Here is a 72,089-nt window from a genome sequence, read left to right on the forward strand (position 1 = left end):
ATTCAATAACAATTTATTAATTAATTTGTGGTTATTAGATATCATACAAATGCTAAACAATAAATGATTAGGATCAAAATGTCTTGAAAAAAGGAAGCTAAGAGGAAAATTGTTCAAAATTAAACATTTATTTTGCCATGATTGCAATTAACTTTGATATTCAGCAGATAGAAATGGCATTAGTGACTATCACAAAGGTAATAGGTAAGGTCACAGTGACTGGAGTAAAGAAAAATAGAAATCAGAGTCTCATGTACTTCATTGGATAGTTTTCCATTGTGGACTGAATGTTTATATCTATCCAAAATGTTGAATCCTTAATTCCATTGTGAGAGAATTAGGAGGTGAAGCCTTTGAGAAGTGATGAGGTCATGAAGGTGGGGCCCTCATGAATAGGATTAGTGTCCTTATAAGAAGAGGACACAGAGTTTTCCACTATATGAAAACATAGCAAGTAGACAACAATCTGTAAACAAGGAAGAGGGCCCTCACCAAGAACCTCACCCACCTGACCTGATCTTGGACTTTAAATTTTCAAAATGCTGAGAAAAAATGTTTAAGCCTCTCAGTTTAAGGTGCTTTTTTTAATAGAAGACTGAGCTAAGTCTCTCTTCTACTCTCTCTTTCTCTCTCTCTCTCTCTCTCTCTCTCTCTCTGTGTGTGTGTGTGTGTGTGTGTGTGTATGTGTGTGTGTCTGTCTCTTTTCCCCATTTTTTGTCCCGCTCCTACTCTGGCCTAGAACTAAGAGATGGTGGAATTTAAATATGTTACTTCTTAGTTATGCTTTCCAGAGCTTTCATACTGTTGTTGGCACTTCTTTCAAGAAAGCCATTCAGGCAAACTATGTATATATCACATTTGAATTAGATTTGGAAATCACCTAGAAAATCTTAACAAACCTCCATTGATTTGCTGCAATGACTTTTTTTCTATAAATATAATTTGTTTCTTTCTCCGTTTTCAAGGGGAAATGAGATTTACACAACAGTCACTCCACAATTATTTTTTGAGCACCTACTACGTGCTAGAAACTGTTCTAAACTCTGGGGATACAAGAGTGAACAAAACAGATAGGCCCCGGTGTGTGATAGGCCCCGGTGTGTGATGTTCCCCTTCCCGAGTCCAAGTGATCTCATTGTTCAGTTCCCACCTATGAGTGAGAACATGCGGTGTTTGGTTTTCTGTTCTTGTGATAGTTTGCTAAGAATGATGGTTTCCAGCTGCATCCATGTCCCTACAAAGGACACAAACTCATCCTTTTTTATGGCTGCATAGTATTCCATGGTGTATATGTGCCACATTTTCTTAACCCAGTCTGTCACTGATGGACATTTGGGTTGATTCCAAGTCTTTGCTATTGTGAATAGTGCTGCAATAAACATACGTGTGCATGTGTCTTTATAGCAGCATGATTTATAATCCTTTGGGTATATACCCAGTAATGGGATGGCTGGGTCATATGGTACATCTAGTTCTAGATCCTTGAGGAATCGCCATACTGTTTTCCATAATGGTTGAACTAGTTTACAATCCCACCAACAGTGTAAACGTGTTCCTATTTCTCCACATCCTCTCCAGCACCTGTTGTTTTCTGACTTTTTAATGATCACCATTCTAACTGGTGTGAGATGGTATGGGCCTATCATGGAGAGGGGGGAGGGGGGAGGGATTGCATTGGGAGTTATACCTGATGTAAATGACGAGTTGATGGGTGCTGACGAGTTGATGGGTGCAGCACAGCAACATGGCACAAGTATACATATGTAACAAACCTGCACGTTATGCACATGTACCCTAGAACTTAAAGTATAATAATAATAATAAATAAAATAAATAAATAAATAAATAAACAAACAAGAGTGAACAAAACAGATAAATAAAAAAACTCTCAGTCTTTTGGTGCTTGCATTCTAGTATGGTGAGATAGGACATAAAATAAATTAGTCAAACATATAGCATATATTTTGTGAGTAACATGAAGAAAAGAAAGCAGAGAAGTGCAATGGGAAATGTATATATATATATATATATATATTTTTTTTTTTTTTTTTTTTTTTTTGAGACGGAGTCTCGCTCTGTCGCCCAGGCTGGAGTGCAGTGGCTGGATCTCAGCTCACTGCAAGCTCCGCCTCCCAGGTTCACGCCATTCTCCCGCCTCAGCCTCCCGAGTAGCTGGGACCACAGGCGCCCGCCACCTTGCCCGGCTAATTTTTTTTTGTATTTTTTTAGTAGAGACGGGGTTTCACCGTGTTAGCCAGGATGGTCTCGATCTCCTGACCTCGTGATCCGCCCGTCTCGGCCTCCCAAAGTGCTGGGATTACAGGCTTGAGCCACCGCGCCCGGCCGGGAAATGTATATTTTTTTTAAAAAAATAAGGAGGCCAGGAAAGTCCTCATAAGTAAAGCAATATTTTAGCAAATACCTAAAGATGATGAGGAAGTCACCATACATATCAGAGGAAAGAGTGTTTTTGGCAGAGAAGACAGCAAGTATAAAGGCCCTAAGGCAAGAACATGCCTGGTATGTTCAAGGAACAAAAGGTAAGGCCAGTGTGACTAGAGTCACATGAGATGACCTCAGATGAATTCACACAAGAAACAAGGCTAGATGTTAAAGAATAAAGCTATACAGGGTATTTAACCTTAGCTTTTGCTTGATTGAGAAAGGAAGCTATTACAAGATTTTGAACAGACAAGTGATGTGACCCAAGTAATGTAATCTGACTGTTTTAAGGAGGAGATGGTGATAAGCTGTCTCGCATGACGATAGGTCAAGCATGTTGAGGAATGAGAGTTTACTAGAGACTGTGGCAACAGAAGGTCACAGGTGACCTTGATAAAAGCACTTTTGCTGGAGTGGAGAATGGGTGAAAATCAATAGAAGGTGTTAGAGAGAGAGAAGAAAACTAATTGTGGATAAAGAGAGAAAGTACTTTGTGTGTGTGCCTGTTTTTGCTGTAAAGGGTAGGGGTGGGAACTGGAGAAGGAAGAAACGAGGAAAGGTCAAGACAGGTTTGTCTGACCTTTTTTAAAGATGTAAAAACATCATTATGTTTTATGCTTATAGAAAAGGTGCAATAGAGGAAAATACACTTGTAATGCTAGAGAGATGGAAGAGAGTTTTTACAACTTCCTTGAGTCGATGAGCAGGAATGGACTTGCTAGTCCTCTCGAGAGGTGAGACTTGGCTGATAGCATGGGCAGCTCACCCACAGTAATGAGAAAGAAATCCAAGCAAAGGGGTTCCAATACAGGAAGTCAAAAGAATGTTTTGGTAGAAACAGGTTGAAGCTCTCTGATATAGTTGGGCTCTGTGTCCCCACCCAAATCTCACCTTGAATTGGAATAATCCTCACGTGTCAAGGGTGGAACCAGGTGGAGATAATTGAATCATGGGGATGGTTTTTCCTGTGCTCTTCTTGGGATAGTGAGTGAGTTGTCAGGAGATCTTGTGGTTTTACAAGGGGCTTTTCCCCTTTTTGCTCGGCACTTCTTCTTCCTGCCATCATGTGAAAGATGTGTTTGCTTCCCCTTCCACCATGATTGTAAGTTTTCCAAGGCCTCCCCAGCCACGCAGAACTGTGAGTCAATTAGACCTCTTTCTTTTACAAATTACCCAGTCTCAGGCAGTTCTTTATAGCAGGGGGAGAATGGACTAATTCATTCTCTCTGATAGTTTTTTCCTCTTAACTAAAATATGAAGCGAAGTCATCAGGGGCATATGACAACAGAGAAAGGTGTTGGAGATTCCACAAGAAAGGAGAGGGAGGTGTATGTGCCAGAAACATAAAGTTGCACTGTCTGGCAGGATGAAGAGCCCAGCTGGGGTTAGCAACCCTAATTGAAAGCAAGTCTGATCAGTAGGATTGTGTGCTTTCCTTCAGTTCCCAGAAGCTTCTGGGTTACAATAATTGGGCAGAGTGTTCAATTTCACCACAGTGTTACTGCAGTTCCACTATCAAAGAAACTAATAGAGCATTTAGGGAGTAAAGGGGCATGCACCAAGGTCTTTCTGACTGTCCTTGGAATTTAAGCCGTGGAAAGAGGGAGAAGGCTTGTGGGAAAGGCAGGCAAAGGAAAAGAAGGTTGTCAGATTGATAGGTTGCTGGTCCTATATAGTGAAAGGATTGTTAGAATCAAAAGATTGCCATGAAATATTAATTCATGCTAGAGTTTACCTCAATTTTAAGAATCTTTTTTTTGTTCCTGTTGTGGTTTCCTCTTCACTCTGTTTTTCATTAAATGTATTCCTATCCCTCTTTAATTAAAAACTAGTTACGATTTTATTACTATTGTCCTCTCTATGTAAAATAATATCTTAATATAAAATAATGTGTGGTCATTAAAAATTAGAAAATATAGAAAAGTTAAACAAAATTAGTATGATCTTCCCATTTACATGTGTTTACATGTACTGGCAATAATTTTGAATGCATGTGCTTCCTCACTTATCAGTGGGTTACATCCCAATGAGTCCACTGTAAATTCAAAAAATTTAGAGTTGAACCATTGTAAGTCGGGGACTTTCTTTGTCATTTCAGTCTTGTTTCTTTTCATCTGATTTTATAAAACATGATAGTAATTATTCTGTGTATTTTGTTTTGTACCATGTCTTAAGTTATGTCTTCTTACTATACTCTCCTAAGCATGTGTTATGCTGTTAAATACTTTCATCAAGATTATTTTTAATGACTGTGTAATATTCCAATGAAGGGATGTTTTATAATTAATTTTGTCTACATTACAGGATATTTATACGAATTTTTTGGGTATTAAAATTGAGTAGAGATTAACATCTTTATATATAGGTTTTTAAAAAAGTGTTATTTATATTCCCTAAGGAATCTTTATAAGTTAATTCTTCCTTTTTTTTCAAACAGACTAATTCAGGTTCCTCAAACTAATTCCTTAGACCTTGTTGTTATTTATATAAATTGTCACAGTTTCCACATAGTATTTTAATAATTCTTCCAGTGGATTTAACTATAATAGACTAATTTTCCATTTTTAGTATGTTTGACTCTTGTTTATTTTATTATTTTACCTTTTCAATATTATGCTACATTTTTTATGGTGCCTTATTATGACCAAAGCCATAAATTCACACAGCCTTATTATTGTTTTGGTGATTATAACAATACTGTAATTTTTAATTACTTAGTATGAGTTAGTAAATATAGTATTGGACCAATTTTTCTGCTGAAAGTATCCAATCCTGTTTAGAATGTTGTTGGTCATAAACACCTCATATTACTTATATTAGAAAACCTGGAAAGTGTCCCAGTTAGCAGGTCCCTTTCACCTCATAACAATCAAATATGATTTTAGATTACAGGAGGTTATGGAACGGTAACAGGAGGGAGTAAGGAAGAAAAACAACTTGTGCAGCCAAGAAGCTAGGCTTTACTGAACTGGAACTCTATTGGAAATGTAATAGTAGCTCTGTCCGTTAGGTGGTAATTCTGTAGTTATTCCTTCAGAAGAGCTACTCAAGGCTTTCTACAATAGGGTCCAAGGACATTCGCCATATGTGACTTTGTGTGTAGTCAAAACTGTAGTCATTGAGAACGTGGACTCTGGGGCAAGAATCTTGGGATTTTTCTCCTGTCTTCTTTACTTCCTACCGGGATGATGTTGGGTAAGTTAATTAATCTCTATGTATCTCAGTCTCCCCAGCTGCAAAATGTGGACAATACTGTTACCTATTGCACAGTATTACTGTGAGGGTTAGAGGAGATAACAGGTGCCATGCATTTAAAAGCCTGCCTGCACAGAACATGCCCAGTAATTGCTAACTATTATAAGTTTCTGAAGATTCAAGTTAATGTACATTGGACAGTCTTTTCCTTACTTTTGCTAGATTTCTTACGTTTTCAATTTCTTTATTTTCTCATATCTTATCTTATTAGTAATGATTTTAAAACATTAAAAGTAATTTATTTCACTTCGTTCTCTATTTTTATACTCCTCTCTTTATGAAAAAGCAGAAAATTTTCTTTTTCATATTTATAAATTAAAATCTGTTTAAATAAAATATTTGTTTGTTTGTTTGTTTTTTAAATAAACTTTGTAAGCGCCATCTCATTTTTAGCTTGGGTGTCCAACCCAATCCCAAGACTTTTCCTTATTTCTTGTTCTTTTCTATGATTACATGTCAATTTCATTCAGTTGATGCCTCCTTGGTTTAGGTAATTGTAATGCCAATTTTTGATATTTTTTGAATACTAGAAGATAGATTTTGCACGAATAAATATCTCAAATATTCTTTTAAAAGCTTCCAAAGGAAAAATGGCTGGGATGTTGATAGAATTTGAGAGAGCAATCTTTCTTATGAGTTCTTATGATAGCAAAGTGTAAGCCTCTGTTCAAATAACAAATAACAATTTTTGGAGGAATTCAGGCTTAGTTTTTCTAGCTCTTAGAGAGAACTGATACTATTTATTCTTCACAATCTTACCAGGAGATTGAAACGTAATGGCATGTGTTCTACCCTCACGATTAAAGGGGCAAAGTTCTCTGTGAATCATAATCAAAGAATCTTTGACCTGAAGTAAGTTCAAGTTGAGAATATTCTTGTCTCTAAGACTTGCTATAATAATGTTTAACTTGCATGCCTTTATTATAAAATCAATTATAATATACCTTTAAAGAAAATAAGAAATAATATGAAATATTATAAAAGACATTTCTTCCGGTTTCCTTTTGAATAACCTTTCCTTGGGAAATGTTACGTCATTTCTTTCAAATGTTTCACCAATATTGATAGAAAACAGTGCTCCTATGCAAAGAAAAATCTTTCTAGTTAAGAGAAAAGAATGTTGTTTAATCAGTGAAAATATTTCAGCAGACAAAAGGTAAACATTTCTATCATACAAGGAGCTGAATTATATTTTTCTCCCTCTGTGGATCATTCTGAACAGATATCCAAGAAATAGCATAAGTATAATTATACAGATATAAATGCAAGAAATTAATTAGATGGGTTGAAAGTTTATAACAATTCTTTACTGCTTGCTTCTATTTTTTAGTGAAGTAGTTAGCCAAGAGTGTATTTGGTAATGAGGAAGAAAAAAGGAGTTTTGCAAGTTTGAAATAAGAGTAGAAGAGATGAGAAAATTGTTTCAGAGAGTGGGAGGGTGAGTTAGGTACAAGCATATAAGATTTGGTGTAGTCTTTGTTGGGCACAGTTGAGATTGCTGCTCATGTTTAAATCCAACCCATTTCAGCAAAAGGTAATAAGTTGGATGTTGTTAATCTTGGGGTTTCTCAGATGAGTATGACTGAATAAAAGTGGTCTCGGGACACTGCTCGGGTGATGGGTGCACTAAAACCTCAGAATTCACCATTATATAATTCATCCATGTAAAAAAAAACCACTTGTACTTCAAAAGCTATTGAAACATTTTTTTTAAAGTGTGTTTGAGAGTTGAGAGCAAATGACTACAGTGTTGGAACTTAAAACCTAAACAGATGGAGGAAGCCAAGAAGGACCTAATGAAGTGAGGAATAATCCTTAAAAGTTAGAATCAGGGGTTAGGTGCGGTGGCTCATGACTGTAATCCCAGCACTTTGGGAGTCTGAGGTGGATGAATCACCTGTATTCAAGAGTTTGCTACCAGCCTGGCCAACATGGTGAAACCCCATCTCTACTAAAAATACAAAAATTAGCTGGTCGTGTTGGTGGACCCTGTAATCCTAGTTACTTGGGAAGCTGAGGCAGGAGAATTGCTTGAACCCGGGAGGCGGAGGCTGTAGTGAGCTGTGATCATGCCACTGCACTGCAGCCTGGGCAACAGAGTGAGACTCTCCCTCAAAAAATAAAAAAGCTAAAATCAGGTATTGAAGGACCCTGACTTGACTAACTCTTGGAATTAGGATATTACAGGGAAAGAGGCGAAAGCAAGAAAAATATGTTGTGGAGAATTTCTCCTTCTGATGAATGTTAAAGCATCTCATTGCATTAGATTCCATTTCTACAAAACAAATTACCATTTAAACCTAGAGATTTAAGGCAATAACCATCCATTAGTTCACAGTTCTGCAAGTCAGAAGTCTGGCACAATAAGGCTTGGCCCTCTGCTGAAGGTATCACAAGGCCAAAATCAAGGTGTCCAGTTGAACTGAATTCTCCTATGGAGGCTCTGAGGAAAAATCTGCTTCTAAGATTGTTTTTGTTAGTGGAAAGAATTAGTTTCTTGCAGCTGTAGGACTGAAGTCCCTGTTTTCTTGCCAACTACAGCCAGGGACCACTCTCAGCATTTAGAGGCTGCTCATATCTCTCAGTCTTCAGCCCAGCAATGGTTTGTCAAATTCTTCTCACGCTTTTAATCTCTGAATTCCTCTTCTGCAACGAGCTAGAGAAAATTCTGCTTTTAAAGGGCCTACTTGATTAAGTCGGGTACATCCACAAAAATTGCATTTTGCTGTATAATGCAACATAATCATGAATGAGGCATCTTATCATAACAGCAGACGCAACCCACATTCACAGGAGGGGATTGACATGGTTGAGAGTCACTGGGGGTGATCTTAGAAGTCAGGCTACCCCACTAGTCAAATTCAATTAAGTTATATTTAAATATTTAGTTTGAAAGATTGATAGCTTTCTAGAATAAGAACTTTTCTACAGTTTAATTTGTTTTTACATAAGATTTCCACATTTGTTTTTGTAAATATTGTGTATTATAGATATTGCTGCTATTGTTAATGAGGTTTTTTCATTACATTGTCTATTCTGTGAAAGGGCCATATATGAAAAGTGACTCCCGTGTTTCAAAGGAGCCCAGAAACCAAAGAATGAGGAAGACAAATTGAGGTTGTTAGTATTGGGTGTTTTACGGGGGGAACTTACAAACAGAAGCATGGCCTTGGGCGGTAGCAAGACAGGCAACTATTCGCACTGTTTCTTCCCAGGCCCAGGGCTTATCTACAGTAGGAAAAGGTATATAGGGTCCAACAAGACAATTAAAGGCAACCCTCCAGAATAGGCAAGAATGCGATGTGCATCGTATCCTGTAATTTGTGCAATAATATTAAGGTTGACTTGTTCTTACACTAAGAACAACAAATAGGAATCAGGAGGCACTCATGGGACTGGGGTTAATCAGAAGTCAACATGGTGGGTTAGCAGCCATGATGGAGTCACTTTTGTCTCCACATTATCAAATTGATGTATCACTAATTTTTATTATTTGTCTTTTATTTGACCTCCTAGACTTCTCATTAGTTCTAATAATCTGTCAGTTATTCTTTTGAATTGGTTAGGAGTATCATCATATAGTCTAGAAATACTAACTTTTCTCTCTTTTGAAATTTCTATGTTTTAATTTATTTTTATTGTTTCATTGCATTGGTTATGAACCCTTTGGTTACTCTGAAGCAAATTAACAGTAATATGGAATCTCATTATATTGTGCCTTTTAAAATGCAAATGTTTTTAGTATTTTATCATTAATTATGATATAAGAGAAAGGTTTATAGTAAATACTCTTTACCAGATAAAAATTTTCATCAATTTCTAGGTTGTTGGCATATTTTTATGATATTCAATATGGAATTTTAGCAAATGATTTTTTAGAATGCATTGAGATAATCATAGTTTTTACATATTAAATTAATACAATGATTATATGAATATATTATCAAATGCTTAAGCAGTCATTTGTTCCTGGGAAACCTATCTTTGTAAGATGTGTTATTCATTTAATACACTTATATGTTTTATTTGTTAATATTTTATGTACAATATTTAATCTAATATTCAGTGGAATTTCACTATAATACTACAATATTTTATACTGTAACTGTCCTTTCTATCATATAATGCTTGTTACAAAGATTCCATTTTTCTTTGTAATAGGTATTATTTATATAATGAAAGATTTTTATCACTAAAAGTTTTGTCAGAACCTGGTATGGAATCAAATTGTCCAGGTCATTTTTAGAACATAGTTTTAGCTGGCATTCCTATTTCTTTCACGTTTATTTGTACATTGAGAATTTTTACTTTGTAAGTAAATGTTAATTATACACACACACACACACCACCACATACATACTTAGAAAAATTTGTAGTATAGTCATTCAAATTTATTAGCTTAAAGTCACATTTATGCTTTTTCAAAATCATTTATTGTTCTTAGAATCTGTAGTTACATTCCTTCTTTGATTTTGTTTTAATTTCCTTTTTTTCTACACATATTTCATAAACATTTGCCAATATATATTTGCCTTCTTAATGAATCATACTTTGGAATTATTATTATTATTGTTATTTGAGATGCAGTCTCATCCTGTCATCCAGGTTGGAGTGCAGTGGTGAAATCTCACCTCACTGCAACCTCTGCTTCCCGGATTCAAGTGATTTTTCTGTCTCAGCCTCCTGAGTAACTGGGATTACAGACACGCACCACCACACCCGGCTATTTTTTTTTTATTTTTAGTAGAGATGGGGTTTCACCATGTTGACCTGGCTGGTCTCAAATTCCTGACCTCAAGTGATCAGGAATCACTGATCAGGAATCAGTGGGAGTACCTTGTTCTCCCAAAGTGCTGAGATTACAGGCGTGGCCACTGTGCCTGGCCACACTTTGGAATTATTGATCAATTAAACTGCTAGTTTTATGTACAGTATTTCAGTTTGGCTATTTATATGCTTTGCTAATTTAAGCCTATACATTTTTTTTTCTTTTCCCTTTTTTTTTTTTTTTTTTTTTAAATGGAGTCTTGCTTTGTCACTAGGCTGAAGTGCCAGGGTGCAATCTCAGCTCACTGCAACCTCCTTTTCCTGGTTTCAAGTGATTCTACTGCCTCAGCCTCCCGAGTAGCTGGGACAACAGGCACGTGCCACCATGCCCAGCCAATTTTTGTATTTGGGGTTTCACCATGTTGGCCAGGATGGTCTCAATCTCTTGACCTCGTGAACTGCCCACCTCGGCCTCCCAAAGTGCTGGGATTACAGGCGTGAGCCCCTACGCCTGGCAATGCCTATACATTTTTGAACATACTTTCTTTCATTATCTGAAGTGAATAAGTATATTCTCTCCTGAACAAGGCAATACTTTTACTTTTTAATTTAAAAATTTAGCAGAATTTTGATCAAGATGATCAACTTCAGGATTTGACACTATTTTCTCTCTCCTAAAAGTATCAATAAACAGCTCATATTAAAATAGAAAAAAATATCTGGGCCCCAAAGCAAAGTTGACGATTCGTAGAGCAGAATTGGAGTAGAAATACAGTGTGATAAGGTGGTTGAAACCACAGACCTACCATACTTTGTGTGTGAAAGCAAGAGTGGCAGCTGAATTTTGGCTTAAGTAATTAGATTTAGTCTTAAAAGATCTTTGTTTGAGACAGAAGACCAGAATCTTATTTGTTGGTTGAAACCACTGGTTGATGTCAGTTACCCTTAACCCCCAAATCATGGAAGCCCTTTGAAAACAAAACAAAACAAAACAAAACAAAAAACTCCTGCTGGCTTCCGTGTGGGGGCTTCAGATATTAACAAGAAGCAGCCTAGGAAATTGAAAATACTCAGAAACAGCCTCCAATCAGGAACTGAACTAACTGTTCACCAGGCTTTTTGCATGGATCTGCAATATATCTAATACCATCATGGGACAGAAGCAATACCATTTAGTGAAGCCAAGTGGAGGCAACCGAAATCCACTAGACAGAGAGAAGAGAGCACAGAATTGAGGAGAGAAACCCAACAGACAAAATACCTTCTAATTAACATGACCTTGGAAACCAAAAATCTGAAACATTCGAATAGAATGCTGAGTAAAATATCTAGCATAGCCATAATCAAAATGAATTAATTATGTAAAATAATCTGAAAAAAATCAGATTTTAAATGATGGAATTTTTCTTTTTTCTGTAAGATAGCAAGACCTTATGCAAAGGACAAAAGGAAAAGAAAAAGCACTAATCAGAAAATTTAGAATTGACAAATGCAGTCATAGTAATGGAAACCTAATATATGGAAAAAGAAAACCTCAACAAATTGGACATTAGCACTGATTTATTTGTTGAGAACACACCACGAAGCAAAAGAAGATAAAAGTTCATAAAAGTCAATAAATATGAAGAAAGGAGTATTCATTTCATCAGAGTTCCAGAAAAAAAAAAATTCAGAGAAACTAGGATCGAAAAAATAGTTGAATATTTTTCAGTATTGAAGAAAGGTATGGGTTCTCAGCATGATAAAAAAGGTAAATCTGGGCTGGGCACCGTGGCTCAGGCCTGTAATCCCAACACTTTGGGAGGCTGAGGCGGGCGGATCATGTGAGGTTGGGAGTTCAAGACCAGCCTGACCAACATGGAGAAATCCTGTCTCTACTGAAAATACAAAGTTTGCTGGGCGTGGTGGCGCATGCCTGTAATTTCAGCTACTCAGGAAGGCTGAGGCAGAAGAATCACTTGAACCTGGGAGATGGAGGTTGCGGTGAGCCGAGATCGCGCCACTGCACTCCAGCCTGGGCAACAAGAGCGAAACTCCATCTCAAACAAACAAACAAACAAACAAAAGGTAAATCTGCATAGGTGTACTGCAAAGTGAAACTAAAGACTATCGAGAATATAGAGAAGTTCTTTAAAATTTAACAGAAAGATTAAAAAAAATTGCCTACAAAAGAACACTAACCAGACTGTGGAAGATGTCTCATCAGCCTAACCCATGCCAAAAGAAAATGAAAAAATGTCTCAAAATGTTGAAGGTATACAACTATAAATCTTGTGAATTCAGGACAAAAGCATAGATCATAAGAATAATTATGATCACAGAATTGTATAAAATGTAGGCGTAAATTGAATCAATTATTCTCTGGGGGTGTGTGTGTGTGTGTGTGTGTGTGAAATAAGATTAACATTCTGGGCAACAATAATAGTGTGCAATCTTTCAATAAGCAGAGATTTTAATGATCATTTTTGTTTGAGTATTAGTAAGAAATATAAAATAAATTTATACATTCTTATGAATATTTATAAGTAAGTAGGTAAACTGAGATCTTAAAACTTACCACAAAATGTATAGAGTTTAGAAACCTGGAATTGGGAACAAGAGGAGCTACTGAACATTTTATTCATCTAATAGAAGGGGGAGATAAATAAAAGCAAAAAAGTAAACACAAAATAAGGTAATGGAGAGAAATTTAAAAATGATGTTTTTAAATGATGTTAAAGGGATGGAACTCAACTATTTAAAGGTGAAGACTTCCAGTCAGTGTGAATTGTTTAAAAAAGTCCAGCAATTCGGGGCTGGACAACCAGTCAAATGGTTGAAATAAGATGGGAAAAGATATGTCAGGTAAATACTTTATTTCGTTGGATTTAAGACTTCCCCCATCTTAAGATGCATTATTATTTTATATAATACCAAAAAAGCCAGCTAAACTCCAAAATTAATTGCATATGCATCACAATTTCAGAGACATTAAACTGTGAAAAACATGTGTGTTAAAATGGTAAAGCACAATAATCAAAATAAAGTTGGTATAGCAATATTAATATCACATAAAATATAAATTAGAACAAAAAAGCACTAATAGGGATAAAGAGAAACACCAGAGAAAAATAAAGAAAAAATCCTAAGAAAATATAACCTTCACATACTTACTTGGATTAACAGCAAAGCCCTGAACTATTTCAGATAGAAAGCACAAACTGACTGAATTACAAGAGACTGAGACAATTTCAAAATCATGGTGCGAAATTTTATCACATCTTCAACAGAAACTTAAAAATTAAACAGGTATAAAATAATTATAAGAATAGTGTATTTGAACAGCATAGTTTAAAAAGTTGATACAATTAGATACAAAGAGACAGAAATTTCATGCCTAATGCTATAATTTATTAGTTAATTTCAAACATTCTGTGCTTGTGTATTTCCAGTTTTTTGACTTTTTATTTTAAACTAATTATAGAGTCCCAGGAATTTGCAAAGATAGTACAAAATCCTATATACCTTTCACCTAGTTCCCCTAAGTGACCATCTTACATAACTGTAGCACAATATCAAAACCAGGAAATTGACACTGGTACAAGGTATGCATGTATAGTTCTTTGACATTTTATCATATGTGTAGATTTGTATAATTACCAGTGCTATTAAGATACAAAACCAGTTCATCACTACAAAGATCTCCCTTATGGTACCCCTTTATAGTTACATCCACTCCTCTTGCCTTCACCATCCCTATTCTCTGGCAACCACTAACCTGCTCGTCATTGCTATAATTTTATCATTTAGAGTATGTCCTGTAAATGAAATTATACCTTATGCGACTAGCTTGTTTCACACAGCATGATGCCTCAGATGTATCTAAGTTGTTGCATGTGTTAATAGTTTCTTTCATTTTATTGTTGAGTAATATTTCATGGTATGGATGTAACACAGTTCTTTAAATCATTTACTCACTGAAGGACATTTTGGTTGTTTCCAGTTTGGGGCTATAAAATACAAAGCTGCTATAAACACTTGTGCGAATACATTTCTAGGAAAATAAATTTTCATTTCTCTGGGATAAACATCCAGGGTGATTGCTGGGCATATGGGAAGTTTATGTTGAATTTTTAAAAGACATTGCATAAGGCTAATCTTTTAAATTAACTATTATTTTATCCCTATTTTCAAAGAACCGAGAAACATGATGATTAGTAATCCAGGCTTTGAAAACAATAGACTTGATCAATTCAATAGGGGTTGAATCTGGCACTGCCGTCATCAACAGTGAGACTTGACAGATTAATTAACCCTGCTACAGTTCTATGCCATTTTATCTCACATATAGACTTCTCTATCTTTTCTTTTTACCAGCTTTATTGAAGTATAATTGATGAAGACTGTATATATTTAAGATGTGCAACATGTTTTATGTATACATTATAAAATGAAATTAAATTATAATCTGACCATAAAACAATAGTCTATTCAGAAACCTAAAAATATACTCTATTAATAAGTTTTGAGAGAACACTTGTTGTACTTAATAATTTTTTTTTACAGTTTACAAATCACTATAAGTTTTGAGACAATGTTTGTTGTACTTAATACTTTTTTTACAGTTTACAAATCACTATCATCTTTAACATCTGGCTTGATTTCCACACCTGCCCTATGAGATGGGCACCACAGCATGAACGGCGGCTCAAGAGGTGGAATAATACCCAAAGATATGGAAGAGGTCAGTTGTAGTGTCCACTTCTAACACTGATCTCTGATTTTCAGTGTTGTCTTTTCTTTGCAGCCTACAATGGAAAGATTTTTATTAGTGTTCCAGCTGAATATTTGCTATATTCCAAATAGTTCTAAGGAATTGATTTAAGGCTACTCCAGCTTCACCGTCAGCAAACATATTAACATTAGGTTTTATCATTGGGGCCAAGAGTCATGTTAAAATGCTATTTCTTCATCCAAGTGAAGGATAAGAAGGAGAAATAGAAGAAAAGCCTGCTTTTAAGATTAAACACGTTGACAGTCTTCTGGTGAGAGGATGAAATGTTACCTAAAATATTTCTTGGTTATTTACCAGTGCCAGAGCTGCAAAACCCCCTAATATATGAATATACAAATATACATGCATAGTTCTATGAACATATATGCATGTATGCAATTATATGAAAATGCTGATTTTGCAATACATTTGAAAATATATCAAGAGTTATATATATTAGATGCAGATATCTTTGAAAATAACCTATAATAAGTGTTTTTTATGTTCTATTGCTAGATCAATTTTTTAAATCTGCCTTTGCCTGTCATTTTTTAAAGTTGATGATCCGTGAAATAGAACAGAAAAACCAGAACATTGATTAAATATATGTATGTATTTTGTACATATTCACACACATTTATTTTATGATATTGGTGGTAACAGATTTCTTTTAATGGTTGTTGGAATAATGGGTAGTTTGGAAAATAGTGCTTTCAATTTTGCATCATATACCAAAATAAAACATTGCCGGGTTAGAGTTCATCAAAAAAAGTTAAAGCCATAAGGAATCAAAGCCAATATAAGTTAATGTTCATTTTATCTCAGGGTAGATGATATCTTTCTAACCATAAGTATAGAAACAGAGGCCAAGTCAGAAAAGAGTTATAGATTTGTCAACATAAAATTAGAATATGACATAAAATATCATAAATAAAATAGAAGAACTGAGAAGATACTGGGAGATGATATTTGCAATATGTGATATTCAATATATAAGGGTTGATATATTTAGTATTAGAACATTTTTCAAGTTTATCAACAGAAAACTGGGAAAATGGTAGTATAGGATTTTCCAAAAGAAATACAAAATAATGAATATATATTTTTTAAATTTAAGGATGTAAATTGTTCTTGAAAGGCAAAGAGTATTTAAATGAATGTTGATACCATGAATAGTCATATACAAATGTGAACATTATTTCACATTCAGAGATACCCACACAGTACCTACTTTTACTATATGCTTTACATTTCCCTTTTTAATAATATTTTATGTGAATAGGGAAATGCCATTTGAAATTATACACACGAAACAAAACATCAATAGCAGATTTTGGGGGTAAGAATTGTATTTTACTCTCATACTTTTCTTTATTTAAAAACTCTGTAAGCTGTATATGTTTGTATACCCACACAAGGCATTATACCATATAAAATATTTTATATCTTGCTTTTGCACATACCATCATATCTGCAATTTCCCAAATAGTTATAATTTTATAACATTGATTTTGCTGGGGCCATGAAATTTAGTTAACCATTTTAAAATTTCTTTCTCCTACTTGAATTCAAACAGTAGATTCATTGTATTTGATCCTAGAAGTCTTAAAATGAACTTCTCACATTCCTTCCCCTGAAATATTTAAGTTTTCCCCGATGTTGACAGGGGAAAGCTTCCCAACACGATTCTTACAGATGAACTGTCATCTTATTCACTGACAAATTCTGTCTGGTTCTCTTTTATCTTTATACACATATTGCATTATCATTTAATTTTAATAATTATACCAATATTTATTCAGAACTTATTCTAGAATTATGCTAAGTGCTGGGGTCTAAAGAGGATTGAGAAAATCTCTGTGATTCAGGCAACCTCAGATCATCAGGAAGTCACAAGTAAGTGCTAAATGTTGTCTGTTCATCCAACTAACCATCCATGAACTTACCTACTTCTTTGAAAGCATACACCCAAATCAATTTTTATAAATCAAATCTGAATCTATATATGCAAAGGCAGGCAGTTATCCATGTTATGAACATACTCATGTGATGCAACTGCTCCTCAAAAGACAGGAGAGTTCCTTTAGTCTCACTTTCAGAGCTAGTTTCCCCATCACATCCAAGAGCATCAACCTCAGTGACCCCAGTCAGTACTAAAACAGGTTAATGGCACCATAATTTAAATGAATTTATTACATTTTAGTGAGTTGGGCCTATTGGTGAGTTGGGCCAAGATGGTTTGTGGCTAGGACCCAAGATCAGATTGTCCATTAGCACAATGGGTTTGAAGCAGATAATGCTAGGCAAACACACAATTTTATGAGTGGCTGAGCTCACACTCTATTTGCAATGCACTTTTTGCAGAAGCTACAGACAGAACAAGGACTTATGCCAAAGGCAACCTTTACATCACCTTACTATCCAGAAGTGTCTCTATCTAGATCTTACAATTCAAAGGGAAAGAAAAGACAAAGATACTGACCCCGACAATCACACTAAGGGAGGAAGAATTTGTCCCTAAAACCTAGAACAAAACTAGTCTTTCCTATAATCACAGGGTTATACTAGAAAGGGCCATGCCACAAGAAAGAGAGCTATAAATTTTTCCTTTATCATAGTGAAATCGTATGTCTAGCACAGTGTCCTGAGACATGTTTGTGCCGGGCTAAGGATGGGCATCTTCAGCTGCCATATGTTTTATTATGTTTAATAATATACTTTTATGAAACAAAACAAAATATGTGTATTGTCACCTCATACTTATGATTTGGTGGCTCTCAATTTATCTCCCAGGAGTTTTTTATAAAAATAAATGAAGCCTGGGATCCATCTCGGACTTTTGGGATGATTTCTGGGCATCTGTATTTTTAAAAATAGCTCTGAAATTGATTTTGATGCAGAGGAAGGGTTGAGAACCCCAATTTTATACTAAACTGGTTAGGGAAAATGATAAGGAGATAGAAAGCAAGAACAGGACAAAACTCCTAAACAGCAGTCCAGGAAGACCCCAACCTGGCACCAGGTGGTGCTGTGGGGACAACTCTGAGCCTTTTTCCAGTCTCCCCAGCTGATCACAAGGAACCCACTAGCTTCCCCAGAGCGGCACAGGCGCTCGGCAAGGAGGCAGGCTCCCGACCTTAAGTATTCCACCTGCATTAAATAAAGCGGGGGATGGAGGAGAAAGGAGAGGAAGAGCTCCTTCTTAGAGAGGTTCACTGTCACTTCAGGCGGTTAAGTGACGGGGTTCAACTTTTAGGTCGATCGAAAGAATTAAAAATGACAGTGATGGGCAGTTCTGCCTATTCTATTCCGAATGGTTTCTTCTGTATTTTATTTTGTATTTTATTCTGTTTCCACTACAATTTAACACCTGAAAGTAGAATAACGAAACATTTCAATAAACATGAAATTAAAGTCGTTCCTACATAGCTCAACTATATATGTTTGTGTATATCTATGTATATATATTTATATATTTTATTTTCTTCCTCATGATGGTTTAAAATACTTTAAAAATCCATACAGATAGAAAAGAGATTTACATTGAATATTTTACATTCTTTATGTTGGACTATGTACTTATATACTAACACGTTCCTGTAACTGTGGTAACCAGTCATCCTGGTTTGCTCTGGACTGAGAGGTTTCAATTTTAAAACAGGGCAGTCCTGGGCAAACCCAGATCAATGGCGGTTCACCCTACTTGTAACCCGTATGTTCATTTGGGCTGCCGTGTTTTCCTTTTATTGCTGCTGTTAAGTTGGACTCAACACCTCTTATTTTTCACTCTAAGTGTTTCCTGAATCAGTGAGTAACATAGATTTTTTCTGAAGATCGTGTGGGAGAACTGATGCTAGGGTTGACAATGCATACCTCTCAGTACTTCCCTCAGAATATCCTCATTAGTTATGCCTTTTTATTTCGTATTTCCCTTTTGGACTGCAATCACTTGTCCCCATCCTCAGTCTCAGTTGGTTTCCTTTCTTATCCAGGGCAGTTTTCCTCTCTCTCAGTTTTTTCCTTCAGACTTCTTATAACTTACATCACTGCTTGATACTGTGTTGAAATAAATGAAATTTTGAAGATGTAATTGTCTCTGGGAGGCCGAGACGGGCAGATCACCTGAGGTCGGGAGGTCGAGACCAGCTTGGCCAGTATAGTGAAACCCCATCTCTACTAAAAACACAAAAATTAGCTGGGCGTGGTGGTGGGCACCTGTAATCCCAGCTACACGGGAGGCTGAGGCAGAAGAATTGCTTGAACCTGGAGGTTGCAGTGAGCTGAGATCACACCACTGCACTCCAACCTGGGCGACAGAGCCAGACTCCGTCTCAAAAAAAGATATAATTGTCTCTAAGAAAGAAAATGATCGACCAGTTGTAGTGGATCACGCCTGTAATCCCAGCACCTTGGGAGGCCGAGGCAGGCAGATCACAAGGTCAGGAGATCGAGACCATCCTGGCTAACATGGTGAAACCCCGTCTCTACTAAAAATACAAAAAATTAGCCAGATGTGGTGGTGGGTGCCTGTAGTCCCAGCTTCTCGGGAGGCTGAGGCAGGAGAATGGTGTGAACCCGGGAGGTGGAGCTTGCAGTGAGCCGAGATAGCCTGACTCCCGCCTGGGTGACAGAGCAAGACTCCACCTCAAAAAAAAGAAAAGAAAAGAAAAGCATCTTCCAGTTTTTAGTAGTCAGAAAGCAGTGGAGCATTAATAATAACAAAAATATTTTTGTTCAGCTGAATCACATATATGTATGTATCAATATCCATCTTTCTCTATTAGCTCTCTATATTTCTGAATAGATAGATGCACACATGTATGCACATTAGCATTCTTCAAGTCAGTGCTTTGACAAAGAGTTCATACTGTTGCACACCGTTCTGTTTACAAAAATAACAAATAGAAACGCTGTGATTCCCTGAAACATTAAAAACTAGATGTAATAAATTGTTGAGAATTTAAGGGAAATTCCTGCTTTAAGAATTGGATGGTGTGGTGTAATGAGTCTCTCTTTAATCTTGCCCGTTCTACCAAATTTTATTCATAGGCTCTTTCTCACAGCAAATGTTGGTGCGTAAACATTCTGTTTTCACTTAACAGTGACCAAAGATTCATGTTTACTCTCTTTCAAGTAGGTAGCCTTGTCACATGATATTCAAATGATTCACATTGGTGTTTGAAGTTCAAACCAAGGAAAACTGTGGGTATACACAAAATGTCAGAGTCTTTTTCTCTTGGCAAAGAATGCTGGGAATCTTACAATTAATTCCATACAGTAACAACTGAGCAAGTGTTGGCTAAAAATACTTGATTTTACTGTAAAAGTACTAATACAAATCTAATTTTAAATGATACAGTAATTTTTACATTACCCCTTCAGAGAGGTGAAAAGTATTGTCAAGTTTAATAATTAAGCTAAAATGACAAACTTTCACAGTGTTTATTCTGTTCCCTCTTTTCCAATATTCTTTACATATCTTTGTCAGTAACAACTCATTACATTGGCTAAGATCAACGGAATTGGCACAGAAGTGAAAAACAGAGAAGAATTATCATTTTAAGCAGCAACTGATGTTCACTGGGGATTTATGTTATTTAATTTAATATTTGCAGCAATTTTTTAAAAAAGCTTTATTGAGATATATTTCATGTATCATTGTAACCACTTTTTGAAGACAGTATTTTATCCTCATTTTGTAGATTAGAAAATGGTGCTAAGACCAGTGAATTCATTTCTAAGCATTGGTCTGAAGTTATATCTGTCTATTTTCAAAGACAGCGTTCTTTCTATTGCACTCCAGTGCCTCTGTTGTGATGAGTCCAGTCACTCTTTTGGCAGGAATCATCGCACTGGTAAAATTTTCTATGAAGAATGAAGAATAGGATACAGGGTCTCAAGACATAACTTGTAAGCTATTAGAGATTGAAGTATCAAGCCATCTGATTGAGAGGAGAAGATTCTGGAATGGGCCCAGTTGGCAAAGTTATTTCTATATGCACTGGAATAATCAGGAGGGAGAGACCAGAGGAAAAGCAAGGGGTCCTCTTGTGCCACTTTTTATACAGTATTTCCTTTGATCCTTATGAACAGTATGTGGTGTTATCATATATTAATAGTAATACTAACTATTATGTATTGTAGTTTAGTCTTTTACAGATGACAAGTAGGGTTCCAGAAATGTTTAGTAACTTTTCCAAGTTTATACTAGAAGGACTGTAACCAGAGAATTCTAACTCCAAAGCCTATATTGTTTCTACTTTACAAAAATGCATTTACATATAAGAAAGGAAAGACATTCCTGGTTGATGACAACCAGTGAGGTCTCCTGATTTACCGTCAAGTGTTCCAGGAAGCAGTGGAGCTTTGCAGAGAAAACAAAACAGAATTTGGCTCAGTTCGCTAGAAAAGGCCATGCACGTGAGGACCCTACATTTACAGCTTTATTAGCCACACTATAAACCCCTGTCTTGTCCATCCCTTCTGAATTGGGGTTTGACCTTTATATCTTTTGAAAAATACAACCCAGAAAACATCTTTTGCATTGAAAGGTACAGGAAAGAAAAATGACTACAGGTCAATAATTACACAAAGTCATATCCAACTACTCTTGCAATAATTAAACTTGTCCAATCCCAGGGACAAGATTTGTAGTTAATTTATTCCTTAGCATTTGCTTGAAACATCTATTGCTTAAAGTTAAACTTGAGAGACGTATCACTGGGAATATTTTATGGCAACAGTGGGGATTAGGTAAGAGAAGTCATTAAATGTTTTTCACAGTGAAAGTACTACAGCTTTGCTCTATGTCCTTGAAAGTTGGAAATGTATACTCTTGTGTGGGAGCAGTAATAAAACTGTTTCTGAGGAAAACTGCAGTCCATATCATGGCACAGCATGCAGAGGTAGAATGATCTCAGGCTACATTTTAGCTACTCATCTCAATTTTCATCTCAAATTTACTCATCTCAATTTTTACAAGAGAATGTGACTCCCATCTTTAACTTAGCGAATTGTTTGGGTCTTCAAGAGAAAAAGCTGCTCTGGATCTTAGGCCTAGAATGTCTCAGTCAACTCTGGCTTGAAAAGTGGAAAGGGAAACTCTGTTGAGAGGAACCAAGTATAGTGGACTTTACTGGACTAGGTGCTGTCCTTTCGGGATTGTAACCTGACGTGTGTGCTTGTCTTAGAATACGGAGGCAGATAGCTGCCTGTCTGGGCCCACTCTTCTCCACCTGGCTTGACAGAATTGCCTTTGGGTGAGATGACATCACACACATTAAGAATGAGTTCCATGAAAGAGATTTACTGTTGAACATACTGTAAAAGGCGGGGCTGAGGATGTTGTCCCCAGTAGTTACATGCTCCTCTTCACCCCTCTTTATTCCGGGTATTGCTGGTGCTGCTGCTAAGTGGCTTCTTTTGTATCCTACGATCACTGTGAAGCTTGTAACTAATCATGTTTGCCTTATTTTGGTCACTTTCAGAAACTGGAGAGCCAAATGTGTGGGCTGTTGCTAGTAGGTATACTGGAATTTACAGCATGATGTTTGTGAAGCTGCTTTTATTTGAAGTTGTCCTACCAACTCCCTGCAAATGTCACCCTTATTTATTCACTTATTTTGTTTAAAAAAATTTTTTTTTTTTACTGAAGAATAATATACACTTACTCATTGTTTAAACTCATTGTGTTATTTGACTGTAAATTTCTCAAAATATTTTTAAGACAAGGGCATGTGTGTTGTGGCTATGTGCGTGCACACACAGGTGTAAAATGAACATACTGTAGGGAATTCAAATAAAAAAGACAAATATCTATCAACTTCTCTGCAGCTTGCCTTCATTGTCTGTAAAATGAGCATTCTTCATCCAAAATAATGCTTTTCTCCTTTCTTCATGGCCCCTTGTAATTTTAGTCATTTCTCTGGGTCTGAAGAGTAAAGGTTGCCAACTCTGTGAACCAGGACCAGCTGCATAATTTGCAGCACCAGTGAAAAATGAAAATATGGGGCCTCTTGTTCAAAACATATTAGGTAGTTCAAGATGGCAGTGGCAGAGCATTACACCAAGCATGGGGCCTATCCGAGAGTGGGGCTCTGTCTTACTATACAGGTCATATGCCCATGATGCAGGTCCTGCTGTGAACTTAGAGATCTTCTGGGACCAATATTGAGGCTTGATGCTACTCTCCAGCAACAGGCCCAGGGTATAGTCTCAAATTTCACTTCTCCCAGAAGAGAAGGTTTAACCCATAGGTAGAAAGCATTGTGTAGAGTTAAAAAATGTGTTTGCTGGTATCTAGTATCCTTAAGTTCAAAGATTGGCTTTGCTACTTAGTGGCTTTATAATCTTGGGCATATAATGTCCCTAAGCCTTTATTTCCCTACCTTTAAAATGAGGATAATGGAGGCCGGGCATAGTGGTTCATGCCTGTAATCCTAGCACTTTGGGAGGCCGAGGCGGGCAGATTGCCTGAGCTCAGGCATTGGAGATCAGTCTGGGCAACATGGTGAAACCCCATCTCTACTAAAATACAAAAAATTAGCTGGGCATAGTGGCATGCACCTGTAGTCCCAGTTACTTGGGAGGCTGAGGTAGGATAATTGCTTGAACCCGGGAGGTGGAGGTTGCAGTGAGCTGAGATCACACCACTGCACTCCAGCCTGGGTGACAGAGTGAGACTCCATCTCCATTGAAAACATAATAATAATAAATTTTTAAAAAATAAGGATGATGGTAGAGCCAACTTTCTAGAGTTGTTGCAAGTAAACAAGAAAAGCCATGCATGATACCAGAAGTGTGGCAAGCTCCAAATAAATAATAAATAATAGTTCTTCGGATTATATTTTATTTATTTATTTATTTTTTACAGGCCCAAGATATTCCTTTTGTGTATCTGTTCAGAGAGTCCTTTATACCTTCTCTTCCAGACCTAGGTTTCTGGGAATGTTCCTTGACTACATCACTAAGCTACACATCAAACAGTTTCTGACCTACTGTTTTTATATCCCTGATTTATTCTCACTAATATGATGTTATGCTGCGAAATTATTATGATTTTCCTGAACTTCAGTTCTGCCAGTGTTGGAAGGATAATAAGGTATCAAGAAGTGATAGACATCTTGACCTGGTGATATTAACAAGATGACGTATTGATGAAATATTTTGAGTTCCCAGGGTTGGAGGTATCATAGAAATTATGGATTTATAATACTGCTTAATGCACTGGGGGGGCCTGCTCCCTTTCCTGGAGAGTCTTCTGAAACCCTTTGCCTTGGGGAAAAGTAATGGCTGACATTTGCCGTGTCAGGTCTTTTAAATATTTGGTTAGAATAATCAGATGCAACACTCAAAGTATTTAATAACTGGGAGAAAGTGTGCTTGTGTATGTGTGTATATTATTAAAAATTACCAATCAGAGAGTGCCACTAGTCCATCAGAAGTTGCCCTAGGGCAAGATCCAGTAAGGCCACTCACAGCATGGTAATGTCCAATAAAATCATACCAGGTGAGTATCATCAGCTGATTATGATCCCTTTGTGGGCCTTTTTTTAAAAAAATAAAACACTGGTTGCATTTATAAGTAATACAATGTTACTTGGGCAGGTTTGGCATTTGAGGGGTGAAGGAAAAGTCTACTAGTCCAACAGTTGCTCTCCTGACATTTTAGTATTTTCAGTCACCTATAAGAGTTATAGCCTACAAGGACATGTTTTTATTATCACATAGATCAAGAGTTAAATACAGTACAAATTCATGGAAATCATCGGGGTTTCAGGTATTCAAGGACTAATTGGAAAATACTCTGATCCTGCCACCTGGCTAACACTAGCAATTTTCACTATGTAATTACTACCATAAACAATTCAAAGGGCACATTTTAAAGAAATAATTCTTTTAAGTGGTATTGTTTTCTTGGTTACTTATTCCAAACGCTGCATTGCTCCCCACCCCTTACCCTCACAAAAATGTCTCCTGACATTTTGTTTGCTAAGTTGTACATTTGGTAAATGTTTCTAGTTGCTTAGGGCCTAGTTTAAATAGTAAAATAAATAAGGGCAAAACTTTGTTGGCTTTTCAAGGAAAAAAGTAATGGATCATGCAAAATCAGCATAAGTGTTTTTAAGAGGCGTATTGAAAAACCATGTCCCAAATTAAATGAATACTAGAGTATTCTATTCTCATTTACTCATTCCAACAAAGACTGACTCATGTTTCTCTAGACAAAGTAAAAAAAAAAAAAAAAAAAAAAAATCCCGTTTTGGGCAGCAGTTGTCATTGAGTATGGGATTTAAATGGAAGAAAACATAGGGAAATGCTAAATGTGGCTAGTGTGATTTGCACCTGTGTAAACAAGCAATGCCACCGGCCAGGCAGATCTTTGTCCTTCCAGCCAAGGACTTTTTTTTTTCCCCCCTATACCACCTCTCCTTGGATTCATGGCAAAAAAATTTAGATTTAGTATAGTACTGTGAGGGATGTGTTGTGCAGAGAAAGATCGTGAGATGGAGAGGATTTGTTGGGGGATAGTGAGAGTGGCTAGGGAAACCATTTGGCTAGGGAAGGAGCTTTTAAGAATGGCTTTCAGAATGTGGTTCTCAGCAAGTGCCCCCTGGAACCGAACCACAGCATCAGCATCATTTGACAGCTTTGTTAGAAATAAAATTCTTGTGCACAATCCCAGACCTCCTGGATTAGAAACACTGGGGTGGTTCCAGAGGGTTGTTTGATTAAGCCTTCCAAGTGATCCTGGTGCCACTGAGATTTGGAACAACTACCTTGAAGGACAGTGAAGACCTGCTTGAGTGACTGGAGAATAGGGATAATCCACAAAGAATCTCAGCTAATGACCACTTGGTGCCTTTGTTTCTGAGAGGTTATGAGCCTTCAAGGTCATAGCTGCATAAGGCATCATTCCTGGTTTTTATGTGGTTGAGGACTTCTACCTACATTCCATTTGGTTATAACTATTTTTCATATCAACGGTTATGTACCTCAAAGGAATCCTCAGTACATATTGCTCATTTTGCTCTTTCCTCATAAAAAATAAAAGAGTTTAGGTAGTTTACTAAGTTGATTTTTTAAAAATATATTTTATCTTTTCGGAAATATTTTTCCATTTAAACATTTGTTCCTCATTTTAATTTAGTTTGTTGCATTTTGCTGAGGAACTTGAGCTCAGCTTTTCTACCTCAAAGTTTTGGCTACTTATACTGTGCTAAAAACTTTTAATTTTGGACATTATATTTGGTAAAATCAACCACAGCATTTGGAAGGTTTGCCAGGAAATTTGAGGTTTCAGTGCAATTTGAATATTGCATAATTCAACATTTTACCCATTTTTTCGATGTAGTTTCCCTAATCAGGGAAAAAATTGTTATTGCAACATTGGATTGTTTTAAGCATGCCACCTTATGAGACAATTTTTGGATTTATTTAATTATCATGCTTGGAAACACATGATTCCCTCCTTTTCCTTTTCTTTTTCTTTTATTCATTTTCCCGCTTTTCCATCTTGTTTTAATTTTTTCTTTCGTTTTTATAGATCAGAAAAGGCTTTTGGTTTCTTTAAAAAATAAAATAAACTACTTGAAAGGAAAAAAAAGTCAAGAACTAGAAAGAAGAGTATAACAAAAAAGGAGGGGTCACAGGTGAAGGAGATGTGGTCAACACACACAAAGGAGAACAAAAAATAAGGTTTAAAGTAGCTGGGCTGGGCATGGTGGCTCATGCCTGTAATCCCAGCACTTTGGGAGGCTGAGGTGGGCAAATCACCTGAGGTCAGGAGTTTGAGACCAGCCTGGCCAACATGGCAAAACTCTGTCTCTACTAAAAATACAAACATTAGCCAGGACTGGTGGTAGGTGCCTGTAATCCCAGCTACTCTGGAGGCTCAGGCACGAGAATCCCTTGAACCCAGGAAGTAGAGTTTACAGTGAGCCGAGATCGCACCACTGCACTGCAGCCTGGGCAATGTAGCGAGACTTTATCTCTAAATAAATAAATAATGATAATTAAAAAAATAACTGGAAATGTGAACTGGAAGGTGGGACAGTCTCAGAAGTTACATTGGGAACCTTGAGTCTGACATAGGATATGCGGTGTCCTAAGTTATGGGCTGCATGCAGTAGTTATAACATGAACAAGTAACTTCTGGTCAGTGGCTCACTTGCTATTTGACCTTGTGGTTTAGTTACATTCTATTGCTGAGATTCTGAAAGTCATATCTATAACAGCTATTTTTCAGTGTTGTCATGGGATGAAGAGAAATTATATAGGTAAAGAAGACTGAGTCCCAGACATGAGATATTGACTACTAGTATGTGTTCATACTTTCAGATGTGATTCATCTGTTTCAATAGTTGTATGATACTTCATTGAGTTAGTATGCCACAATTTATTTATCCACTTATATGGCAAAGGATATTCTGGGGAATATCCTAGGGATTTCAGGGTTTTTTGATAATATAATGAATATTCATGTATATCTCTTTGATGCATATCTGCAGAGTTTTCACTGAAATAAATAACTGGGATTGGAATTGTTGGGTACTAGGCTGTAAGCATATTTCCTAGACAATGTCAGATTAAGTTCCAAGTGATTGCACATATTGACACTTCCACGATGAATATATAGGCTTTCCCTTTGTTGCACTTATTTGTCAATAATTGGTGTGGCTAGACTAAAATGTTTGCAAATTTCGTAGGTTAAAATTGTGTTTCTTAGGGTTTCATTTTGCATTTTCCTAATTACCAATGAGATTGATCATATTTCCATATATCTAGGGATCATTTGTGTTTCCATTTTTTGAGAAATGTTCATTCACAGAATTTTTTCAAAAATTTCTATGGTGCTGTTTTATTTTGTTTATTGATTTGTGGGAATCTTTGATATTTTGGAATCCCATTATTTTTCCTTTTTCAGTCATGTGCAATGAAAATAAATTGTCCCAGTTTTGGCTTGTGTTTTTACTGATGTCCTTTGATATATAGGATGTCTTATTCTAATGTGTGGTTTTATTTTTTAGGATTTGCATATTGCATAAGTGTGTGTGCCTTGTTTAAGAAATTCTCTCCTTCCCAGAAAACATAAAGACAACCTCTAGACTACCTTTCAAATTTTGAAGGCTTTTTTTCACTTTTAGATTTTTTAATCCTTTGGCATTTATTTCTGTGCACCGGATGAGATAGTAATCAATGTAATTTTTTTTAAGGATACACAACCAATGGCAACATCACTGTTTAATGAATAATCCACCATTTCCACACCACTCTGTATGGCCACCTGTGTCATGTATCAATCCTTCATATAAGGGTGGGTCTGGTTCTGAGATCTCTATTCTATGTCCTTCATCTATTCATGTTCCACTTCCATGTTGTCTTACTTAGAGCCTATTTATAATAAATGCTGATATCTGATAGGTAGTGCATATTACTTCTGTTGTGCTTTTCTTCTGGATTATCTTGAGTATTAGCTCCTTGTTTTTCTATATAAATATTAAAATAGTTTAAGAAGTTATTGTTGCTGTATGTGTTGTTAAACACAACATGCTTCAAAACAATATGCTGTATGCAATAAATACATACAGTTTTATCCATTAAGACATAAATAAAATTGTAACTATTAAAAAATAAGTAACAAATACACATACACATCACATGCAATCTTTCATGGAACTGCATTGAATGTATACAAGGATTTAGGGGAAAATTTTTAGTTTGTGATATTTAGTCCTCCAGTCACCAAACAGGAAATGTTTATTTACTGAGTTTTTGACTTACTATTTTTGTTGTTGTTGCTGTTGTTGTTGTCCTTGGGAGTCTCATTAATTGCTTTTATATGGGATCAGTAATACATTTCCAGATTGGGTTATTGGTATTAATCTGGAATTTGAGCATTTTTTAGTGGAGTGCTAATATGTATTTTAATATATCTAGTCAAGTATCCTACCAGGAGTAGAAGATTTATATAGAGGATTTTCACATGCAGTTCTTTATAGAAATATGTATGATGTCTTTGAGTTTATTTTCTCTGCCAGCATGTATATGTATGCTTACAAAAAATACATATCTATTTACTCTGTAGGTGGAAAAATGCTAATCACTGAAAGAAAACATTTTTTGTCAGAAGAATTGCACAAAGTAAGTCTGAAGCAAATTCGGTTGACATGGAAGCTGGAAAACTCTCAAAAAGTTGCAATATTACAGGTATGGGAATTTATTACTGTTGTGCTTTGTCCATGTAAGTACATGAAATTCATCACCAATAACTGTTGAAGGTCTACCTCTGAAAATGCTCTGGAAGATGGAAAGAATTATAAAATCTTGTTTTTGTCATAGAAATAGTTAAAAAGGTGTGCAAAATAAAATAGTGCAACCAACAGATTATGATAAATATTATAAAAAGGAAAAATGTTGTTAATAAATGAGTGTTATATGCAATAACTATAATGAATTTGGGGACAAAAAGGCTCTCTCAAGGTTGGTCGACCTAGGAAATCTTCATGGAGCATCAAAAAATTAACCTGATACTCAGAAGAAAAGTAAGTTTTAAGAGAGTTAGGGGATACTGTATTAAAGAAAAGTGTGAATGTAAGAGAAATGCCATCTTTATTTTTCAAAATCCATCTTCTAATTTTTAGCATATAACACTTAAAAACATTTCATTCAAGACAATGGTTCTATGTATATTAAACAAAAGAAATTCTGACATTTAGCTTGAATTTTTTCAGTAAAACTTCTGAAAATTTGGGTAGCTATTCTGCCTGTCTCTAAAAGCAGCACTAGCTTCACAAAGTCTGCAGAGTCTTTATAATTATTTACTAGGAAATGAACAAGTATAAGTTGCTCTACACACAAAAAGAATGGCTTCAATGTTGTGAGCTATCTAGAAATTCTTGTAATAGAAGTGTAAATATTTTAATGTTACAAATTCTTAAGACACTTACTTTCCAAAGTAATAATGCTTCAATTTCTAGTGATAAAATTATTATTTGCCATTGCAATCTTGAGTGCAACGAATTCCTTTGATCGATAAAACCAGTGGTGGTCTAAATTTTCAATGTTCATTTTATTAATTCTTTTTCCTGAAAAATGTTCATTAACATTTTTCAATAGAAAGTTATCATAGAATTATCTAATAAATTAATGACTTTCTAATTTAGTGTATTGTTTTAAATATTATTTTAAATGTTAACAGATGTATTTGATATTTTCTACATATTGAATATTATCTGAAAAGGAAAACATTAAATTAATATTCTGAATGTAATGAGACCAACAATCCAATGTTTAGAAAAATGTGGATAATTGAATAACTGATTTATTCTGTTTGACCAGAAATGTGCGTTTGTGAACATGATACATAAAATAATAAAGCACAAACACATGCTAGTTTGAGTCATGTTCAAGAAAATGTGCTAAATATATTATTATATCCTATTAAATATTTATTTGTTTAGTTTATAAATCATGATTTCTTAAAATAACATTACACATGTTCAAAAAATAACCTGGTAGAAAAAATATTCTTTTCTCATTACATACAAATCTGACCAAATTTAACATTGAGTTTGTGTTAGCTCGTAGCCTAGACATCAGAAAGAAAAATGAAAAGTAAGTCCTGAATTGTTAAGCTATGGGAAAAATTAATCTTGATTATAACTCAGAATGCCACCTTATCTTTGTTTTGCTTTGTCTTTCCTTAAATAAAAAGAATGCCAGGATCCAGACTTGCTTCACAATTGGCCGGATGCTTTCACCCTTCATGGTAATAATGCTTCCAAAGTTACAAATCCATTCTGGAATCAACTGTCTGCTTCTAACCCATTTTTGGATGACATAACTCAGCTAAGAAATAATAGGAAGAGAAATAATATTTCCATCTTAAAGGAAGATCCTTTTCTTTTCTTTAGAGAAATAGAAAATGGGAATTCTTTTGATTCCTCCGGTGATGAACTTGATGTGCCTCAGTTACTTAGGCAGTCTTCCTCAAGAAAATCTGGAAGATCGAAAAGCGTTTCAGAACTTCTGGACATTTTAGATGACACAGTACATTCCCATCACAGTATACATAACTCTGATCAGATTCTACTACAAGACTTAGAATGGCTTAAAAATGACCGAGAGGCTTATAAAATGGCTTGGTTAAGTCAACGCCAGCTGGCCCGCTCCTGCCTTGATTTGAATACAATTAGTCAGAGCCCTGGATGGGCCCAGACACAACTTGCGGAGGTCACCATAACTTGCAAAGTAAACCATCAAGGAGGATCAGTACAATTACCTGAATCAGACATCACTGTTCATGTGCCCCAAGGTCATGTGGCTGTGGGGGAATTCCAAGAGGTGTCTCTAAGGGCTTTCCTTGATCCGCCACCCATGCTTAACCATGATCTTTCATGCACTGTGAGCCCATTGTTGGAAATCATGTTAGGCAACCTCAATACAATGGAAGCCCTTTTGCTGGAGATGAAAATTGGGGCTGAAGTGAGAAAGGATCCTTTCAGCCAAGTCATGACAGAAATGGTGTGTTTACACAGCTTGGGTAAAGAAGGCCCTTTTAAAGTTTTAAGTAACTGCTACATTTATAAAGACACCATCCAAGTCAAGCTAATCGACTTGAGTCAGGTAATGTATCTAGTGGTTGCTGCACAAGCTAAAGCTCTTCAGTCACCAGTTGCCACCATTTGGGATTATATCCACAAAACCACCTCAATTGGAATTTATGGACCCAAATATATCCATCCCAGTTTTACTGTTGTTTTAACAGTTTGTGGACACAATTATATGCCAGGACAGCTTACAATTTCTGATATTAAGAAGGGTGAAAAAAACGTATCTCCAGTCGTGTTTCAGCTCTGGGGAAAGCAGTCATTTTTACTTGACAAGCCACAAGATTTAAGTGTTTCTGTTGTTTCCTGTGATCCTGATTTTGAAGTAAAGACAGAAGGAGAAAGGAAAGAAATTAAACAAAACCAGTTGGAAGCAGGTGAAGTAGTTCATCAACAATTTTTATTTTCTTTAGTTGAGCACAGAGAGATGCACTTGTTTGATTTTTGTGTTCAAGTGGAACCTCCCAATGGTGAACCAGTTGCACAGTTCTCTGTCACTACTCCTGATCCAACTCCAAACCTAAAAAGGCTCTCAAATCTGCCAGCCTATTTGCAGAAGAAGGAGGAAATCAAGTCTGCTCCTTTATCACCAAAAATGCTTGTTAAATATCCCACATTTCAAGATAAAACATTGAACTTTACCAACTATGGGGTAACCCTGAAGGCAGTGCTAAGACAAAGCAAGATTGATTACTTCCTTGAATATTTCAAAGGGGACACAATAGCTCTCCTCGGGGAAGGTAAGGTAAAAGCTATTGGGCAGTCCAAAGTGAAAGAATGGTATATAGGAGTCCTCAGAGGTAAGATTGGACTTGTACACTGCAAAAATGTCAAGGTGATTTCAAAGGAGCAAGTAATGTTTATGTCAGATAGTGTCCTAACAACCAGAAATCTTCTTGAACAAATTGCCCTGCCTTTAAAAAAGTTGACTTATATCTACTCAGTTGTATTAACCTTGGTGTCAGAAAAAGTTTATGATTGGAAAATTTTAGCTGATGTCCTGGGTTACTCACATCTGTCCCTGGAAGATTTTCATCAACTTCAAGCAGACAAAGAATCAGAAAAAGTTTCTCATGTTATAAAGAAGTTAAAGGAAGATTGCCACACAGATAGAAATACAAGGAAGTTTCTGTATGAACTTATTGTGGTGAGTATTGCTTGATCACAGTAATGAATTGCCATAAAGAATTATATTAACTTGACAATATTTATAACCAAACATGTGAGAGGAGAAATGTTTAAAAATTCAACAGTCTTAAATACATTAAAGATACTTTATAGCAAATATAGTTTTTCCTACATAATCATAAAACTGGTTTCTTAAACTTGAGATTCAGTTGTGATTTCCCCCCAAAACTGGATCATCTTTTAAAAGAAAATTAAAAGTTCTGTTTGTGCTGGGCTTAACAGTTCAGATACGACTTATCTTCCTGTCTCAAATATTTAGACAGCTCTTAAGATACCAGAGAGGCTCCATAACATGAAAGCCAAGCTAAAGAAAACTAACTTGGCCATTGTTAGAGATCACTTTTCAGTGTGTGTGGGATTTTTTCTTTTCTTTTCTTTTCTTTTTTTTTCTTTTTTTCTTTTTTCTTTTTTTGAGACAAAGTCTGGGTCTGTCACACAGGCTGGAGTGCAGTGGCATGATCACAACTCACTGCAGTTTCAGCCTCCAGGGATCAGCTGCCCAAGTAACTCAGACTACAGGCAGGTGCCACCATGCCTGTGTATTTTTCATTTTTTTTCTTTTAGGATTGGGGGTCTCATTATGTTGCCCAAGATGCTCTTGAGCTGCTGGCCTCAAGCAATCTTCCCACCTTGGCCTCCCAAAGTGCTGAAATTACAGCCATGAGCCACCACACCTGGCTATTTCTTTTTTTAAAATGTATTACCAATATCCTTTAGCAATTTAATATTCTTATGTATGCAACGCATTACAGCCCAAACAATGATATTAGTATTCTCATCTTAATCCTCATGTTTAAATAGGATTCTTAGGGTCAAATTCTTTAATGTAGTATCCAACCCAGTGGAAGGCTCAGTGGAGAATTACAAAGTACTTTTTACTTTTAAAGTAGAAATTCAATATTTTATACAAATAAAAAATATCAAGAGCATATTTCTAAAAATGGTTAAAACATGAGTGCAAAAATAATGATTGTTAATACTTCTCTAGTGCTCATTTAGCCATTAACAACTCTGTGGGGTTAAGTATAGCTAGTATCTTCATCTTACAGATGGAAGAAACCAAGTCTTAGAAAGTTAGGCAATTTGCCTAAGTCCTATAGCTGCCTATTCTTATAGATGGGATTTAAATATTTTTTGGTTTCATGCTTAAAGCCACTATGCCTTCATGAAACAAAGTAATGTGTGTGTGTATAAAAATGTTTGTATAAATACTATATATGTGTAGGTATGTGTATTAAATATCATTATAATTGTGAAAGGCTGGTGCTCTGTAGAAGGTAAATAAAATTATATAGGCAGGTTCATGCAAATGGGCAAAGTTTTAATCAAGATGCAAAAGAAGTAGAAAATATTTGGAGGACAAATTTAATCTGTGACATTAACAATGATTCATATAATAAATAAATATATATAACATTATCTGTCTTTCAATATTTTTGATGATTCTACAGTGATACTTAGAGGAGCTGAAATTCAAAAGTTCCAATATCCAGTTGCTAAGTTGATAGATTTTTTATGGTGTGCTGCATTCTTACCTCCCCTGGGACATTCAGAACTATTGGAGACTGAATGTTCGAAGCTGTCCTACCTGGTGGAAGCTGCATGTGCATTTTGTAATAGCTCATTAACTCTCATAGCTCATATTCAATATTCACCTGCAAAGGTTTGAATTGGAAAAATAATTTCTTTTGTTCTTTTAGTGGCCTAAAAATATTGTAATGGCCAAAGGTCATTAATGATGGTCTGAAAGTTCAAGCCTGATCATACCTGTACTTTTTGGGGTATGATAATTATCCGAGTGCCTCAAGTGTCCAGCTAGAAAATCTAGTAGAGAGTCCATTCAAGTGTGGAGTTTCCAAGCCTTAGTGGAGGTTTCAGGATTTCTGTTTGAAGAGGCCTGGTTCTCTGACTGGCAGGTGATGGAGCCTGGGGTATAGAGTTGTCTCTTGAAAATTTCTTTGCATAGTAAATATACATTTTCCTAGGATTGCATATTAATTTGGGGTGGCAGGAAGAGACCTGATAAGCTGAAAAAGATTGTGGGATCCAAACCCTTCAGTCATCTCTCAACATTGAGACTGGCTGTCCTTACATGCTTGACACTCTCTAAAGCACTTCAGCATCCAATTTGATTTTCACAATGATTATGGAGGTTTAGACAAAGTAGAATTAACACTATATCAATTTTTAAAATCATTAAATAGAGATATTGTGTGATGCATCTGAAGTCTTATACTATGTGGGGCTGGATTTTAAACTCATGTTTTGTGACTCCAAGTACAGATCTTTTCTCTAAAACAAGAAACTGGAATATAAAATAGTAACCCCACTCCACAGATTACTAAAAGCACCACCAGGGACCCGCTGGCTCAGTATTGTTTCTCACTGAGGCTGTAACTCTTCAGTATAAAGGTTTGGATCCATTTATGTATCAAAACCACAGGTAGTCCTTCTAAGTGCATACTTCCAGGGGAATGAACATGCTATCAACTTTCATAGTTGCCTTACTTGCTCATTCATTTTTACTTATTGTTTCATATTGGTAGATAAACCCCCAAAGTGCCATCAAATAATGAGGGGCTACAAAGCATGTTTACAGTAGTTCCCCTTATCCACAGTTTCACTTTCTGTGGTTTTGGTTACCTACCATCAACCATGATTGACAAATAGGTGAGTGGAGTACAATAAGGTATTTTGAAAGAGAGAGGTCACATTCATATCACTTTTATTAGAGTATATTGTTATGATTTTTATATTTTATTACTATTGTTGCTAATCTCTTACTGTTCCTATTTTATAAATTAAACTTTTCCATAGGTGTGTATGTATAGGAAAAAACATAGTGTGTATAAAATTTGGTACCATCTGCAGTTTCAGGTATCCACTGGGTGGCCTAGAAACGTGTCTCCTGGATAAGGGGGAGCTACTCTATTTTCTCATTTGAACAAAGAAGAAGTATGGATAGATGTAATCCCATATTTTAAAAATAGTACTCAAGGCAAAACACAAACTTGTAGACTTGTTTGAAACATGCATGGTTAGGTAAGAGTCTGATGGTTTTCTATTTTGCATTGTAGAAGACTAGGGGTGTGTGTGTGTGTGTGTGTGTGTGTGTTTTGTTTTTTTTTTTTTTGAAGGAGTCTTGCTGTGTCACCCAGGCTGGAGTGCAGCGGGGCGATCTCGGCTCACTGCAAGCTCCGCTTCCCGGGTTCACGCCATTCTCCTGCCTCAGCCTCTGGAGTAGCTGGGACTACAGGTGTCTGCCACCATACCCAGCTAATTTTTTGTATTTTTAGTAGAGTCAGGGTTTCACCATGTTAGCCAGGATGGTCTCGATCTCCTGACCTCGTGATCCACCCACCTCGGCCTCCCAAAGTGCTGGGATTACAGGCGTGAGCCGCTGCGCCCGGCCGGCGTTTTGTCTTTAATACCTTGTAGTTTATGTTTAATACCATTCTACTGGTGATGAGGGAGAGTATTTTAATAAACATATATATATATTAAACTTATAAACATCAATAGCTTTGTTCAAAGTTGAAGGAATGTCTCTTTTTTTCCCACAACAGATATGATTCTGGGACGTTTTAAGTCATATTTTGGTGAAAATAGAATAATATTTACCATCACCAGTTCACATACACTTTAGAGAAATTCTTATAGCCAGTCCTCTCATAGAGCAAGGCTTTATTTCTCATGAGTAAATAACCAATCCTAGACTGATAAATTAGACTGCTGGAACTTCAGAGTACCATTGGAAGTGTGTACTTTAACTTCCTTTTTTCACAATTAAAGATACAAAGACACATATTAGTTAAGTGGTTTATCCAAGGTCCTATAATTAGCCACTGAATTAGTTCTAAATCTCCCCTAACTCTGACTTAGTTATGTCTACTGTAGTTTGCTGATAGAATTTGCTTAAATGTGAATCAACTTCTTGAGCTTTAGAAAACTCAATTATATATGTTGTGAAAAAAGGACTCCCATTTGTAGAATATGTAATAAAAATGCCAATTTATAGAGAAAAAAGCCCAAGTTAGTTGCTTTTAATTGTGACATGTAATTGTTGCTGCAGGCTCTTCTGAAAATGGATTGCCAATGGTTAGTTGCACGTCTCATCCAAGAAGCTGCTATTCTGACTTCAGCTGTCAAGCTTGGAAAAGGCTGGAGGGAACTAGCTGAAAAGTTAGTACGACTCACAAAGCAACAAATGGAGGCATATGAAATTCCTCATCGAGGAAACACTGGAGATGTTGCTGTTGAGGTAAGACTTGTTTGTGTAATTCAATAGTGAAAAGCTGCAGACCAAGTAACACTAATGTAATCAAACCCGTACCACATTCACGGATTCACTGGGGGAGTGTCCAAGATGATCCACTAACTGAATCACTGCACTAGTAACTCCTCAGTACAATCTGAAATATACACACACTCTCTTAAAAGGCATTGAGAGCCTTTAAAATATTGATATTTCTTCTTTTGGATTTCATATTCTCATGGCCTTTGATCAATGAATTAATTGATCAAATTGGGCCAGTAAGTGGGGATGGCTATAAGAACTTGAGTCATAAAACAGGTAAATTTTGAAGGTGGGAGACAGTATCAAGTCAGGACAATAGAGGAAAGTATAATAATATGTATTTGTCGGCCTCAGGCATAGACTTAGTCACTTGTGATAACTAATGCTCAGTGACAAGAAGCATTAAGAAAGTGGATATAGAGCCACTAGTGATGAGAAATAGATACCTAAGAGCTTCATTATCTCCTTCACAATGTTGCCTACAATAACTACAGGCATCAATTGCAGAATGATAGCACTTAGTACAAAGTAAATATTTAGCATGAAAATATTGTTTTTTATCAAAACAAATGTATGCTGTTAGGCACAAGTTAGATAAATATTTTTCTCCAGATTACCATAAAGAACTGTGAGTCAATTTTTATTGAATTAAATAAATAAAAATATTCCAGTGAAGGGCACATGTAAAATATTCTGTATCTCTCTCTCTAAATGAACAAGCATTTTGAAGATATTTATGTTTAAGGAAATCTCTCTCTTATTAGAGATGACTTGTTGAGGGCAGAAGAGGTATTCTTCACTTTGTTTTTGGCATAGAGCTGGGAATTCATTTTTGGAGAAAATTTTCTTACTTTGATGCAACCATTCCAGTTGGGTGAACAGGACAAAGCCACCTTTGCATGAAAAGTAGAGACGAATCAAGTCAGCTGAATTCCAGCAGCTGCAGTGGAAGTGTCAGCAGGCTGGTGTCTGAGTTCCTGCAGCCTGGCTCTCCAGCCAGGACTTCTCCAAAATAAGACTCTTTAGCCAGGAGCAGCCAAGGACTGAAGATGTCTTTCCCCTCAGAGACTACATTTATCTCCATAAACTTAAAAGGGCATTACAGCCTGTAAATAAGCATAATGGAGCATTTGGTGCAGTACACAAAATGGACTCAAGTGTTTACAGAATGAGATGAAAGATGGGAAGCCTGTGAGAAGGAAAAACAAATATTATGAGGGATACGCTCTTCTGATTCGGACATTTCAGTTAACTGATTAAAAAGTTGTCTAATTGAAAGCAGGACCTTTTTTTCTTCATAAGGTTCTGTTTTGAAAGAGTTTTGTTGCGAGTTATTTATCAGAGTTATTTATTCTGTCAGCCTCCTTAAGCATCTGGCTTCTTTCTAATTGTGGTTGTTTATAGTTTGTCTTCCCCTAAATCTTCATGGAGGCCAGCAAACCACCTACTTTTCCATTATTTACTTTTGCAGAGCCCAAATCATAAATGACTAAGTCTTTGCCTGAGGCTGATAAACACTCAGAAGGAGAAAGGAAAGCCCCTAGGTGACTTTCAATGATAGTTCAACTTATTGTGATTAATAGTAATAGTCATCACTCAGATTCATGTTATTCAATACTTAGAAAAATCCACAGTATATTGGCCTAAGGTCATTCCAAATAATCTACAGAAATCTTACCTATGAGGTCACTTAACTAATGGGTAAATATATGCTAATTTCCAACCTCCTAAAAAAATAGCTGTATAATTTTTCTCTTTGGGAGGAGATTCTTAAATATGATCAATTTACAAGTCAAGTAGTTGATTTCAAAGCACACTGATATTAGTTCTGGGTAGGGGGTGCAGAGGGGGGGAAGTGCACTGGGGCAGGGAGATAAGCAGGTCTAGCAGTTACTGGGCTGCTTTTTTTCCTGTATCTCATTTCCTCAGAGGGCACACTGCAAAAATTGCCTTCTATGTGTGCCAATGCCTACAGTTGGGCTCTTTCACTTACTTTCTCTCCTTTAACTTCTTTCTCTTCCCTTTGTTCTATTTTTATTGTATCTTAGGGAGAGTTATCTGGCACTGACTCCGTGACAGGCACTGTTCTGGAAATATTACAAAAATTAACTAATGTAATCCTTTCAATAAAAACTTATGGGGCGGACACTAATATCTAAGATAGAGAGAGGATCAGTAACTTGCTTAAACATACACAGCTAGAAAGTCCTGGAACCACGTTTAGAGCACAGACGTTTGACTTCAGAGTCCATGACTTTAACCATTGCACTCTGTCCATCACTGTTTAATATGGTGACTAATTTGCAGAGTCAGAAGGTGCGGCCAGGGTTAAGCAACTCATTTCATTTTATATTTGTCCTCTTTTCAGGCCATGTAAAATAGCCATAATAGTATCAAAATTTGCCTCAAAATTAAATCTTTACCAAGCCTCAAGCTGATTAAAGAATTAAGTATATTAATAATACATTTGTCAGATTTTCTGAATACCTTAACCATTTCTTAATTTTTTCTAAGGTGAAGAAAAAGCCTCTCTTTGGACTTTTGAGAATGTCACTTTTTAAATTAACCACCTCCTCAAGTTAAATTTTAAGAAATGTTACTCAGTTTTTCTAGTGACATGATAATACTACCAGAAAACAAAACTGTAAAGCTTGAATCTGATAATAAACAAAGTGTATTTTTCAGAGCATTTCTTTCAGGAAAAAATGCACTTATGCTATACAAAGATGTCATTATTGCCAAGGTTCTTCCGTGAAAGTTAGTGAAAATTTATTGGAGTTTTCTGAATATATTTAGAGTTTTAATTTTTTAAAAAAGGAATCAATAGAATATTAGAAAAATAGCTCACTTTTTAAATGTTGAATTTTACAAGGGGACATGCTGGGGATTCAGAGATAAGAAATTCACTGGCCAAAATTGGGTGCTCTTCACTGAGCCTTCTAAGGATGATTACCACAAATGACAACAATTGTTCTACAACTCCCTCATTGGCCCCCTTGCTTAACAATATAGATTATGCTATTTTTATCTCGTTTAATAAGGACGCATATTCACTAAGGACATTAAAGTTTCACTTCCTTTCTTTTTTTTTTTTTTTTTTCTTTGAGAAGGAGTCTGGCTCTGTTGCCCAGACTGGAGTGCAGTGGCACAATCTCGGCTCTCTGTAATCTCTGCCTCCCAGGTTCAAGAAATTCTCATGCCTTAACCTCCCGAGTAGCTGGGATTACAGGTGCATGCCACCATACCTGTATGATTTTTGTATTTTTAGTAGAGGTGGGTGTTTCACCAGGTTGGTCAGGCTGGTCTCGAACTCCTGACTTCAAGTGATCCACTCACCTCGGCCTCCCAAAGGGCTGGCATTACAGGTGTGAACCACCGCTCTGGCCTCACTTCCTTTCTTAAATTACCTTTGCCCACTGGGCTCCACCTCAACCACAGGCACCAATAGTCCTGTCGAGAATGGTTTCTTATCCGACCTGCCAGAATGGGCTACTCTCCCAGTGGAAACCAGCGAAGTCTATGTTCCTCATGGTAATTTTTTTATCTCAGAAACTACTCACCTGTAGAGATTCATAACTGGGAAGATGTATTTTAAGTCTTTTTGAAGTCACCATTTAATCAATGCAGATCTAATTTTCCTTTGTATCTTCTATTCACAACCTGTTCCTCATTTTCTGACTGGCTGCTAGAGAGTTCAAAGTACTTTATTCCAAGTCTAGATTAAAGGTGGGAAAGTTGTTGATTTTCAAGCAGTTTTATTCATTTTCTATAAGTGAATAAAAGATTCCACATGGAATTCTTTCCACTTGTTTCGTATCTTATATCTGTGTCCTAGCCTTCCGTATTTAATTCATCCATACACTTAACGATTATTCTGGGTCTATCAGTTCTGAACATTGGTTTTGGAGCCATAAAAAACACAAAACATGATTATTTTCTCCTTAAAAACCAGGTTTTATTTTGGCCTGGGAATTGGGATAAACTGTTAATATTTGAATTGTTACAATATTTCTTAAAGGTATATGATTAGATGACAATGGTAATAGTTGTAATTTACCAAGTGTTCATTGTCAGCTAGTCATTATGAGCATTTTCTTTACAATATCTCTATTATTTCAATATACTTTGTAAGGAAAACATTATGGCCATCTGCTCTTTACATATATGTAAACTGAGGGTGAATGTATTTGTGTAATTTATCCAGTTACATGGCTATTAAGTGCAAGTGCTTAGATCCGAATTCACTTTGTCTTATATAAAGTCCTAACTGCTGTATTATACTAATGGTAAGTCCTTTCAAATTTAACTTATTTAAAAAATATCAAAGTGGTGAGGAGCAATTAGAAGACACATCCTAGCTTTGAAGGATGGGTGGCCTTTGAGTAATTGGAGAGGGACAGAAGTAGACTTCAGTGCTTCTAAATATCAGTGAGCTTTAGAGACCACAGAGAAGATATGGCCAGGAGGGGAGAGTTCATTTTAATAATTACTGGGGGATGTGGTCAGGTACATATGTTGGTATCAATGGAGGGGAGTCTTCAATGACTACCAGAGCATAGAGGTTAAGATTCTTGGCTGGACTTCTGTTCCACCTCTATTATCTATTACCCCTCAAGCCTTGGGCAAATTACTTTACTTTCCTGGGAATCTATTTTGTGTGTCTGTGAAGTAAGGAAAATAATACTATCTTACTCATTGGATGTTTAGAAGATCAAATGAGATAACAAATGTGTAATATTTGGGACAATTTTTTGCATATTGCTTTCACTAAATACATATTATTTATTATTTTAACAAAGAGGAAGAGGAAAAGGTGAATTTGACAACTATATAACATTGAGTAGTTTTTGGAAAATATAATAAAATACACTTTTTTTTAGTAATATGACTGAGAGTGCCTATAGGAAGAATGTAAGGAAGAAGTTAGCAATTATTTCAAGGTTTCTCATCTGAGAAACTGGCAGAATAGCAATGCATGGAAAAAAAATGAGATAAAGGCTTGGCTGATCAACTTATTTCTTAAGGACTTAACAACATTTAATTTTCCTTGGAAATTATCTCTCGCAAAAGTTAAGAGAAATATCCTTGGGCTATATGGTTTTCTGGCTTACATGGCAACTTCTGGATTCTGCTTACAGGGATGTTGAATTATCAAGTTCTGATCGGGGCCTGGTTCAGTTCTAGCCTTGGTACTTAATTCTTTTGTTGGCTGTTCTTTTGAAATGAGAAATATATTTATAATTTCTTAGAGAAGGGAAAAGTATTATATGGAAATTCACATACCAGTTGTAAAATGTGTAGAATGATATCTCAAATATTCATTGTTTGAACTAGAGATGTGGCACAGTGATGTTATTTAGATTACCATCGTCTACTCTGTACAATTCTATACTTGTTACAACCTTTAATTTCAAAAAGATACTCCATTTTGGGAGGAATGAGGTAAGAAAGCAAACAAAGCACAGTGAAATTTCTGGGGTAACACATTATATTCCTATGATTTTTGACTTAATTCTATATTATACACTGAAAATCAAATAGAAATAACAAGCATATTAAGTTAAACATTATTAAGAAAATGTAAAATGGATTTAAAGACATTAATTTTGATTTTAGGTTTTCTTTTTCAAGCTTTAGTACTAGGGAACATAAATAATAAGAAATTTCAGAAAACCAAAATCCAGCTATATGTAAGACCAAAATCAGAATTTGTTAGAACTGCTTAATAATGAAATAAAGTTGTGGCAATACTTTAATAAAATGGCCCTAGATTTATAGCAAGGTTACCTGGGTTCTTTTCCTAGATAGTTGACTGTGATTTTGTTACTTAACTTTAAACTCAACTATAATTAGCATTAATTGAGCACTTAGTGTGTGCCGAAAACATTTACATCCATTCCTTTGTACACTTAGCAATTCTTTTATAGCATTGGGTACACCTTTTTTTTTTTTCTCATTTGCCAGAAGGGGAAAGCAAGGGTGTAAAGAAGGTTGATAGCTTACCTAAGATCCTGGAGCTACTAAATTAAGAGTCTAGATTTAAACCAAGATGTGTGCCTCTAAATCCAGAGCTCTTGACACTATATTTTTTCATTTGTTTTAATGTTTACATTGAAAACTTAAATTGGAGAAGCCCAGTTTCTTTAAACACTGATGTCAGTTGTCTCTATGAATATATGTTTTTGGCAGGGGCATGGGTGGCAGTGATGATGAGGAGGCAATGAGGAATCGTCCCAACTAGGAATTAGTAAGAATGGCTTAACAAGCAGGTTTTCCTACAATGTTTGACTATTTAAGCAGATGCACTAGCAAGGACTAGGTCCTCTGTCTTCCTCTAGCTCATGCTTAACCCCTGAAGTTCCAAGTGGTTATTCTTACCCAAATTTAGCTGGTTGTCCCCAATTATACTTTTTCAACAGAATATTGTGTCAAGTTTTAACCAAGCAGCATCTCCTTGGTAAGGACATAGGGGCCCCCAGATATGTTAGCCTCCCTTCTCTTCTGAAGACAACAGCAATCTTACCTTCAACAATATTTATGTACTTACTAATTATAGGTAATGTTAAAGCTTACCTGAATATTGTAAATGATGTACTGAGGATAGAACATATGTAATAATCATTAAGAAGGCAACCTTGCCTTAATACTTCTTCAGCTAATGGTACTGAAAATGAAACGTTGTTCCTATAAGTTTCTGAGAAAAGTAGGTGGATTACTAATCCTTTAATGTGACAAAATGTAATTATCCAAAAGTAGTTAAAACCAATTGCATTCTTTTTGCTATTCATATTTTATAAGCTAAAAAAGACACAGAATGCTACGCTCAAATCTGAATTTCTTTTACTCATGTTGCATTTCATTTTCTAGTGCATTATCTAATGAGTCTTACTGGCTTCTGGAAATGAGCACTCTAAATTTGGAAAACTATATATATTTTTTGCCTTTATTCCTATTTAATTTCTTTCGGCATCCCCACTTATTACTTTTTATTGCTCCATTACTTTTTACTTTGTCCTCTAACACTGACAAGATAACCTAAAACACACTTCTTCCACACAAAAGCTGGAACTTTGGAAAACTGCTGAACTTCCTATGTTAAATACTTACTCATGCTGCTGCCCTTTTTTTTTAATAAGGAGAAAAGCACATAGATGAAAAGTTAACAACTATGTGCCTTTATCAGCCTCACGCTTCCTGTTTAAGAATGAAACTGCAACATCATGAAGTTACCATTAAAAATCTAAGAATAGGGTGCTGATGAGTTGATGGGTGCAGCACACCAAAATGGCACAGGTATACCTGCATGTTGTGCACATGTACCCTAGAACTTAAAGTATAATAATAACAAAAAAAAATCTAAGAATAGAGGGGTAAGAATGCAGCCTATGTATTAAATATTTGTGATAGAAATGAGAAGGCTGAGAGTATTTTTGTGGTTAAGAATAATTTAACAACTAAAAAACAAACCCTCAGGAGCATGCTTTCCTTTTGATTTTTCGAAACACAAGTGCAGAGTTTCTGCATATCTTTTCTGAATCATAACATTGAGCAAGAGAGGAAGAACTATTTTTAAAACGCAGAATAGATACAGGACGACATAAATCTGGAAGAGATCTTGGCGGTCTGCAACTCCTTTCTAGCCTTCGGAGGATTAAATGTTAGTCAGTCCAGAAAGAAAATTATTTATTCTACCCATTTTATTCCTTCAAACATTTCCAGAAAAGATGACTTCATTTTCTTTGCAACTTGTTACAAAATCTAGAATTTTTTGTGACCTAACTGGGTAGGTATTTTAGGGCTTAATTTCATAGAGTCTATTGTTAATTAATGTACACAAATTACCTCTTATGTCTCTGTCTTGGATAATATGTATTTACTTTTTAAGAAGACTAGAACGAAACGAGTTAATAAAAAATGCAGAAAAAATAAAAGTATCTTTAGAACTTGTGTCCAAATGTTCATATATCTATTCCATCTATTCCACAAAGGACAATCAAACAACTGATTAGCCTATTTATTGTATTGATGAGACCTGGACTATTAATCAGATTTTGTTAAGGCAAAGCTCAAATAGAGATTTTTTTTTTTTTTTTTTTTTGAGACCCAGGCTGGAGGGCAGTGGTGTGATCTTGGCTCATTGCAACCTCCGCCTCTGCCCATTGGTTCAAGCGATTCTCCTGCCTCAGTCTTCCGAGTGGCTGGGACTACAGGCACGCACCATCATGCCTCACTAATTTTTGTATTTTTAATAGATATAGGGCTCATCATAATGGCTAGGCTGGTCTCAAACTCCTGACCTCATGATCCACCCACCTTGGCCTCCCAAAGTGCTGGGATTACTTGCGTGAGCCACCACCCCCGGCCTAGAGATTTACTTATTAAGGGAAAACATAATTCCCCAAATTTAATATTTTCTATCAGTGTATTAAGTACATAACTCTTGACATATGCTTTTGTTCCCATTCCTTCTCAATTTCTCATGATACTTGCCGCTCTAATTTTGTGCCCTAACTCCATAATGATTTTAACATCTTTTTGTATTTACGTTTCTGCCAAAGGAAGTTAACCTTTCTTCTTGGGTGCTTCATATATACTACCTCTTTAAGACTCATTAACCTTAAATTCTCCATATGGCAAAGCTAAGATTCAAACCCAAATCCCCTTGCCATCATAGAATATTACTTAAACTTTTTTCTTTTAAAAATACCTCTATTTTCTACTGCTGCTTGCTAATTTCCAAAATCCTGGATTTGCCAAGTTTTTCTTTATATTCCCACGTTGTTGATGTTACAGGTAGCAGTGGAGGTAACAGAAAAGGGAAGTCCTGAGTGTTACACTGGCATATGTTTAACATCCAGCCCTGCAAAGGGAAAAACCCTAAACTTAAAGCTTTTGTTAATTTTCTTAGTGTAAATATTCCAATCGGACATCATTTTAACCTACCATTGTGGTGTCACTGAACTGGAGTTGGGAGGATATCCAGGGAGCTTGTGTGAGCTGGCTCCAGCAAGCCAATGCATGTCCTTTTTCGGATGTTATTATACTTCTTGGCTTTTGCAAGATGAAGCATGTGATTCACTTTCTTTCCCTTTGACTCCAGCTTCTCCCCATCCTTTTATTGCTTCTATTTCTCTCTTGTAGCCACTAATCATTGACTTAGTTGAGAATTAAATTTTGTATCCCTTTATTCTTTTCCTTGGCATTTTCTTCTACTCTCATGTGTTTTGCCGTCCCTGTAGCACAAGTGGTGCCAAACCCTTGTCTGTCCTCTCAAGGTCGTCTCCCCGTTCCAATCATAATTTTTTATCAGATACCCTCCCTTTTGCTTGATGCTCAGTAGGGCTGAAAATAACTCCTTAGCTTGCCCCTACCAAAAAAAAAAAAATAAGTAACTTCTTCCCTATCTTTTGAAAAGTATAAATGCAAACTATATGCCAGATACTTGCTGAGGTATTTTGAACACAAAATTTGGGAATGATTATCCATATTTTATAGATTAAAAAAATTCCAACCTGAGATAACTTGATTAGTTTATCAAACTGACCTATCAAATAGGCAATGGAACTCAGATGTAAACACAGGACTCTGACACCCAAACCTATCTTTCTTTCCATTATGGCATCATGCCTCTCAGTGAATGGAACAATCATTTTTTTCTCACACTGATTTAAAATATGCAAGTAATTTTTGAGTCTTTCTGTTATTATCACATCCTATTATATCCATTGTGCCAGTGTTTGTGCAAGTATCTATCTCCTTCCTATGCTATAAGCTTCTAAAAGCAAGAGTCATGCAATATTCATCATTTTATTTCTTACTATAACAAAATTTATTGTAGTGGAAGGTACTCAATAAACCTTGATTTAATAAGTGAAATAGTTAATGAACCATGATAATGTTGAATATTTTCATTGTATTTATGCTATCAAAGCATTTCTCTATCATCTTTATTGAGAGCTACCAATGATTTTTGTATATGGAAGATGAAATTTTGCACCAAAGGAATATTCAGGTTTAATTTGCTGCAATGAGGAGGAAAACTGGAATGCAGAATATGCTCATATTTTAGTGTAAATCATAAAGTTTATCAACGCCCTGTTGTTTTCAGCCCAGTGCTCTTTTACCCATTTCTAGCCAGATTATGGTTTACACTCCAGGGAATCTCAAATTGGTTTAGGGCAATATTCCCCCTTGCATTTCAGACAAATTCAGGGGACTCTTGGGAAGTCTTTACACCTTCAAAAGTCTTAATTAGGGCCTGGGACTCAGTAATGTACCCAAATTTCTCTGATTTGCAAAAACTGTCGACACTACTCTGTTGTTAGTGCAAATTGCCAAATGTGAAGACGTTATATGGTGCTCTGCATAAGTGCATGAGTAGATGTGTCATTGGACCTTTCCTGAATCTGTAGTTTCTATTTTTTGCATCACCTCTGGCATTTCCTGCCCTCAGCAGCATGGAGGAGCTGCTGCTTGATTGAGTGTGCCTAAGGGCTTTTCTATACATAGCAATTCACAGTCCTGCAGCCACAGATACAGAGCTTTTCTACTCATGAAAGTAGGTGGGGCCATTTTGGCTGCTTCTGACTATAAAAGTGTTTGAATCTGTAGTATAGTGGACAACCCAATATAAAATTACCTGTTTATAATTCTTGAGACATCTGTTTTCTGCGATGCTTTACGCTAATCTACTATGCCATTCCCTTTTTACAGAAATGTTTTAAGTTGCTGTTTATCATAAAATGTCTCCAGATACATCATTTGTCAGACTCAATCACTAACGGACTTAGAACAGTCTTAGAAGCCTTTAGCTATAAACACCATTATTTAAAAAAATACGTAACAATTTGAACCAGTTCGTTGGGCATCAGGGACTTTTAAGTGAATGGAAGGTAGTATCCATGTCTCAGAGATTTTACAGACAGAATATACCCACTACAGAATAATCTATTTGTTTAGTGATTCTTTGCAACTGAGCAGTGTCAACCAAGATTGAGTCTGACAAAAAGGTTCCATTATTATGTCTCAACTGATATTTCATTGTTGAGAAACTAGTGGCAATTGTACTTTGAGAAGTTTGGTTTCAATGTACATCTTCAGAAATGTAGATGAGAAGATATCTCATTCACATTCTATCAGACATAGAAGATAAATTATTAATCTGGTTGGTGAGGGTAAAACTTACATACAAAAATCTGAGGTGAATTTTGTTGCTGCATCATATATCGATATGGCATAACTTTGATAATTGTCTTTTATTCTCTACCTTGCAAAATTAAGCTTTGTCAAGAGAGATGAGGAAATGGGTTGTCATGGCTTCCCAGGAATGTCAATTTGGACAAATAACATAAAATTGTCCTTAGAGCCTTTTATGTGGATTGAATCAAATACATAATGGAACTCCCTATTTAGGTCTTTAATTCTTTTAACTTTAAAATTAGACTGTATGAGGATGTTGGAGGATGGTGAAAATTATATGCCAAGGCTTTAGTTCATGTGATATCACTAAACTGTGATAGAGGTTCTACTTTAAAAGGGCAGTTCTGCATAATATTTAGCTCAGAGTCTGTGTTCCTATATTTTGAAAGTGATAGAATCACAACCAAATTAGTTCAGTGAAACCCCCAAAATAAGCAAATAACTAAGCTTATATTTCAAATATTCCAATTATAAGTGTAGGGTTCATTTTGTTGTTTCCCTAGAGAAAATTCATTTTAAGCTGTTGTGTGTGTGATGTGTGTGTGTGTGTTTGTGTGTGTATTTTACAGTTTGTCTTATTTGGTCTGCCTTTGTCTCTATTCTCTCTCTAGCCTGGTTGCCTTGGTTACCATTACATACATGCTTGTATGTGAAGTTTCTCTTTGACGTACATTTATTTCTATGGAAACAATGACATCATTGGTATGGGTAGGTGCTTAGGAAAAGCAAAAAGAAGCAGCATTGAATATTGGTTTTTCTTTGGATTACAAAACATATCATGAAAGAAATGTTTTAAATTAGAGAACTGTATTTTTGCTTTCATCATGACTTGATCAAGAAGCTAGATTTTTGCTTGTTTATAGACTTGCTCGAGTAAAATGATTTAAAATGTTAAATATAGTATTTCTCCCTTATATATTATTTGGTGTCATAAAACTCATCACAGATAGGTAGAACAATAATAATTAACCTTAAAAGTCTCTCAAATATTAAAAAGGCTATCTCAATAACATTTGTTATCAAAAAAATTGTCCAAGGAATTTTATATTCACATTAAGGCAACAGCAATGTATAGATGATGGATCAATGGAAAAAAGGCCCTACTTGTAGTTATTATTTTTAAAATCTCTAGTTTTAAAAATACAAGGATATAGCAGGAATCTGATAGTTATTAAACCATATTTTCTATGACATCAAATAAGTTCATGTATAATTGGCATTCCGTTTTCTTTTAAATCTTAAGAGGCTTTTTACATCTTTTTTTTAAAAAGTATTTTCCTCTCCTTTCTACTTCCACACTACTCCAATCTATTATTTTTTTTTCCTTTATAGATGATGTGGAAGCCTGCCTATGATTTTCTGTATACCTGGAGTGCTCACTATGGAAATAACTACAGAGACGCGTTACAAGACCTTCAATCAGCTTTGGACAGAATGAAAAACCCTGTGACCAAACACTGGAGAGAATTAACTGGAGCTTTAGTACTAGTAAACTCTTTGGAGGTTTTGAGAGTAACTGCCTTCTCCACTTCTGAAGAAGTATAGAAATAAAGGGTGTGTTTTTGATGGGAGGGAAAATAGTAAGGGGAAAATGAGGTAATGGGGTGTGTGTGTGTGTGTGTGTGTCTGTGTTTTGTGTGTAAGAAAGAATCTCAGAAAAGCATTATACTAATTTCCTTCATTTTCAAAACCAATTTTGTTTTCTGATGAAAACACAGCCTAACTGATAGCCAAGATGGGTTTTATCCTCAAATATGTATTTTTGTGTATGTTTCAAGCACAACTATTAGGCTGCTTTGTTCTTAGAAAGGAAAGAAAAAAGAAAAGTGGCCTCTCTCAGTGTTATTTTAATACTAAGTTAAAGCTGTTTGAATAATTACATCACACAGATATCTGGGTAAACTAGAGGCTATCAACATGAACAAAGCAGTGTTCCCAGGAGGCAGCTAGAAAGAGGGGAAGCAAGCATACGCCCTGTGGTCAGGCACGGCTGCCTGCTTTCCACACCTGACCTCTCCAGTTCATCAGTGGGGTTCGCCAGCATCACCCCCATTTTTCATGTGAAGAAACTAAGGAATGGAGAGAACGTCTGAGGCTACATAGCCAGTACAAAGTAGGTTTTCTGCTTGAAAACCTGTTTCTATTTCTTTTTAAACAATCATACTGCATAACAGAATAGTAAAAACAAAATGCATGTGAAGACTTACAGGGAAACAGACGCCGTTTCATTTTAAGTGAGACTTGCTACTTTTTTTCATCATCTCTTGAAAGACTGCCAGAAGGAAAATACGACTTATCAGAAATCTGTTGTCTGCATGCATGGACCTAGTGTTTTCATCAGCTTCCTTCAGCATCTTGGGACCTCTCTAAATCCTACCTAACTTGGGACTTTTTCTGCAGGATTATAACGTAAAATAGTTCTTTAGCTCTTGGGGATTTTTAATAATATGAGTTATTAAAAACCACCACCACCAGAAACTTGATTATACTGTTGAGTAGAGAGGTCTTGACCACCAAAAATACTGATATCTTTATGTTGGCATGCTCATGCAAACAAGTGTGTGTGTGTGTGTGTGTGTGTGTGTGTGTGTGTGTACCACAGTGTTTTATAAAGCACAGCCTAACTGATTATATAGGACAAAAATTATATAGGACCCTAGGTCAGTATAAATGCTAATGGCTGGCAAAGTTCACAAAGAGATGTTCTGTGCTTACTCATCTGTTCAATCTCTGGTTGCCTGCCAGTGTGTATGTGTGTATTTGGGCAGTCATTCATTTATTGTCATTCAGTCAATAGGCAGAGTATATGTGTCTATTTTTTGGCAGGCATATAGATGCTTGAGGCTAATAATGGGGGAAAAACCGGCATGAACTCTGACTTTAGTAGTGCTAAGTGATAGATAATTTGAAAAAATGACACCGTTAAATGTAAAATGGCATGCATAATAGCAGTTGCAATGGGGAGAGGCTGTGATGCTACGACATATAAACAGAGATATGCCATCATATGAAACTGGAAGTGGGGGTGGCTCAGGGAAATTTCCTCTTGGAAAGAAATAATGAACCTGAAGGAAGAGTAGGCATTGTCCTGGTGTGGTGGGGTGTAAGTGGTGATCCCACAAAGCACTGAAGCTCTTAGATGGGTGGGAGCTGAATAGGTGCGGGAAGCAGGGGTGAAGAAGTGAAAGTATAAAAGATTCAAGGATGAGATGAGGATGGAGCAAGAAGAGGCCACATTAGGGCCATTAAAGCTGCTAGAATTTAGAAAGAAAACACACAGCCTCAAAGAAATGTGGGTAAGCCAAATAAGGATTTTGTTTTGGGAACCTGAATAAAAGCTGTCCATTTGACTAAAAAATAAAAACAGAATCTTTTTAGAGCTTTTAATATACCCACCCTGGGATATTTGGTATGCCGGCAATGGTAATTCAAATTGGGACTTAAGAATAATCTTGGCCGGGCACAGTGGCTCACGCCTGTAATCCCAGTATTTTGGGAGGCCGAGGCGGGCAGATCGAGTTAGGAGATCGAGACCAACCTGGCTAACACGGTGAAACACAGTCTCTACTAAAAACACAAAAAAATTAGCCGGGCGTGGTGGTGGGCGCCTGTAGTCCCAGCTACTCGGGAGGCTGAGGCAGGAGAATGGCGTAAACCTGGGAGGCGGAGCTTGCAGTGAGCCGAGATCGCACCACTGCACTCCAGCCTGGGCAACAGAGTGAGACTCCGTCTCAAAAAAAAAAAAAAAAAGAACAAAACAAACAAAAAAAAAAACAAAGGAATAATCTTTAGGGCTTTCAATATTTATATTTGATGATAAGGTAACACAGCCTGACCAAAGAATTATGTACACACATTCAAGGACAGAATTTATTTTAATTAAAAATAAATTATGAGAGAAGGAAAAAGAAAACACGATTTTTACTTTCAGAACACAATAATGTTTAGTGGCGATTTTGCTTTATTTAGAACATTCTTGGAATCTTATTAACATGTCAGCTAACCAGAGAATTTTGGGAAGGGATAGTGGGGATTAATAACTGGGTTTTTCCAGGCTCCAAGATCTGAGAAAACAGAGATCTTGTTAGCTGATTAGTGTAGTAAGATTAAATAAATAATTTCAGGTTTACATTGTATCATGTATTATGATTGTGATTGAGAATAATAAGAGTTTAAAAAAATGAAAAACAAGATTTCTGTAATTTAAGGATGAAACAATGGTTTAAATATTAATACACACAAATATATTTCATAATCTTGTAACAAATCTTTCCAGGGGAAATTTTTTTTTTTTTTTTTTTTTTTTTGAGCCAGAGTCTGGCTCTGTTGCCCAGGCTGGAGTGCAGTGTTTTGATCTTGACTCACTGCAACCTCCAGCTCCTGGGTTCAAACAATCCTCCTGCCTCAGCCTCCCAAGTAGCTGTGATTACAGGCATGCACCACCATGTCTGGGTAATTTTTGTATTTTTAGTGGAGACAGGGTTTCACCATTTTGGCCAACTGTTCTGGAACTCTTGACCTCGGGTCATTCACCAGCCTCGGCCTCCCGGAGTGCTAGGATTATAGGCATGAGCCACCGCTCCTAGCCTTCCAGAGGAATTTTAAGCCCATGTCCACATATTCTTTTTGTATGAATATATTCTAATTTTTAAATAAATAGTTTCTACTTTTCTGAACTTTATATTTTTTTCTTGCTATAATGGATTTTCATAATCGGAAAAGATTAAATGAGTAATCATGAATTGCCTTTAATATTTGGCAGTAAGTCAATGAAATAATACGGCACTTATATCCAATCTTTGACATCATTAAAAGCATCAAATTCCATTAATCTAAAACTTCTTTAAGCATTTTGAAGGTGGAAAATGCTTACATGGTTCTTTCAGTTCCTCAGGCTTTTTGTCTAATGATGCATGACTTAGGATAAGATTTTAATTCAGTGCCCAGCTTGAAACATAATAATTTTTCTGTGTAAGCCACAGATCCTCTACCTCCTTTGTGTTAAAGCCTTTATATGAAACCATTAAGGAGGAGCATTCAATAGTGTATCATTAACTGTTCGTACTAATAAATGGATACAGCACATTTTCATGGCCCGTAATGTAGAACATACTATATAAAGTTTTCAGTTTGGGGATGACTAGGTTTCTGGAAGGAATAAAATGCTAAATCAATGGATGGCACTGGGCTGAGAAACATTGCTGCTACTAATCAGCCTTGAATGTGTGACGTGAACATACAATAGAGAAAATACAGACATTCAAATTTGTATAACGCTGTAACTGGAAGTTAGAGGACTTGAATTTTTATATTGTGCTACTGCAAATTACGTTTTCTCTAATTGTTTATATCTAAGGAATAGTTGAGGTAATATAAAAGAAAAAGAGAATAACGAACAATGATGTCCCTGGAGGCTTTTTACATTAAAATAGATCATTTTTCTTCTTATACGTAGGTAAATCCCTCCTCCTCCTTCTGTATGAACTTTTCTCCCACATGTTGCTGTATGGTTTAGTGAGAGTGAAGTTCTAAAGAACATCAATACGATTGGTGGGATAATCCAAAGACATTTTTTTTTTTTTTTCAGAATAAAATGGCATGTCAAAGGTTCATTTCTTGCATATATATTTACTGGTCCACAACACAAAATAAAGTGACTGCATATACAAGGAAACTTGAATTTGTACACATGTAGCATCTGATATGTATCTGATGTTCAGCATCAAGATTTCACTGAACGTTGTAGAAATGTATATCTTTTGCACATGTATATTTTACATTGATTTTCTATTTATGTACATCTAGAAAGTTTTAAGCCCAATAAATAGTTTTATAATTTTGAGTAGTAGTGTCAGTTTATGTGAGAGGAAGTAGAGATGGAGAGGTTGGCACTGGTTAATAATTAGTAAGGCCAAGGGAGAAAATTTCATAGTAAATATTATTGTTGTTATAATGAGTACAGCATGAAAGGCTTCCTCTACAAGACACTAGTGCAGGAGTTGAGAGCTGTGGTTTCTAATCTTTGTCCATTATTCCCTATGAGACTGTGGACCTGTCACGTGGCCTCTCTGGTCTTCAGTTTTCTCACCAGTAAAACAAGGAGCTTAAACCAAATGATCTCTAGTGTTCCCCTTGGGTTTAAATGTCTATAAATGTTCAATGAGTAGAATGTATTGTGTTTTGCTTTGAGAAAAGAGAACATGAATTAAGAGTAATAATTTGAATACCAATTATCCACATTAAAATAATGTCCTCTATGTGTGAGGCATAGCACATTTAGCACACATACATAAGCACACTAAGCACTTTACAAATATCCTCATTTATTCTTTACATAATCTTTTTGAAATCGAGTATGTAATACGCACTGTTTTTGAATAATAGGTGACTTCCAGCTATTTAAAACAAGCTAGAGTATGGTGCTTGAGTACTGAGTTAGGAGGTCAGCATTAGTTTCACCAAGAGCTTCTCAAAGCACGCTGCCAAACATGCTCCAGTCTCATTTGCAAGGCCTTAGACAAGGCAATCATTATGGCAGTGGTTCTTCAACTGCAGCAGCAGCAAAATGATCTGGGGGGCTTGGTGAAACAGACTGCTGGGCTCAACCACCAGAATTCCTCATTCAGAGGGTCTGGCCTGATCCCTTGCATTTCTAATCAGTTCCCAGGTGATGCAGATGTTTCTGGTCCAGGCACCCCAGTTTGAGAACCACTGTATTAAAATTTCCTTCATCTGTATAGAAACGGAAAGATTTTTGGTAAGTCCTCTAATTTGCTTTAAGATAAATGAGATTTCACCTAATTCTTTTTTTTTGGGGGGGGGGCAGAATGAGTTTATTTCTCCAGTTTAGCCTGTTTTAACTCCTACATACATGAACAGCCAATACAATAAAAATAAAGTAGAAACACAATATTTAGTATTCCTTATCATAGCCATTTGAAGCACCTTTCTGCCTAAAAGGCTCAAGACTGTCAGGAGAGGCCCTGAGACAAAGGCACTGCTATAAGATGCGGGCTGTATGTAGCGCAGTGGCAAGGTCACCACGTGCAAAATCTGTGGCTTGCCTGCCTCTGTGCCTCAGACAGAACAAATGCATGGGATGGATCTGGGATCTATACAACAGCTCCATGAGGCAGGACAATAATATGAGGTTTTATGCTGAATTACACCCATTTTCCCAATGAGGACACATAAAACCTTCCAAACATGTGAGAAGTTTCAGACCCAAATATAATAAATGATGTACAGGCATGTGACCTGTGAAGTGAATTTGTCAACCTTGTTTCATTTGAGTGTGAAAAATGCTTTATAATGTTTATAATCTTATCTTCAGCAGCTTTGTAAGAAATAACTTGCCAGGCATGGTGGTACACGAGGTCAGGAGATGGAGACCATCCTAGCTAACATGGTGAAACCCCGTCTCTACTAAAAATACAAAAAAATGAACCGGGCGTGGTGGCAGGTGCCTGTAGTCCCAGCTACTCGGGAGGCTGAGGCAGGAGAATGGCATGAACCTAGGAGGTGGAGCTGGCAGTGAGCCAAGATTGTGCCACTGCGCTCCAGCCTGGGTGACATAGCGAGACTCCATCTCAAAAAAAAAAAAGAAAAGAAAAAAGAAATAACTTGCTCCATTAGGGCCATTTCAGTTTCCTCATTCATAAAGTGAAAATACAAACTAAGGCTCACATGTTTTCTGATGCTGCCACGTAGAGAAAAAAAGCAGGACTAGGACACTGGTCTCCTGGGAGTCCAAGGGACAGTGATTTGCCCAGGTTGTGCTCAGAGAGGGAACGGCAGTGGGGTGGCTTGGGCAGGTCTGTGTCCCGCTGCTGCACTGAATTTCTCTTGCCAGGTGGTCAGAGAGTGCGGGTCACATAAAGGTTGCTTAGTTGTAGCAAACCTCAGGGGAAGCATCCTCTGACTGGCCGCAGCACAACAACCAGCTCTGGGTATGGGCAGCATTTTTTTGGCCTATTGGGAAAGCCTATCTGATGGTGTCCTGAAGATTGTGTCTACTTCATCATCTTCACTGACTTAACTGTGACACCGGATAGGAATCAGGGAAGAGGGGGATTGGCTACTCCACGGACAAAGTCCTGATCCTTACCCCAACAAGTCACCTTAGAACTGGTCTGATCCTCACCATCAGCCCTGTCACACTTCCCTCATGGGGTGCAGTGCTCATTTGACTGGGCCTCTGCTTTTTAAAATAAGTGGTTTCATGACAGACTTCGGCCTGGTAGCAATGACCAAAGGATCAGACAGAGGAATCCTTGGATTCTGAGCTCAGGTCAGTTTCAGGAGATACCTGTCAGTGGCTGGGTCCTCCAAGCCCCATGGGGGCCAGGCCCAATTCCAAGGCCTCTCTGGTTAGGATGGTAGCCCTCTTAGTCTTCCCCATCCAGGGAGCAGATGGCCAGAGGAACAGTGTTGTTGGGTCCAATGCTGTAGCAAGGACTAAAATAGGGTAGGAGGCGCCCAGGGAAGGGATAGCGGGGGAAAGGAAGATGTGGGAGCCATAGTCAGTCACATTGTAGAAGGAAATGTCATGGGCCTCATAATCCACGAAAATTCCCACCCGGCGAGGAGGGACTGGCAAGGACAGGAGGGGGTACTCATCGGTGCCTGCTCGGTACTCATTTCCCTTCCTCAGCCTTATCACCCAAAATCCATAGCGGAGGGACAAGTAGACCACCTCCAGCCAGTCTACATTTGGCTTACATACTCCCAGGCCCCACTCAGACCTGTCTGCCACTTCCACCTCCCGGTAGTGCCAGCCTGAGGAGATGCACTGGCTTCCCAGGACAATATTATAGCGGTAAAATCTCTCAGGATTGTCTGGCAGTTTCTCGTTGGTGTCTCCATAGTGCACACGTTTTCTGTCCTCAGACACGATGAGACGGGAGTAAGCAGTATCTGGATCCAGGCGCACGTCAACTGCATAGGTCTTCAGGATCTCTCTTAGCCCCAACGCACGGCAATCTGTCTTCAACTCCAGGGAGATTGGTTCTGGCCGCTGCAAGCTCCAAGATTTGCTCCTGTTTAACACTTCCTGAATATCCTGCAACATTCAGCCGACAGGCCTCTGCGACCGCTCTTTCAACTCTGCAATCATCCTCCCCAGGACCCGGCTCTGCTGGATGAGCTCACTATGGTTCAACTCCAGTTTCTGCATGGTCTCCGCCGCCTCCCATTGTAGGCTGGCCAGAGCTGCTGGTACCTCTGCCTCCAGCTGCCGATGTGGTGGCTGCTTTTTCTCTAGTAATCGCTGGTATTTCTCAAACTCCCATATAATACTCTGTTTTCGGGTTTCCACCTGTATCTTCCAGGTGGCAGTTCGTTTCCTTTCACCAGCTTCCAGCTTCCAGGCCTCTTCTTGCTCTTTCTTCAGATGTTCGAGGGCCTCATTAAGTTCCCACTTGTCCTCCCAGGCAACATCCTCCATTGGCACAACACTGTGGCCCTCATGCTATGGGGACCGGCTGCAGGCTTCACACATTATCAGGACATCCTCTTTGCAGAACATCTTCAGTTTCTCCCCATGGCGCTCACACAGATCACCCTTCAGCCCCATTCCTGGATGTAGCCTTAGCAGACGGACTTTTTCTACAACATTGGCCAGCTGCCAATTAGGCCGTAGGTTCCTTGGCTGGACAGGAGCTCGACAGAGGGGACAGGTGTAACCCCAGTTCTGGGATTCTCCTGGGATCTCCCACAGTCCGGAGAGGCAGCTGTGGCAGACGCTGTGGCCACAGTCAATGCTCAGGGGCTCCCTCAGGAAAGTCATACAGATGGGACAGGCCACTTCTTCCACAATGGCTTCCACCAAGGCTGTGGGATCCATGGTTCCTTCTCACACCCTCCTCAGAGCATGAATGACACCAGGGAGAAGTAGTAAAGGCTCCCTCCTCGGCCCGGACTGGCGCTTCGTGGCGGAAACTCAAAGTGAAGAAGCCGGGTTCGCAGCCTCCAGTGGCCCAGCGTCAGAAGCGGCCGCTCCCGGCAGCTCAGCACTTTGGGCCAGAGAGCGCCCGAGGCCCAGAGCCCAAAGCCCGGCAGCGCAGGGCCCATATCCCACCGATTTCACCTAATTCTATTGGAGAAATCGTTTTAAAAATTGTACAAAAGAACCAAAACTCACTTTATATTAAGGCTCCATTTATAGCAAGTGAACTTTTCATGAGTTAATAAAGGCCTACAAAAATAATTTTGATTACAAAAGTAATTAAAATCTCTGTGTTTCATTTAAAGAGTAAATATATTTGAATAAAAATAAGTTAACAATAATTTGGGACATTTATTCAGCATAATTTTAAGATAATTTTACAAAATATACGTAAGATTGCATTTGTTTCTGTAAAATGTCTTTGGAAAAAGCCTTGTTTTCCCTAGTATGTCATTTGTTTAATTTCTTGTTAAATGTATTTTTTCCCTTTGAAAAAAATGTTTTTGATCAATGTGTTCAATACAGCTATCTATATGCCCTGCCTTCATTGTAGAATTAGAAAGTGTTAATAAGGTGGTCAGACGTTCTTTCCAACGATCATATTCCACATTTAAAGAGATGGCAACTGAGAAGAGGTGGCAAGCTGAACCACCTCACTTTGAGATTAATGTAGCACATTTTATCCTCTGCCACCATTTCCTTGTTAATTGTTTTTCTTTGGGTGATTGGAAGAATCTATGGCTTCCTTTTTTCTGTTCTTAAAGATATCAAGACTCTGCCCTTTTGTGACTGGAAGTAGATTTTAAATGTTCCTAATATTTACATGCTCACTTAAACTCAATACATGGAATTTACTGGGGCATTTAACTTGTTCATGAAAATATAGTGAGTCGTTGAAGGATCAAAGCTTTAGTTAGGATTGAATTATTGGTTTTACTTAAACTGGTTCTACCAAACTCAGTCTTTTAAGCAGAATCTGGAATTGGCAAGTCTGATGTAATGTTTACCTTATACATATTAGGTTAAATGACTTAATAGAACCAGCTATTGCACCCCTTCTTAGCAGAGCAGAAAAACCCATTCTATGGGTTTACTCCCAGGAAATATATACTCAATGCTCACTCAGATGTTTTACATCATGATGAAAAATCAAGAAAGGGGTGAAGGGGAGATAGGGAAGAGTTTGATTATGGTCTAATGAAAGAAGGCTGCCTATTCATGACAATGGAAACTCTGTCTTCTCTTTGTGTTGGCTTTTTTTTTTTGTAAGATCTCCTTGTCTTACCCAGGCTGGAATGCAGTGATGCAATCATCACCTGGCCTACATCCACCTTCCAAGAGTAACAATGCTCCTGCTCCATAGTGACCTTCCAAATCTGACATAGATTTCTCTGTGGTCAACTCTAATCAGCAACACTCAGAGACACTCAGTGAAGAAAGCCCTGGGAAACATTTTTTAGTTTAGCCAAGGGGAAATTACAAGGCCACGACACCCTGAAACTGGAACATGAGGAGATATGAGGCTAGAGCTTCTGTAGCCATTTTGTTCCCAAGAAGGGAAAGCCCAGAGCTGCTGGGCAGCTTTGTGGAGCCCAGGGATGAAACTAATACAATCAAATGCAGATAGGAGAACTAACAAAATACGAACAAAACACAAGTTTGATCACACGCTTCAAGCCTTGGATACTGGAATGCCTGAAATTGCCTCCTGGAGTTTTTAGTTGTGAGAGACAAATTCTTTGTGCCTAACGCAGTTTAAAATAGGTTTTCTGACACCAGCTCTCGAAAAATGACTGATAAATGACAATTTTGATGTAGGGCTGCTGCGTTTGCTCTAGCTGAAGTTTCTTAAGTGTTTTACAAAACAATCTTAGATAGCATTAAATCCATCCAGGAGAAAAACAAACAACAGTTACTTGGTATCTTTTTATTAATCAGGTAAAGAGAAAGAAAGAAGGATACTGTATTTTCCATTTGTAAAAAGACCAGGCCAAACACTGTGGCTCATGCCTGTATTCCTAGCACTTGGGAGACCAAGGTAGGAGGATCACCTGAGGCCAGAAGTTTGGGACCAGCCTGGGCAACAGCAAAACCCCATCTCTACAAAAAATACAATTTAAAAAAATAGCTGAGCATGGTGGTGCACATCTGTGGTCCTAGCTATTCGGGAAGCTGAGATGAGAGGATCACTCAATCTCAGCAGTATTTGCTGCATCAGGAAATCTTTCTCCCTCAAGTGCAATTCAAGAAGCTAGTTTTCTGAGTCCTTAGTATGAGACTGGCAATGGGCCTGCTTTTCTATAAACTTCTGCAATAAACCAAATGATAAGTAAATGGAACTTCACAGGCAATATCTGCTCTCTGCATGCCACTTTACAAATTGCTGATGACATGACGAAACCACCTACAACCCCGTTAGGGCCACACGGGCACCTGACCTAAGAGGACCAGAGGCAGATTTCCTATGACTTCGATCACTCTCAAGCAGGACCTATAACATAGTAGATGCACTTCACCTACTGCCAGAAAGAAGCTGAGGGGAAGAGAGGGACAGAGGAGGAGTTCCCAGAATGCTTGATTGTGAACATTGTAAGGTTAGAATCGAGTGTCGTGACCTGCTAGTGAAAAACAACCATGGCAAATTCCTTCAAACATTTCCCGAATGAAACCATGAAAGCAGGTCCAACTCAGTGGTATTTTCACCTTTCTCAGCCATCTGACTTTTCACTGGAGATCTTTATCTCTTCTTTTGACTGAGTAATAACCCCAAAATGTTGCCCAAGGGGAAAGTAGAACAGCAACAGCAATCAAAGTGAATTGCATGATTCCAAGACATTATCAAAAAATAGGACAAAATGTAAAGGACAACAACCAATGTTGTTGGTGGTATGTTTGTTATTTTTTAAAATACCTAACAGCTTTATTAAGATACAATCAACATGTCACAGAATTCACCCTTTCTTTTTATTTTTAAGAGCCCATAATCATTTTTTTTCTCAATATATAGTTCCTGTTTAATGTTTGTTCAAGTATATTCATAATTTGCTGTATATAGAGGAATGCTCTTTGGGATGAAATCGGATATTGTTAGGGTTTTCAAGGTTGAATGGAATGGTGTAGGTTGAGGTGAAATAAGAGATTAGTGATCGAGGTTATTTATAAGAGGAAGATACACTTGATATTACATTCCTAAAGCTGTTTTCAAGAGATTTCACTGATAGTTTGGAAGAAAAAGGAAAATCGAATATCCTTTCACACTGTTAGAAAAGGTCTATATTTATTTCTGTTTGATTGCTTAGAAGTTACTGTATGCTTAGGGAGTCCAGGTGCCAGTGAGACAGGTGCAAACCCACTGCACATAATTAATCCACCCACCCTGGGTTCCTGTCTCGAGCAAAGTTTTAAATCCATCTTTAATGAGAGCTCTGTCTTGACCACTTAGTATATTCTCTGTTTATCTAGTAAAAAACTGCATTACTGTCGTCCCCCATTATCTGTAGTTTCACTTTCCATGGGTTCAGTTACCTGTGGCCATCCTTGTTTTGAAAATATTACATCAATACTCTTGTACATTGGGGCCATTATAAAGTTAAAAAATGTTACTTGAATACAAGCACAAGGACACCGTGACACTCAATCTGATAACCAAGATGAGTACTAAGTGATGACCGAAAAGGATAGAGTGAGATTTCATCACACTACTCAGGATGCCATGCAATTTAAAATTTATGAATTGTTTATTCCTGGAAATTTCCATTCACATCACAATGCCTACCTCATCCACCTCACTTCATCTCATCAGGTACGCATTGTATCGTTTCACATTATCACAAGAAGGGTGAGTACAATGCAATAAATATTTTGAGAGAAAGATCATGTTCACATAACTTTTTTTTTTACAGTATATTGTTGTATTTGTTTGATTTTATTATTAGTTATTGTTAATTTCTTACTGAGCCTAATTTATAAATTAAGCTTTATCATAGGAATATATGTGTAGGAAAAATTTACACAGGGTTTGTGGCACTGTCAGTGGTTTCAGGCATCAACCTCGGGTCTTGGAATGTGTCCCCTGCAGATAGGGGGGATTCTGAGTGGCTTAGAAAACAGAAATGTATTTTCTTACAATGCTGGAGGCTAGAAATAAAATCAAGGTTTTGGCAGGGTTGCATTCTTCTGAGGGCCGTGGGGAAGAATATATTTCTGGCCTCTCTCTTTAGTTTAAAGATGGCCATCTTCTCCCTATATCTTTACATGCTCTTCCTTTTATGAGTGTGTCAATGTGTCATGTCCTTATCTCTTTAGGACACCAGTCATACTGGATTAGGGCCCGCCCACTGACCTCATTTAAGTTCCCTCCTGAAAGACCCTACCTCTAAATATGGTTACATTCTTAGGTACCAGGAATTAGCACTTCAACATGAATTTGAGAGAGGGTACAATTCAGCCCATAACAAAAATTATTTGGTCAGGATTTTTTGTTGTTGTTACTAAAATCAACTAATTTGTTCAAATGCATTTGAAACAACCCTGCAATGAGCCTTTTAACATTTCTGCCCCCTTATTTCTCTATCACCAGAAAATCCTCAATGCCTGAGAAATGAGGGGCATTCCAAGCCACAGATTGATCTGAAATACAGAAAGATGATAGACCTACACAGCTGGAACTGCCATTGTTCTTTTAACTCAGGCATGATAAAGAGTCAAACTCTGCTTATGGGAATTAATGGTAAACGATATTGATGTAGTTAATACAAGTTCCAGTCCAGCCTGGGCAACATAGCAAGACTTCATCTCTAGAAACAATAATAAACAAAACAAATAAATAAAAAATAAACTTATTTAATACTCCTAACCTACAGAACATCATAGCTCAGCCTAGCCTACCTTAAAAGTGCTCAAAACACTTATAGTAGCCTGCAGTTGAGCAAAATCATCTAACACAAAGCCTATTTTATAATAAAGTGTTGAATAGCTCAGATGGTTTATTGAATACTATACTGAAAGTGAAAAACAGAATGGTTGTATGGGTACTCACTCAAAGTTCGGTTTCTAATGAATGAGTATTGCTTTCACACCACTGTAAAGTCAAAAAAATCGTAAGTCGAACTCACAAATAAATTGGGGACTGTCTGTTCATACTTGTAGATAATTTCCCTTGGGTTTTCATTGTTGCCACTATAGGATTTAAGTGCTGCAGAAAAAGAATACTCTTTTTCCTGGTGGGGAACTGTGAAGGCAGTCTAAGAACAGATTGTCACTCCTTTGATTTTTTGTTGTTGTTGTTCTTGTTGTTGTTCTTGTTGATGAACACTGGGATGGCTGGGAAGCAAATGTCTCTTACAGAACAAACAAAAACAAGGGGAGGCTTGGATCACCCAGAGAGCACACTCAGCCAAGCATCTGGGAAATTTTTCTTGAAGGGTGTGGTGGTTAAGAAAAAAGACAGGATGTGCTGAACTCCTGAGGAGACCTGGTAGATTATCCTAAGCAGGGATTTGAGAGAACAGGCTAAGAAAATCTCCAACTGAGAACTGCAATTTGAGATAGAAGGCTAAAAAGTTTTTCTCAATTGCCATTTTTCACAGAATTCTTTCAGTGCACTTATGGTGAACAGCCTTTCCTAGTTTGTCCAAGACTGAGGGCTTTCCTGAGACGTGGAATTTTCAGTGCTAAAACCAGGGAAGTTTCAGGCAAACCAAGACCATTGGCCACCATAAGTACAAAACACGGAAGTCTCTGTTAAAAGTAAAAGTGGCAGCTGGGAAAGATAACACCATGTCATTATCAGGCTCTTTGTGCTGTAGCTTAAATAATCACCGTGTTAAACCTATGGTAAGCAAAGGACATGAGATATTTTTATAGATGAAGGGAATCATGGAAAGTACCCAGAATGGGCAAGACTTAAAGAAAGTACCAGATGCAAAAATTGACAGGGAGAGATACTGAGGACAAACAGGCTGAGGACCAGACCTGATGCAGCTCACGCCACTCTGATGTGGATAATTCTTGCAAGGGTATCTGGGAGTTCCTTACTCAATTACCAGTTTCTTTTGACTGCAAAACAATGCACTTCATTCCATCAAAAAATAAATACAGCAGTGGAAACAATTTGTAACTTTATATAAATCTAACAGCTAGTTTATCGGAAGGACAAAGTGTTCCTTTTAATTTATGGAAACTAGTATTAGGCTTGTTTATCTGCACAATAAATTTAAAACATAGAGATAGCTTTAACTTGCAAGAGGGAGAGGAAGAGAGAAAGCTAATTGTTTAACTTTTCCATCTTTGCAAAGGGTCTTTGGAAATCCTCCAGATTCCCCAGAGCATGACAGTGACTTAACATGGATACAGATTTTGCAGTTATCAACCAACCCATCAGTTAGCATTTATGGAACACTAATTGGTGTCAGTCCAGGTACTATAAGTGTGAGCAATGATCCAAATCAATTTAAATGAGAATTGATTGTTTTAATTACGGCAATCCAGTCAATGTCAGGCTCTTCTTTCTCTGCTTTTATTTTCCTTCTCTTCCTCTTTTCCCTTACTTTTCTCTTTCTCATTCTCTTTTTACTCTTTCTCTTCTTTTTTCTCATTGGAATAAAAAAATCAGAGGGCTAGACCTATTATTCTTAGAACAATAGATGAAGTTACTACTTCTGAGAAAACAATGTTAATTGTATATCTATTCTTAGCAAAGCACTATGCTCAACATAAGACATGACTACAGAAAATCTTTCAATTTTTAGGCCATTTTTAATCACATGGAAGACATAGATGAATATTTATACACATGGCATAAAATACAATTGGTCATCAGTTATTGAATTTACATACAGAGAGGCCTTGAATTAACGCTCTCTGTGTTAAAGGATTTCCAAAACATGTTAAACATGAAATGTAATGAGATCTGTTGTCATCGTTACAATTCAGTCCTGTTGCTTCTTTTGTAGTTTTGTGCCACAATAACAGACATGCTTGTGTTAACTGCAAATTGCTTTTTTTAAAAATATATCTACCTTAGCTAGATTAAAACCTGATTTGACAGTTAATCTCAACTATTGCATATAGTAAAAACAGCAGACTTGAAGATTTATTCTTTCTGGACTACCTGCTTCTTAAGTTCCATTTTCCTGTGTACTGGGATTGCAGAGTAAGCACAATCATCAAGCTTTCCTGCCTTCTCAGCCTTATTTGTATATTGATAGCTTCTATACCATTTAGTAGCAAAAACACCTTCAAATGGAAAGTTTCGAAACTCCTAAGCAAGGTTTCTTATTAAATATTACAGTGACAAGTACATTAATGCACTCCTTGATTCCTTGAGGGCAAAGAGCACTTGGAACGCAGCCTTTAAAGCTCTGGGTAAATTCAGGAATCTATCAGCAAGCCCTGACTTAACAGAATTAGCTCAAGTTTATGGGCATGGCTCTTACATTAATAAAGGAGATTGTATTTCCAAAACATTCCGGTGTTTAAAAAAATCTTAGAAAAACTACAACCCTGACTAAACAGTACTCAAGTAGAAATAATTAGATCACTGAGTACTTCACACAAGAAAGGACCTTGAGAGACATCCAATTTATAATTAACTATGAAGATTTGACTTAGACAGAGTTGCTCTTATTATCAGAAAAACCGAAATAAACATTTTGTTGATTGGGAATATAAAAAACAAATATTTTCTTTCTGGATATCAGATAAAGTAATTGGCATGAATTCTTGGGGCGTGGAGGGTCAATATAGCTCCCTAAAACATCCTAACCAATAAAACTATAGACTATCAAAACATATCTGTGAAAGGATTATCTAAAATCATATATTGTATAGTATTATTTAAAATGGCCCTATCAGTCTGCATATTGCAGCAATTTTTCAATAGAAATCTGTAAAAGGATAGCTTTTTGTTGTTTTTATTTGTCTATTTTCATGAACAATTGTATTTTCCACATAAAACATACTTTTCATTGTTTGAAGTGCTTTATTGAAAGAGTTTAATAGAATACCTACTTTGAAATCTTGTTATCGTTCCTATGTTTTTCTTTTGGCAGTAATGATGGATTGAATTTATCTATTTATGTATCTTTTCTGGAGGCCTCTGGATTAATACTATGATTTTCTACATGACTGGATAATCTCACTGGTGAAGCAATTTGTGTGATTATCAATCACATTCATACTTGGGTATAACTTTCAGAACCAATTGGCCCAGAAAATATTTAGTAACTCATTGGAAGTCCCAGGCATAAATCAGGAAATGTTAGAATTAAACCCAACTGATGGTTATCCACATTTTATTTTAATGGCCTACATTTTGTAAAACTTGCCACCCTGGAAGGGCATTCCATTTTTGAACAATTCTTTTATGAAGATCTGCCTGTAGTTGAGCCCAAATCTGACTTTTGTACCTTATTCATTCGTTTATTCATCATTTAATAAATGCTGACTGAGTGCCTAATCTGTACCACAAATGCTGAAGATAAAATGATATGACTCATTCCCTGTTCTCATGAATTTTGCTTTCAGTGGAAGGAAACTATTTCACTAATGCCTTTCTGCACGTACTTCCTTCAGACATTTGGAGACAACAATCATTCCCTCAAAGTTTTAAAACATTCCTTCACTAGGCTGCACACCCTAAGTCCCCTCGTTCCAAATAAAGGATTTTCAGATTCTTCCCTGCATGTTGCTTTCATAGTGGGTTGCCTATCTTCCTCTTCAAATAGTTGCCCCAACTAGTGCTAAACCAAGTGTCTTGGTGAGGTCTGTCCAGAGCACATTTACCCATTCAGTCATTTATCTGGAAAACTTATTTGGCATCTGTTACAGGTCAGGCAAATGTGAATATGCCCATAATTTCAGAAGTTTATGTTCTAAACGAAGTCCCAAATGATTGAACGAGACAATTGCTTCTCTAATTGTGGGCAACATAGTCCCGTTAATTCAGCCTGTGCTTTGCAAATAAGGAAATGGGTCTTGATGGGCTTGTGACTCAACTTTTTCTTTTGTGTTAGTTTAAGGAGTTGTGGCCCCAGGCATAGGCCCAAATACAACAAAATTCACTGAAATAAGCAAATAATCTGCAACTTAAAAGAAATAATACAAGTTGCAAAATAATAAGTTTTTAGTAGGTAGAGTGGAATGATTGCAATATAATCCTCTTCAGGGTTGAGGTAAGCTAAATTGATAGAGTTATAATCAGTATTAGTTTGAAAATAGCAAAGTCTATACAAATATTTATGGTAGAACCAACTAGACTTACATGTTGCCATCATTGTTAATAACATTTTGTTTTGTTTCTTCCTTCTGCTCTCAAGTAATGACAGCTTCTGAATCTGTAACACAGTCCTATCATTGATATCTCAGAACTAAATGTCCCTTCTCTGCCCTCTTGGTCTCTTTAAAACTGGTAGAAGTTTCCTCCCTACCTTGTCTTCTGTGTTAATACTCTCTATTTTGAGAATAATCCATACTTATTCTACAAGAGAGAATTAGTAATCATCGTAGTTTTAGTCATTTGTTCACTTATGCATCTACTCATATTATTTTATTTATTCACTAAATTTAAAAAAATGAATTTAGTGCTTGGTCCATGTTTGTAATTCAGTTAATTTTTGTGACATGAGTGAATAAATGGATGAGGACCTAATCAAGCTCATGTATTTGTAGATTATAATATTCATTGCTTAGTAGATAAGAGCAAGACCAGGGTTTCTCGCAGCTGGAGGGAGCTGTAAGTCTGTGATAGAGAGGTGATGCTGGCAGTGTCAGGAACATCACAGAGGGTACAGGCCAATGAGTGGCAGGCTAGTTGTATCTCTGATGTAATTCTGGCCTCTCCAGTGGCTAATAAGTACCATGATGATATACCTGTAACAAAGCCAGGGACTCACAGTAAGTTATTTGGTAAATTTTAATATTTCTTTAAATCTATCTCATGATTAATTTGAAAATGCTTCATATTGCCTCATAACATGTGTCAGTATTGATTGGTTTTTGTGCTTGTACCTTACTAGTTATTAAATATTTTAGATATCACCCCTGCCATCATGAGATCTGCTTTTAGCTCAGGCACCATTTGGGAATGGCCCTTCCCACGAGAGATCCATGCTCCTCCAACTTCCCAGCTGTTTGGAGAAAAGGGCACAAGTGCTCAGGTTGGTGAGCAGCATTTCCAACTTGATAGAACAGGCAGGTGTCATTTCCAGGGTGATAAATTTGTAGGCAGCCAAGTTTTTGCAAGATGAAAAGAGCTTATAGACATTTATTGCTAAATGTTATTGCATACATTTTGGAGAACTGTATAAACAGAGATTAAGAAGTAAGGATCCAGGCACAGAGAAATTTTCATTCCTCAAAGGGAAAAGAACAACATGGGAAAACAGAAATCAGATGAGAAGGAATTTAGGTGGGACTAAGCAGAGGCTTACCTTCATCACTGGTTATCACTAGCACCTTAGTAAGAAGAAACCAGAAACTGTAGAGTAATTTCATAAATCTGGTAGAAGCAGTTATAAGGATATAATTTTATGCCACATTTGCCTCTATAGTACTGTGAGTATGGTAGGATGAGTTTCCTAACCCTCCTCACAACCAGTTCACGAAATTTAACCTCCTCTTGGAGTATGTTGCATATCAAAGTTCAAATAGTAAGAAGGGGTTGTTTTATCATGGCAAATCACATTGAAGAACTGATAAAACATATTCTGTACAACAATACATACAAGATCTGATGGCAAGAGGGTGGCTACATTTCATGGAAAATGTTTGATTACCCTTTAGACAGTGTGCCTGGAGACCAGCCCATATAGAACTTGTTTCTTTTCAATGCTCAGAATCTAAAGCTACTGGGCCCCTATCATCACCAAAATCCATGGTACAGAGGATGACTGACAAGCCATGAGGCAAAACCAAACAAAATGAGAAGGAGGGCATTGGTGGAGAGTGACTGGGCACCAAGGTTGAGGGTTTTTGGATGAGGAAGGTGAAAGTGCAGGACCCTTGTGATATCTTATCTTGATTACAAAGTTGGCCATTTGGTGCACTTGAAATATCCAGGACTAATGTTCTTTGCTGTTGGAATAGCTTGCTAGGGTTGCCATAACAAAGTACTACAGACTAGTTGGCTTAATCAACAAAGTTTATTTTCTCACATTTCTGAAGAAGCGAGTCCAAAATGAAGGCGCTGGCAGGTTGGTTTCTCGTAAGGTTTCTCTCTCTGACTTGCGGATGGCTGCCCTCTTGACACCTCTTCACATTGTTGACTCTTTGTGCACTCAAACCCCTAGAATTTCTTCTTCTTCTCTGAAGGATGCTAGTCAGATTGGATTAGGACCTCATTTTAACTTAATTATCTCTTTATAAACCTTATCTCCAAAATGCAGTTATATTCTGAAATAATGAGGGCTCAGACGTCAACTTATGAATTTGGGGAGGGGGGGAAACAATTCAGCATACAAAATTGCCATGTATGGCGTTCAAGAGACAAGTTGAATACTCCAGAGAAGATACACCCAGATTCCAGAAAACTCTCCAGGCATGGAGTTACATGTGGCTGGGGTTACAGGAGCACACACAGAATTGCCAGTCCTAAGTGTAGACTATAGCAAGTTCACCAATCTTTTGTTGTCTTCATGCAATTCTGAATTATACACCTTTCCAGATGTTGTTACAGATATTTAGGTTGGTTGACTCTAATTTCAATGTTTCATCAAAATGTCCACAGCCAAGAGGAGGTATTGCATGATGAGTAAGCCCCTGTAGCGAAGACTGTCTTCATAAGGTTTGTTTCTCTGAGTGAGCTATGCATTCATCTTCTTAATTTGGCATCGCGAAAGGCAAGACTCTCTCTGGCTTTTGGTTGCAGAACTCTGTAAGGATGTATTTGAAAATAGAAGCAAATTAAAAGGCTAATAGTCTGCATGTCACTCATTTTTAAACCTCTTACTGTTGTGAAAATCACATGAAGTAATCTAAGCAAACGTGATTTACAAAACTTAACTGACATACACATGTGTATTATCACTTTGTAGTTATTTTGGCTCCAGTCGTGGGGCTCCTGGAGTTCTTCTAGTATTAGAATGAGTTATAAGCCAGTACTCTTATTGTCATCTTTCACTTCAGACTTACAAGTCTTAATAGGAATAATAAGATATTAATCTTTCCACTTGAAAAATCCATACTATACGTTTTAGATGGGATGACAATAGAGTTCTGGAGAAACATCACTCCAGAAGCCACCGAGTTATTACTTATGATTGCTTACGTTTTAGTCACACAAAATAGGCATGGAAAATGAAAAATTTGTGTCAAAAGGAATAACATGCCTTGGGGAGTTATTTTATGAGGCTAAAAGCATGAATAATGCAACAAGTCAGAAAGGCAAAATAATTTGTAGTTAACAGGAGGATGTTTGCGAAAGAACTCCAGTGACGGGGGACTTAGTAGGAGGCTTTGTTGGGTGACAGAATTTCAAGAGAAAGGAAGAGGATGTTCCACTGGCATTTTCTCAGGCCAAAACTCAGAGCTGGGCTGAGAGAAGATAAAGAGGGCTTGTAAGCACAGGAGAGTAAGATAGGCGGGGACAGGAGTATTGGAAAGGCCAGAGCAGCGGATGGGCAATAGCCCTAGTGGCTCAGCAGGACTAGAATCCAAGAGCATTTGGAATTCTTTACCCTTCTCTGGTGGACCTCCCTTGTCCTAGATTTTCATGATGTTTTAGCAGTTGGTTCTCTGTGTGTGAATACTTGGTTTTGTTTATATCTCCACTCCACTTTTATCATGTCAATTTTTCATTTCTATTTAAGAAGTATCCTATCTGCATTAAAGATGATAAAATACATAATAAGATACACAATAGTCTTTGCCTTACAGGAATCTGTTATTTAAATATGTGGTTGTCCTTCACAGTCATATCTTAAACTCACATTTGTCACATGCCCTAACATCTAGGGATATCATTTATATACCTAAAGATAGCACTCTCTTACTGAAAACTAGAACAAAACATGATGTCAGGGAAGAAAGTAAAGTAATATGGATTTGAATAATAGATAACCTCTCAAATCCTTTTTTTTTTTTTTTACGGAGTCTCGCTCTGTCGCCCAGGCTGAAATGCAGTGGAGTGATCTTGGCTCACTGCAAGCTCTGCCTCCTGGGTTCATGCCATTCTCCTGCCTCAGCCTCCTGAGTAGCTGGGACTACAGGAACCCACTACCATGCCCAGCTAATTTTTTTGTATTTTTAGTAGAGACGGGGTTTCACCGTGTTAGCCAGGATGGTCTCAATCTCCTGACCTCGTGATCTGCCTGCCTCGGCCTCCCAAAGTGCTGGGATTACAGGCGTGAGCCACCGTGCCCGGCCCCTTCAAATACATTTTTAAACATGTAAAATTATTGTGCATTACCTATGACTGCATGCATACGTGAGTAGTAAAAGTATATAAGACATGCGTAGGGATGATGTATGGCCATTTCAGAACAGTGGTCACATTTAGTAGAAAGAAAAAGCAGATGGTAGTAAGGCATTAACTGTTTTTATAATGTTTTTTGTTTTTGTTTTCTAAAGGGGCTTTAAACCATATTTAGCAAAGTATTAATATATGTTTAATTTAGGTATTTTTGTACACGAGTA

At 36.9% G+C, this 72,089-nt stretch overlaps 1 protein-coding gene and 1 pseudogene across 2 annotated transcripts; one reads left to right on the forward strand and one right to left on the reverse strand.

Annotated features, from left to right (window-relative positions):
* The first annotated feature begins 29,311 nt into the window (after window positions 1-29,311).
* MACC1 (MACC1, MET transcriptional regulator) lies at window positions 29,312-50,128 on the forward strand. Its single transcript, XM_025380247.1, is given in 5 exon segments — window positions 29,312-29,342; window positions 29,345-29,425; window positions 30,933-32,974; window positions 37,088-37,276; window positions 49,844-50,128. Coding segments are annotated over 5 exon segments (2,556 nt in total). The 3' UTR covers window positions 50,057-50,128.
* Window positions 50,129-55,967: 5,839 nt separating this feature from the next.
* On the reverse strand, window positions 55,968-58,557 carry LOC112620856 (annotated as a pseudogene). Its single transcript, XR_003118606.1, has one exon. The product of XR_003118606.1 is annotated as an E3 ubiquitin-protein ligase TRIM68 pseudogene (transcript).
* Between the last annotated feature and the right edge of the window lie 13,532 nt (window positions 58,558-72,089).

This window comes from Theropithecus gelada, chromosome 3 (assembly GCF_003255815.1).
Source record: "Theropithecus gelada isolate Dixy chromosome 3, Tgel_1.0, whole genome shotgun sequence".
NCBI lineage: Eukaryota > Metazoa > Chordata > Mammalia > Primates > Cercopithecidae > Theropithecus > Theropithecus gelada.